General features: G+C 39.0%; 2 protein-coding genes across 2 annotated transcripts; both read left to right on the plus strand.

Moving 5' to 3' along the window:
* The first annotated feature begins 3,662 nt into the window (after positions 1 to 3,662).
* Positions 3,663 to 25,542, plus strand: LOC104641495 (1-acylglycerol-3-phosphate O-acyltransferase Pnpla3-like). Its single transcript, XM_075759884.1, has 9 exons — positions 3,663 to 3,975; positions 9,818 to 10,050; positions 10,800 to 10,865; positions 13,783 to 13,992; positions 15,102 to 15,162; positions 17,294 to 17,509; positions 18,506 to 18,638; positions 19,831 to 19,947; positions 23,218 to 25,542. The coding sequence occupies exons 1-9, from the start codon at positions 3,789 to 3,791 to the stop codon at positions 23,507 to 23,509; spliced, it is 1,515 nt and encodes a 504-aa protein (XP_075615999.1). The 5' UTR covers positions 3,663 to 3,788; the 3' UTR covers positions 23,510 to 25,542.
* A 1,504-nt stretch (positions 25,543 to 27,046) lies between these two features.
* On the plus strand, positions 27,047 to 44,904 carry SAMM50 (SAMM50 sorting and assembly machinery component). The gene is made up of 15 exons (XM_075759992.1): positions 27,047 to 27,236; positions 29,453 to 29,563; positions 31,298 to 31,399; positions 32,152 to 32,239; positions 33,347 to 33,453; positions 35,423 to 35,553; positions 35,765 to 35,852; positions 36,409 to 36,537; positions 37,247 to 37,318; positions 38,456 to 38,542; positions 40,971 to 41,041; positions 41,819 to 41,886; positions 42,695 to 42,841; positions 43,761 to 43,902; positions 44,693 to 44,904. The coding sequence occupies exons 1-15, from the start codon at positions 27,216 to 27,218 to the stop codon at positions 44,736 to 44,738; spliced, it is 1,410 nt and encodes a 469-aa protein (XP_075616107.1). The 5' UTR covers positions 27,047 to 27,215; the 3' UTR covers positions 44,739 to 44,904.
* The last annotated feature ends 6,960 nt before the right edge of the window (positions 44,905 to 51,864 follow it).

Here is a 51,864-nt window from a genome sequence, read left to right on the forward strand (position 1 = left end):
ATTTGATTTCCCTCATGTGGCCTTTCAGACCTTACTTCATATTCCTGGAGTTATGGGGAAATGATTATGGACTGGATTCAGTAAAGGATTTAGGATACATAGGCAATACAGATTGCAGCATAGTATATGTAGTGATACTTGAGATAAATGGGACAATCTTGAAACTGCGTATTGTACAACCGCAGAAGGGTTAGTTGGTGGTGCTTGTGACGAGGTTGCATCAGCTTTCTCAGATGTCCCAGATTTTAGAGTTAGTTCCAGGATCTTTATCCTAAACAGCTATGTGCAGGGCAGATAAAACTGTAATTGGAATTAAACAAATGAACTGAAAAATGTGACGGGAACCAAAAAGAAAAGGAAAGAAAAAGAAGGGATTAGAATAGGGTTTGGGAGGAAGGACAATTACCTTTATAGGCCTAGAGATAAAAGGGAGTTGAGATAGGCAGTGATTAGCCAAAGGTTCAGTGTGTCAAACTAATCTACATTTTTGATGAGACAGCTGCTTTTCCAGGGAAGGGAAATGGGATCCATCCTGTCCATATGTACCTCAGCTGATGTTTTGGGTTTGTTTTTTTTTTTTTTACATGAGAAGCTATTTGCTAAGGTGGAGATGATGTAGTAAAGAAATTGCAAGATCTTTTAGGGAGCAGCCCAAAGAGATAAAAACGGGTACTGAAAAAGAGGAGGCATACACAGGAAGGGAAGTGCAGTGTTGCTGAGCAAACTTGGTGTTGTGTACTAGAGAATCACAATACATTGAAAAAAAACCCCAACTGATCTAAGCTGAGATGGAGAAGGACCTGGATTTATGAGCTGATCACAGTATGATTCTAAGTAATCAGAATCAGTGATTCAGGTTCCCTAGCAAAGACTGTGTAAGGCTCTAGTGAAACCCCATCTGAAGTACTGGTTGCATTACTGGTCAGGGAGCATTTGTAGCACCTTTCTCATGAGGAGCTCCGTTCCCTGAGTATCACAGAATGAGGGCTGGCAGGGAATCAGGCTTATCGTTCCAAACGTTGTCAGCAACATAAAGGAGAGACTAATGTAAAAGGACAAAGCACGAGAACAGATGGTTATGAACTGGCCACGTATCATTTTGTGGTAGAAATAAGACTCCTTCTAACTAAAAGAAATGAGGCTCAGGAACAGCGTTCTAGTGACAGTTTAGGGATAAATATTTTTTAAATGGAGTTGATCTCTACCAGCAAAATTGAGATTAGCCCTGAAAAACCTATTGATGGGATAATGCTCTGAAAATCCCCTGCTCCCATGCCATTTAACTGGCTCTCCCTGACAAATGTCTGCAGATGTTCAGAAATGTCCCTCCCTGAACACCTCAGTGACTCTTTTCCAAAAGCATGGATTAAGAATCAGTACTCTCCTGCACTTAAGCTCTGAGTAAATAGCCTGAGAGCACACATAGAAAGAGTACAAAATATAGCAGAGCTGACCCTTTCCTTTAGAAGAAAATGGGAAAAGGTATGGGTCACAGTCACCTTTTTAATGAAACAGGACTCTTCTAGGAACCGTGGGATGTGGTTTCATCCCCTTTTCCTCCCTCCTTCCCTGTGAACTGAAACGGGTTCAGTCTTGCACCTTCCTCTTCCTTTGATGAAGGGAAGCATCTAAATGACAGGCAGGATTGGGATTAAGACACTCTCTGCTCTGCTTATTGAAATGGTGAGATGATGAATGGATGAAGATGCATGGCCCAACAGGACAGAAGTGGCTAGAGAGCTAAGTTAGAGCTGGGAAACCTGGAAGTATGGCTCAGTGCTTGCGGTGCTCACTTAGAGGCAGGATCACAGTGTTTTGTCCGAGGCTTGTTCAAAATCTCCCTGGTAAAACTATCTAGTGATTGCTCAGTATGGCTTCAAGCCCACTCAGATTGAAAAAGAGCTTGAATCCTGCTCTCTCTTCCCGGCAGTGCACTTTCTATAAATGAAAAATTGCACAACACAACCTCTTGTAGGCGTATTTGGAAAGTATGAACTCCTCTTGGACTTTTCAGATGGTTTTAATCCCATTGTTAGGATATGATGGTGCATGCAAGTAGCTAAAGAGGTTTTCTGCAGCCCTGGGTGAGGCAATTAAATCCTAGAGGATTGCAGACATGGTGTTTTCTGGGTTTTTTTCATAGTCTAGCTCTGGGGAGCTCTCCACCAGGCAAGGTAATTGTTGTGAATACCCTTCTGAGCCACTCGATCTCCACCAGCATTACAGTGGGATCCTAATGGGAACTCTGAGATTTGTGGTGATGGAGAGGAGTCACATACAAATACCAGTTCCTCTTAGAACTTTTAGAGGAAACCAGCACCTTTCACAGGAAGCTAAACCCCTCCTGGATGTGTTCAGCTGCATTTAAGATGTCTAGAGGACATGAGCAGAGAAACATTTAGGGCACATCTCAGGCCTGCGATGCAGCACTCCACAGAAATACCTGAACTAGCAGTGAGGAAAATAGTCTGCAGAGCTGAAAGCACGATGGTATTGCTACACTGATGCAGACAAGGGTCGGGGCTGGTAACACCAGCGGAGCTCCTTCTTCATACAGGCCTGTTATGGAGCAAATAGATCTCTCACAGCGCTGTGCTAATGAACGCATGGGCCTGTTTGCAGCCAAGTTACACATAGTGGTGCGGCGCTGCATTAAGCAGTCTGTAAAGGCAATTGCAAGTGATCATATTAACCAGTTGGTGCTACTCACTCTATCAGTGTGCTACAGATTTTCTGGAGGTATTCAGGTGCTTAAAGATGTCATTATGAGACCTCCAAAAGTCCACCAGTACCTGGAGCCTGGTTTTGATGGACTACTCAGCGGGGTACTATTGAAACTCTGCTAGATGACACCGGTTTAGAATTCAAATGGCATTTACCTGCTTTGCTTGTACTTGTCGGTAAAATGTTGGTAGAACATGAACACATAATCGTGTAAGTTAATGGTTTGAGATACTCAGAAAAAAGCAGATTATTTTATGATCTTCTCTTTAAAAGCCTAGTATGATCATCATGAATGTTCTTCTCTTAAAGTTCATTACAGGACTATTGAGCAGTGGTTCTCTTACAGCAGATCACGAAATACAAAAGAGTGTACACGCTAGCGGGATGCATTCCTTTGGGCCTCGGGTCACCAGGGTAACTGCTAAACCCCCACGGGCCGCAGGTGCTGTACCAGGTCCCGCTACCCCTCGCTGACTGGAAGCAGCGGCAGCTCCCAGCGCTCCCTCCGCTTCTCATCTGAAGAGTAAAGGGCGGATTCGGCGTTACCACAACCCGGCTGCCAGGGCCCTACCTAACCCAGCCCGGGCCCTATTTCGCGGCACAGGGCTGTGGGTGGGGTGTGCGGGACGAGCCCCGCGGGAACGCTTCGCTCGGGGACGAGGAGCAGCCAGGCGCCCGGCAGGCGGAGGAGCCGGGGACAGCAGGGGCTGCGGAACCCGCGGAGCCCGCCCCGGCCAAAGGGGCTGAGGAGGCGGCGGGACCCGCGGCTGCAGCCGTGCCGCGCGGGGGTCGGGTCACGCAGCACCGCCCTCCCTCCCGCTGACGGGGCGGAGCGAGAGGAGGCGGGGCCTCATTTGCATCTGCCCTTGGGTTGGCTGGGGCGCCTTGGGCCACCGGGGCGGGGAGAGCGGGAGCCCGGGATTGGCTGATGCGCGGTCCGGCGGCGCTGGGCGCGGCCGTCATGTAAGCCGCAGGGCGGGCCCGTCGCTCGCGTCTCAGTCGCTCGCAGCGGCTGCTGCGGCGGGAGGTATCTTCGCCCTAGCGGCCCTCGCCCGCCGGTGACGATGCTGGACCACGAGCGCGGCTGGAGCGTGTCGTTCGCCGGCTGCGGCTTCCTGGGCGTCTACCACATCGGCGCCGCCACCTGCCTGCAGGAGCGCGCTCCCCACATCATCCGCGACGCCCGGCACATCTACGGCGCCTCCGCCGGGGCTCTCGCCGGCGCCGTGCTCGTCGGAGGCGGCTCTCTGGGTCAGCGGCTCCGCCCTTCTGTACCGGCGGCGGGGGGGGGGCCCGGCGGGCTGAGGGGGCTGAGGCGAGCCACCGCGTGTGCCGCGGGCCGGGCCTGCGGGAAGGGGCTGGCGGGGCGGGCGGCGGTGGAGGGCGGCTGCGGCACGGCCCCGGCCCCGGCTCCGGGGAGCGGCCCGGCCCGCCTCCGTCGGTGTTGCTGCGGGCTGGCGGAGACAGCCGCGGGGTTGGCGGGGCCGGGCTGCCCTTCCCGGCGGGGCTGGCTCTTTTTCTCTCCTCGTTTTCTTCCCCCAAAGAGGAACGTGACCCCTTTTATGAAACTAAATCCTGATGGGTTATATGGCCCTGTAGGTGCCGGGCTTTTTCTCTTCCCTTATGTCTCATCCCGTGCACATATTACCTCCGAGTAAAATACAAATTGTGTGTTTCCTTGAGGGTGGGGGAAGAGGCAGGTGGTAAAGCTAGCGTGTCTTCACCTTGGATGGATATTTAGCAACCTCCCGGGCCCAAGAAATGATCTTGCCGGTGCCTCTTCTGATTTCAACATTTGTGTAGTCAAACGGTTGGAGTTTACTACCGCAGGTACAGGGACAGATATGTGTGTCCGTCTAAGGAGTTCCTGTGCCTCCTGGCCTCACAGTTGCAAATACTAGGTTGATGACAACTTCTCTTCTCTTTGTGCAAAGTAGAGGAATTGAAAACTGTTGGGGGAGCGGGAGGTAGCTGAATCCTGACACCCTTCGGAGCAAGCAAACTAACCCTGTCACCAGTTTGAAACAAGATACTGAGACTTTATTGGGAAATAGTAAATATGTCTCTTCTGTAGTTACCTTTGCATGTGAAGCTTCAGTTAGCTTTAGCTTGCTTCCTCTAAAGCTTCTCCTTTCTTGGGGTAAGGCTAAGAGAGTTAAGGTCAGGGCTTAGGTTAGCTTTAACATACTTTTCCTCTTTAATCTGTGCACAGCGTATATTGCATAGTACAATTAGGTATGTGATCAGAAAACAGTGGATTGATTAAAATCACTGATTTTAATTGCAATTTAAGTAATAGAATTAATCCTGTTTTGTATTTATCCTGTATATTTTTTGATAAGATGTTAGCTTGTAACTAAATATAGTCTCTCTTGTGAGATAAGCACTTACTAGCTAACATTAGGAAAAGGATACCTTACTTTCACCTATTTAGGGCTCATGAGAATCTAAATACACATTTATCTAGTAAATTAGACATGATACACATGAAAGCAGCTTGATAAAAGTAAAATATCAAGGTGTTCAAGATAGTCTGTAGAATGCAGTTAAAAAAGGAAATGCCTGGAAATCTGAAAATGATTTCCCTTTTAAACCAGAGAGATGCACTGAATAGAAGCTTGTCTAGTTCATGACTCAACACTGATTGTTTCTGTTAATGGTACCGTTAACAGGTTTAGAACTAGAAGATTCTGTAAATTCATATTTAATCTTACAGATAAAGAAGAAAAACAGTGACAGCTTATTTTGAATTTGGAGAGGGTTTGGGTTTTGCTGTTAAATTTCTGAGGGAACATTTCACTGACTAAAACGAACACAAGTTCTCTGTACGGTCAAGAGCGTAATGCTGTGAAATGCTTTTCCCTGCTGCTTAGCCACTGATCTCTATCACATGCGCTTAATTTCTTCAAAGCTTTAGCTATAAATTTGTGCTAATTAAACTTTTTAATTTAACATTGCTATAATGTCCTAATATAACACACTTCAGTTACTACGAGCATAATATCGGCTTTAAAAAGAAATATTTATCCACAACAACTATTTTAGAACTTACCCAGTTTTAAGTCATTGTAAATTATTTAAGAAGGAAGCTGCTTTAAATATTTGAAGTGCTCTTAAGCTCAAAAAAAGTACATTGTTTACCTGAAAGTCTGTGTTATTAACAGCATTTAAAATTTTTAGTGTTTTAATAATTGAGACTTGTAGACTTCAAATTATTCCCTTGCCTTTCCCTTCTCAGAGGCCAACTGAGATTTTTGCTTTTCTCTAATAGAATAGCTAGTACGTGTACAATCACTGCGCAACATATGGTATTTCATGGGCAAGTATATTTCTTCTGGAAACCTTTTAAAAAAAAAAAAAAAGCCACTTGGGAATGTTGGAAGAAAATTCAAAACCAGCCACATTCTAAACTCTCTGCATCATTGTAAATTCATCAAAGAAGGTATTTGTCTTTTTAGCTGTTAATTTTTTGCGTGTATGTGTGAAAGCAGAGGATTGTAAATAAGCTCTAAAGAAACACTATGTGCTATAATAATTGGTATATTTCATTAGTTTGTATTGTATGCCTCCCTTACATTGATATACTTTAATACACAGTATTACGTTTGCAGTTGTAGTAAGTCCCACATGTTTTCACAGTTGCATTTCCCTGTGGGAAGGCAGAGCCAGACTCTTCTCATAGATGGGGAGTGGAAGGATGAGAGACAGCAGACACAAGCTGGAACATGGGAAATTCTGATTAGGTACAAAGAAAAGAAAATTACTATGAGGGTGGTAAAATACTGGAACAGGAGCCCAGAGAGGTTGTGGGACCTCCATCCTTGGAGGTGTTCAAGGCTTGACTGGGTCCAGCCCTGAATTAGTATGCTTATTATGCGTGTATATGTATCAACGAGGTTTTTGACTAAAATTGATGTGCATATTTCATCTCTTACAGGTTTGTGGCTGGGTGTTTTAAATAAAGGCTTTTCTTTGTGCTTCATGTTACCTATTGGACAGGCAAACTGAGAGTCCGTAGAATTTCAAGTTTGAATAAATGTAAACATTAGCCATTGATTGAATGGAGGAAAAAAAAAAAAGACTGAGGAAGAACTTTCCTTCACTGAATTTGGGGGAAGGTCAAAGGCGAAGCTTAGAGGTGACTGTTCTTTTGAGGATGAAGTGCATTCCAGGCAATTCCAAACTGGAACTGTTAAGGTGTGGTCCTCTTATTAGATCTTCCCCAATGGATGTCTTGGAGATCTGGTATTTCAGTGGCGATGTGGTATCCATTCTAGCGCGCACTAAAGAGAATAGGTTTGGTGGGGGCTGTAAATAACAATGTCAAGTTTTACTCTGTGGGAAACAAGTTAACAGTTAGTTAACCATTACAGATAGGAATATAGAAATGCAACTGGAAATACAGAAATAAATTAAAAACAATTAAAACTTAGCAGGAACATTAATTTCTTTAGGTCTCTTGCGTTTCAAAAAAATCCCAAAAACCAGATGTACCAAGGTCTGCCTAAAATCCCAGCCTGACTTGAGCTCTAGCCCTCTGTCCCTTTCTGTTGTCATGGATGGAGAAGATCCTATTTGAGAATACACCAGCCTAAGAGGTAACTGTATTTTAGTCCTGTTGAGGATGGAAGGGAGAAAGAAAAGAAGTTGGAATACTTTGAAGTCTGTTGAGTTAATAATGAACAGCTTTTTAAATTTTCATTGTTTTAATATCACATACTGTTGGGTAGATGCAATATATTCTTTTTTCTGCCTAGGAGTCCTTCTCATATTTAAAATAGGTTACAATAAACGTAATATGTAAACTTTTGTTCTTTTTTCCCCCTTTAGACTACCTCAAATGTAGAAATTCTTGTATGTGGAAGAGATGGGTAAATGGTGAATTCAAATTTCATTTTGATGGGTAGCTATTTTCTGAAAGGAAGTTGAAATGAGAGAAGCTCAAATCTAAACTGTAAGAGGTCATCAGTTTTGCATGCCTTTCATGGGGTACGTAAAGTGAGATGATACTTGGTGACACTTTTTTTACAGTGAGAAATAATCACAATGCAAGGTTAGTAGAGGGCATTGGTTTACTGGTTTACTTTTTTTTTTCTTTTTTCTCCTGCAGAAATGGGCCTGCAGTGCAAATGAGGGCAGTTGTTACCATGCTTCAAACTTAAGTAATAGCTTGAGCTTCAATTTCACAGGATGCTAGCTAGAACAGCAGGGTCAAGACCTGGCAGAGAAGCATGCGAGAGAGAGCATGTGCATTTGTTTGCTCATGTGTCCATCCACCCAGTGCTCTTGGTCTGTTTTTTTTAGAACAAACAATTTACTTGCTTGGTGCCTAAGTTTCAAAAATATACTTATTTTGCAAAAGGAAATTAATGCATGGATTAAGACTGCTGTTCCCCATAGTGAGTTCTGCTAGTTCAGTATCTCAGACTCCTGCAACATGCCCGATTTATCTCTTTAGAAAGTTTAGAAGATTGAACATTGCTGAATTAGTTTAATAAAATAAAAAAAAGGGAGGTGGTGATTTATGTCTGAGCGCATTAAAAAAATAGAACTGCTAAAACTGTCTGTATAACTGCTTTTGGAAATAACTTTTTCACTTGCCAGAATATGTCTTGTGCTGCTTTTTAAATTGCAGTTAAAATGCGTTTTACTAACATAAGCATATATTTGACTATGAACAGTGAGCTGTCTAAATAATTTGCTGTTTTCTGGGGTGGGAGGTGGGGTCAGGCTACTGGTATCAGTGGATTCATGGCCCAAGGCTTCACTCTGCAAGGGTGGAATGGAAACAATTGTAGTGGTAAAAATGGAGTATGTCTGATACCTCAGATTTTTTTTTTTTGAGATACTCCTTTGAAATAGACTTTTGGTTTACTGTGTTAAGAATGAGAAGAGTTTAGGTATTGCTATTTGAGGGGAAAAAATAGTATTGTAGAAAGATAAGTTTTTGGAAATTAATCTGAACTCCAAGGCTTAAGCAGAGTTGTTTCAAGTGCAGTTCTCACATTTGACTTGGTAAGCTGAATCCTATCTATTCTAGAAAGAGTCTATGTAAGTTAAAGTATGCAAGTTCTGAAAATATTTTTAGATGACCTTGTAGGATATCAGTCAGGTTAATAACCTGTTACTTTGACCTTCCTCCTCACCCCCTTGCCTCTACCTAAAGTTGACAAGCTTATCAGGCAATTTCCTCAAAGTATGCCCTGGGGAAACATGACATTAAAATTTCAAACAAAACATTGCAGGTGGATGAGCTGCTGTTATTACTATGGCTAGGTGTGTGGTTGTTAAAATGATTTTAGTGTTCTTCAGGAACAATTGTGTCTTCTGTAGTGGTTTGATCTAGTTCCCAAATGCTGATTTAATCGGAGGAAAAAATTATTATATGTCTGTTACATACTGGTAAAAATGCATCTGCTTAGGTGGAGACCTATATGAGAGGTGTTACAGATCTCTGCGTTCCTTACCCACTGCTTTACAAACTTCCCTCCTGAAATTCCTTACCACAAATTTGCATTTAATGTTCCCTTTATTATGTTTATATGTAAATGAAGATAAATGGTGCCCTGAAGCCTTGAGTTTGGTTAAAGTCCAACAAGTGTTACTATCCGTGATGAACCCAGGTGCTGTGCTTCAGCAGACATCCTGTGGACCTTAAATCTGTGCATCATATGCTGTAGGTCTTTATGGATGTTGCATATGAAATATGTCCCTGCATGCATGCTTATGGAAGGTCACTCATCTTTGTTTTTCCTTAAAGAATGTGTTTCTGGAGTGCATAATTCCTAACAGAAGCATGTTAATGGGTATTTTACACCTACAGTCTACATATAAATAACATAGAAGTAACTTGGTGGTTGGGTCTTCACCATGAGTTCTATATGAAAGTCTAAAGTGATCATCCCCCCTGAAAACGCCTAAACTCTGTTATACACTAGTGGACAGTTATTTTATCTGTTAGAAAGTTCTTGAATTTTCATGCTAGCAATTGGAGAGAAAAGGTGGAGCTCTAGATATGCTTTATTACTGGAAGTGTGGGGGTTTTCTTTTTGACATATCTTCTGTTCTTAAATTAAATGTGTTTTATTTTCAGCTCAAGCTTGTGCAGATGTTCTGGCATTAGCCAAAGAAGCTAGAAAGCGAAATCTTGGTCCTCTTCATCCTTCCTTTAATGTGATAAAGATAATAAGAGAGGGACTAATGAGAAATCTTCCAGAAAACACTCACCAGTTGTCATCGGGCAGACTGTGTATTTCACTAACCAGAGTATCAGATGGTAAAAATGCATTGATATCTAATTTTAACTCTAAAGAAGAAGTTGTCCAGGTATGCTTGGTTTTGGCAACTTTTTAAAAAGTTTCTGTAATCCTAAGTCTATTTAACATCATCCATTGGATTTCATTTTAAACATTTTGGGATATTGTGACTTTGACAGTATTTTAAAGATGAATTCAAGCTTCATTATGCTAACATCACTTACTAATTTTCCTAGTCAATGTATTTCCAAACTGTTTTAGTGAGTAGGTGTGAGGGATCAATCTTAAAAAGGATAAATGCCTTTGAAGTGCAGTGTATCTAATGAAAGTATATCCTTCACGAATAAGAATTTTTTTAAGGTCATTACTACAAAAGCAGTGATCAAGAAACAGTCAAAAATAGCTTTTTAAAATTGTTAATATCAGTTGTAAAGCTAGTTTAATATGATCCCAGAATGTTGATATTTGTGTCCCCAGTTAGCTACTTTGGTCACTCAGAAAATGTATAGCTTGAGTAAATGATCATGAAAACTTCCTTGCTAATTAGCATTTCTAGAAATGGTCTTTTAGCGAGTCTTATAATTTTTTTTTAGATGGAGTGTGGTCACATTCTAAAAAATGTGGAATACCCTCATCCTGTTTAAAATAATGCTTGATAATACCTTTTTTTTACCCTTCTTTTTATTCAAGTGTACTTGCTGGGGATTTTTTGGTTGCTTGCTTGGTTGTTTTTGCTAACATCTAAATAGACAAAGATAAATGATAATGTCAATAACAGAAGAGTTACCATTTAATCTATATGGTCTCATTTTCCTACAGGCTTTAATCTGTAGTTCATTTGTCCCTATTTATTGTGGCCTAATTCCACCATCGTTTAGAGGTGTGGTAAGTCTCTACTGTTAAGATCTAAAAATAGTTCTAGCTATTGTTAAGAGACAACGTGTATGTTCTTTTGGTTATCTTAATGTAAAATAAATGCCTTCATCTAGCTTTTAGTACTGTAGCTGTACGTTACAACCTCTCAAAAGAGCAAGGAAACACTAAATGTGTGGAAGATCTGTTATGTATGTTTCTTCTCCACCCTACAAAACACACGTGCGCATTCGTTCTCTTAAATTTCTAGCTTGCTGATGCAGTTGTTAAAAGAGGGTATTCTAAGCTAGCAAGTATTTAACTTCAGGATAAATATTTATTGAAGAAAGTGATGCTCATTCACCTGCACAAAATTCTAGGAAGGGTCACTTATACTTGTTTGTTTCAAAAAAAACAAAACCAAAAAACCCCCCAAAAAACAAAAACTTAGTAAAATAGTTTATTGTGTATCTTTTGTGTTCTTACTGTAGGCAGATCTAGCTTAAAATTAGATTAAAATTCCATGTTCAGTGACATATAAATAAAGCTTTTTAATGTCTTCTGTCATTTGTATTCGGTGTAAGAAAGGTTGCTTTTTAAAGCGTCAGTATATTAGTCTGTTCTATTACTTCACAGGAACTGTTGGTTACAAAACCTCTTAATACTTAATGGCTATACCGGGTTTTCTAAAAACCCCATTAAAGGGGCAGCAACTGCAGAAAAATTAGTATAGTTTGTTGTAAGTGTTTTAATTAACAGGTCTGGAGGCAGAAATGCACTTCAAATCAACGCAGTGACTTCATGGCTTTTTCTTACAGTGTTGTATTAACTTGCATTTGCTTTCCTTCCAACTTTTTGGTGCTCCTTACACAAGGAGAGGGGAAGAATATTGAAAGAAAACTCAAAACATCTATAACAGTGGTTGATTACAGCCTGTTCTCAAGGCAATCTGGAAGTGCTAAAAGGTCAAGGATAGCCATGAAATGTATTTTCTTCTTCATGCTGAAATTTAAGCAAAAGTGATTAGAACTGTATAGGGATTTTTCTTTATCTGTACTTCTAAACCTTGTATGTCTCCTTAAACTCTTCCAGATTAAAGGTGTTATGAAAACAGGACGTTGGACTGAATCCAAGGTTTAGGTGGATCCAGGCTAATCTGGCTATTCAGTTCTTGTCACCAGACAACAATGTTATTTTAAAAGGCTTAGTTCAGAGTACAAAAACATACAGGCGATGTTTTATTTGGCCCTATTTTGAGGGAAGGGGAAGGAAGGAATCATTGTCCACTTTTGATCTTTGCAGTTATTTTGATATGATTTTAATGCTTAGGAGGCATTTTTGATGTAACTTGGTAAGAATACAGTTGCATATGCTTGGCATGACTCCTGTAGGGCTTAAACACAGCAGAATGTCAGGTATGTGAACTTTGTAGCATCTTGCTGTTTACTGGTTTAGTGCTTCATGCATGTATACTTTAAAACAAAGGCTTAAGGATAACTTTCAATAGGTATATCTAACTGCCAGTTGTGAAGCTTTTTTGGTGTGATAGGGTTTGTTTGGGGTTTTTTTTACCCCTTTCAAATACAGCAATGGTTTTAGATTAAAAAATTACTAAGGGGAACAGATAGGCAGAAACTCCAAATAATTAAACCCATTTACCTCTGGAGAACAGTGATTCAGATGCATACTTCCACCTTTTAATAATTTCATGAGAAAGCTGCATGCTATGGCTCCTCCTTTGCCAAACCTGTTGTATTGTACTCAATACTTCCACAAAGGACTTGATGATTGTGTACTTTAGTGATTGCATTATACACCTACAGGAATTCTGTCAGTAGCTGCATGCTGCTGGGTCTAAAGAGCATCCAAGAAAGCTGACACGTAGGAACAGGCTGCTCTAGAAGAACGTGTTGGATAAATTGCTCTGAGCTGTCCTCTTCCTAATTCCTAAATTGTCTCTCAGAATGGTCAGGGAGTGAGTATCAAGCCAGATGCAATTGATAATCTAGGTTGCTCTTGGTCAAATCACCTGCTCTGTTACATTTAATTTTACAAGGACCTACAGGTTATGTGTGTTGCCTAGTTAGGAAGAAGGAAAAGGCATCCACTAAACCAGCAAAGCTGGTGGTCTTGTGCCGCTGTCAGAACGAAGTGGCTACGATTGGCCCCACTGGAAAGATGGCTGTTGTGAGTGAGTGGAGGAGTTATCTTTAGCCATAGCAGCTGCTGCACTGTAGATTAGTTACACTGATACAGAACTCTGCAGTTCTTGAATCTTGATGTGTCTGAGATGGTGATACACTAAAACTACAGAAATGGGCAATTCAACATAAGGGAGACAGAAGCCATTCCAGGTTATGCTTTTAAACTTGCATTCAAAGCAGAATAGATATCTGTGACTGGCAAGGTTCCTGAAGCATTGTCCATTTTTACTTGCAGCTTCTTTATGCCCAAATACTTAAGATGCTTTTATATCAAATTCTAATTAGAGTAATTTTAAGTAACTCTTATTCTAACTGAATGGTTTGGTATCATGAAATTTGAGCATCAAAGTGTAGAGCTATTCTTTTAATCATATTCTTTCTAAAAAAGCACCCTGATAGCTCTTTGGTGCTCTGCTTTGAGGAAGAAGAGACAGTGGTGCCACTTTTTTCTCTGCATGTTGTGTAAGATTGGGATCTTTAAAATGGACTTGCTCTTTCTTAAATATATTTAAAAAAAAAAAAAATCCCAAATAGAATACTCTTAGGCTGTCTGTGGAACTGTAGGTAGGAATGTTTTTTTTTAACTGGCATTAGAGGACAAAGCATGCTACTCAAAATGTTTAGCCTGGGAGAAAAGGCACTGTTCTGTTAGTCTTAAATGCTATGTAATTCTTGCGTGGGAAATCCGCTAGATAAAGTCTGAAAGGCTAAAAACTGAAAATTTCTATTTCTGTTAATTTTTGTAGCGCTACGTGGATGGAGGAATCAGTGACAACTTACCTCACTATGAATCTAAGAATACCATCACAGTTTCGCCTTTTGCTGGGGAGTGTGATATCTGTCCAAAGGGGAATTCTGCCAATTTTCATGAAATGAATGTGACCAACACCAGCATTCAGCTCAGTTTGGGGAACCTTTATCGTTTAACACAAGCACTCTTTCCACCAGAACCTAAGGTAACTCACTGAATTCATGTAGTTGCTAAAACATCTTTCCATATAAAGGCCTTGGTTTTGCAGAAAGCTACAGCATTTCATCTAGTCATATAAACTTTTCTGGTGACATTTCTCTTCTTGTTTCTATTTTTTTCATAGTCTGTCTTCATTCTCCTTATTTTTAGTTTCTCTCAGACTAAAAATACATGCCCTGCTACTGGCTTTCAGTATTTATTTAGGAATTAGCACAGGATTCTTTCATAAAGTCAACACTAGTAAATTAATAACTGTCAGTTTGTAGTCCTTTCATGTTTCCCTGTTAACCAGGTGCTTCAGAACTTAGCAGAAGTTCTAAAGCTTTGTGGTTTTCTAAAGTTCTCAACCAATACTTCACACAGGCAAGCTGCCTGTAAACATTGCTAAGCGCTGTTAATTGCAGATCTGATGAGGGAAATGCTCTTGAATTGTCATTGTGAAAGCTGAAAAAATGAAAACAGACTTTGCCAATTGGCTTGGGATATACTACAGAGGAGAAGTAATGTTCCTGACTGCTATAGATATTCTTTTTAATTGAGGGGTTTTTGACCACTTGAAGAAAAACGTTAAATTCTACTTATGTAGGCTTTAATTTTTTTTATTTTTTTTTTTGTCTAGGACTACTGTGTAGGTGAGCTGGTGTTGCATCTGGTGAAAGATGTTTTCATATGGAAGACTAAGTCTGAGCTTGAGCATGAGAATTGCACAGCTGACTTTTCATAGTTTTGGGAATTGGGAAGCACTGGGAGGGAAGAAGGGGAATTGGCATACTCCAAGCGACCCTGTTTCATTGTTGCTTGCAACTGCTGAAAGGCTTGTCAAAGAAATGAAAGAGGAGGAAATTCCTGTAAACTGTTAGAATGCTGTCCCTTTAGGTGAATTATTCAGTGCATCTGTAGTAGCTGAAAGATAATTCATGTATGCATCATCACAATAGACATATTAACCTGAATCTGTTGAATTATAGCAATTGTTAATGTAAATTTTTCTTACAAGAATGGAGGGTGGATGGAAGTGGCTTTTCATTTTGCAGACTGTTGATCTTAAGTTGAATGTCCTTTTATTTATCTGACTCATTTACCCTATGCTTGCAGGTACTAGGAGAGATCTGTGAGCAAGGATATTCAGATGCTCTTAAATTCTTGAAGGAGAATGGTATGTTAACACTTGTGAATAATTATCGATGATGTGGTCTTAACCTGAGTTAAAAAAAAAAAAGTGAGGGGGCTGTATGTAGCTAAGAAGGGGCTAGGTCTTTGAGGGTTTTTTTGAAGGGATCATGAGAAGTTTAGTTCTCACAGAAATAACATGGTTGTTGGAATTATTCACCTGAGGTAAGTTGTGCTGCCATACAGAAACTGAACTTTTGGGTTTTTGTCAAATTTGTGTGAAGTGAATGTTAAGGTATTGTTAAGTGAAATTACCAAAGAATTCCAGTTCTAGGGAAATTGTGTTACTAGTTTCTTTTGTGTTAATCGTGAAGGATAGGAATAGGCTATTGTTTCCCACTCCTGTGAAATCTGTATCACCTCTTCTCTGCTATCATCCAAGTGAACTTCTAGGTAAAGCCTTATAGTCTAGAACTGGGAGCTGGCTAACAACAATATAAACTCAGTCACAGACAAACCCTTAGTCTGTATCTGGAAAGACTTTAGAAGAAACTGACTTGTAATGTAGCAGTTGTTGGGACCCAGATAAGTTTAGGAAGAAGAATTTAAAGTTGCTCTGCTCTACTCCTAGAATTCCAGTAACATATTTTATATTGAACATATTTTATATTGCTCTGCATGCTTTGAGACAAACAAATTAAAGACAGTAACTTGATTTAGCATTAAGTTAACCGTGTGTTAAATATGCCTAGTCCCTGTAGTCTTTGGATGCAGAAGCAAATTGGTACTGGGTTGGATTAGAGGAATGGAAACTGAAATGTGGTGTTTGCACTATTACAGATGGTACCAGCTACAGTATTTTAATGAAGTCAGATTGATGTGCACACTGCTTATACTATATTATAACTAAACTTTAAATATTCAAGTTTTCTTGGAACAAATTTCTTCACTGTTAAAGAATGTCACAGTTCTGCTTAAGAGTTTTTGATTTTCTAGTAATATTATTAAATATTTAACAAGAGTCCTGCTTTATACCTTTTACCAGGTGATTAAAAGCACAAGCTACACAAAGAACCTATAATTTGTGGTTATCTGTGCTAAGATGGGTTCCATTGCTGCACTGCACCCACAAGTTTCCTGTGTGCATGTTTCCATCTGATACTAATATCTGAGATTCCTTGCAGCTCTTTCTTGGTGTCTTCTCCCTGTGTCCTCTGTGTATTGCATTATTGTCCTCCTTTTCACACTACTGATCCTGTGAGCACCTTTGTTCTTATTCTCTTACAAGTTTGTCTTGCTTCAGGATTAATCAGTGATAATTATAACCTTCTGAAACTCATTCATTGTGCATCTCCTTGTTAAGTTATTTCAACTGTAGGAAGTATTTTTCCCCATCTGTAATGCTTCAGATAACTTTTTTTTTTCTAAATTCAGTGTATATTGTTTTGACATTTGTCTCAGGAGTAATCGTAAGTAGGATACAGATTCTGTTGTATGTAGGTATGGATCCTAGTCAAATTTGGTAGTCTTCTTTTTTTATATATATTTATATATATATAAACTTTATAACGATTTTCTAGAAACCAAGTATAAATACCCTTCTTGTATTCTTCACTTTGCTCCTTATCTAGTGCTTGTTTCTAAGGTAATTATCAATGCTACTTTTTAATTGGCACCGGTTTTGCAAGGCAACCAATGTTAATTTAGGTCTGTACTTTGGATAGATCTTAAAATGCTATTGTACCCTATTCACTTTCCGTCTAGGCCCTGTTGTAGCAATGCTCAGAGTACTCACATCATACCTGCCATGTCAAATTTCCCAAATGTCTGATGTGGTTTAGGTGTTTTCTTTCAAATAAATCAGTTTTCTTCCTCTCCTTTAAATCATTTGCTTTCTTGCTGGAAAACAACTTTGGTAAATCACTGTGTGTTTCTGGTGCAGTTTCGGTTCATTCCTTTTCTTCAGAACCTGTTTTAAAGTAGGACCTAAACCTGCAAAAGAGTATTCATCAGTGTGATTAAACGTTTGTGGGAGTCTAAGAGCAAGTGTATTTGACATTTGGTAGATAATGTTCCCTCGGGATGGGCCTTCGTACAGATACGCGGACTATAGGTACTGTACAGGTGCTCTGAAGACCTGTGGATCAAGCCTAAGTGGAAGCTCTTGACTCTTTCAGGTATTCTGAATGACTCAATTTATATCCACTTGTCATTCACAAAAAGAAACCCTCACGAGGCTGTGCAACATGTTGACCATATGAAGACAAAAAATTTGACAGAAAATAACAGAGTAGCAGCTTTGAAAATGGAAGTACTTAATGATCAGCTGAAGCAAAATCCATGGCCTTTGGAGAAGAGCATATTTGAGAGTCTACCTCCTAGACTTCGTAAAGGTCTGTGCTTCAGCCTGTTTCCTGTAACTTTGAATGGCAAACCTTGATTTATTTTTTCCCCTGCTTACTCTTATAATTTTGCATAAGATACTTTTTATTTAATCTTTTAACTGCCTGTGATATTAGAGACTAGCTCAACCCAAAAAAGCTCTTTAAGTACTTATTAAATTTTATTAAATGTGAACATGTACGTCTTGATTTAACTACAGAAATAAGATTGAATCAGGAGGAAGGAGCTATTTCCAACACTGCAGGGTCATGAATTTGAATTCTCATTTAGTTTTGGATAAACTTTGTATGTGCGCAGTATTTTTGTAAGCATATATTTCACACCAAAGTTGAACCTCAAATGCAAACACTGTTTATCCCCATCTTGTTTTTAAAACAGACCTCTGTAGGTTTCTAATTCTCTGGCTTTCCTGTCTTTTTAATAAGCTATTAACAGACCAAAACCACTTCTGATATTTCTTTAATCTATAACTTTTACCTAGGTGTTTTTGTGTATGCTGATGGGTATTTTCAAGATCTGAAACTTGTGTTCCCAGTGACCTAGGAGAACAAAACTGGAAGCGTGATATTTCTTACAACTATATGTAACAAGTGGAATATGCAGAACTCTAGAATTTAAACAAACGCCATAGACTTTTTAGAGTCTCACAGGAATGTTACCTAAAATACTTAAGTATTTTTGGAGAGGTGAACTTTACATCCTCTTATTATAAATTAATTTTTAGACTTAGTGCTTAAAAGTTCTGGGTAATGCCTTTTGTCCCTGTGGTATGAGTCTGTTTACCATATTTTAAAATAGTGTAGAGAAGGCTTATGGTAAGAGTGCCTTGAGATGAATTCTTTCGTTTTCTATCTTTATTCAGTAACACTTGATAATATTATCTGAAGATTGCCAAACTTTGAGCAAATTATTTAAACTGGTTTTTTAAATTATTTAAACTGTTTTCAAATAGTCTAACATCTTTTTAAAAAATAATTATTCTTAAGCGCTGCAGGAAGCTTGCAAAGAACAGAATGGATTCTACGCTCAGTTCTCTAAACTCTTCCCAATGCGGGTGATATCCTATCTGATGCTACCATATACGCTACCAGTGGAGTCTGCTTACTCTGTTGCTTTACGGTAAGGAACTTTTAATGAACCATTTTAGTATTATTACACTTTTGGAAATGTACTCATTGAGAGCTTATTCAGTGTTGTAGGCATTCTGGTACTCTAGAATTGTCAAAGACCATTATTTTTACCTACATACTGCATCCTCCTAAAGCCTCTATAGTCTAAGGCTAGATAAATAAACATCAAGATTGCTAAACAATTTACTCTTATTACTAGTAGCTGTCTCGTAATTGCTTGAAAGAAGCAGGCTTAGTTGTGTTTTCCAGGAGCACATTCTTTATTACTATATTCTGTAGTCATATTTGAACTCTATGCGGATAGTTCTTGTGCTTAAGCTTCTTTCTGAAGACAGGAGTGAAATCCAGCACTTACCATATAAATTTTCTACCCAAGTTTCTTTAGGTTGACTGAAAGTTGTGCTCTTGAAACAGGACTTAATTTTGTAAGTTTTTCAATTCTTGTAAAGGAGAAATTATGCTAAATGAATGCACCATGAACCCTAAACTTTGTGCTTAAGAGAATTCCAGATGCCACTACTATCTTGAGAAAATACTTGAAAAATCAAATGCTCTGTAAATGAAACCACATAGAACTCTAGTGAAATATTTTGTTTCAGTGCCACTTAATGTAGCACTTCTGTGCCATTTTTTAGTGGGTGGGGAGGAAGCAAATTTCAAAAGAATTTTAATGTGGGTTTTTGCCTCTTGTCCCCCTCCGATGTAACTGATTTCTGTTAAGAGCATCATAAGGAAAAAATACATTTGTGACATTGTTCTGTTTCTGCCTTCTATTTGTTCTTCCATTGTGCTTTATTTTTATTCTTCCTTCCTCTCCCACCTAACTTTAAACTGACCAGAAAGTTCCCATCACACTGATAGAGGTCTCGGAGACGGGAATTTTTTGTAGGCTTCCTAAACATTGGTCACGAGCTGTAGAATGCACATACTGGTCAGCTGTTCAGTGTAGATCAGAGATGCAGTGGTTTGTGCTGCCCTTTTTCTTAGCTTGTAAAAAAGCGATGAGTGGACTAGATAGAGATGTAGAGAGGTTGGGAAGACCTGGAGACTTTGGTGGGGAAGTTAACTTGGGGACGGTGAAACATAGGTTATTTTGTTGGATGTTGGACGTGATACGTAAGAATATAACACGGGTTGGATCTACTGATTACAAAACAAGTGTATTTTGGTTTTGATTGTAGGTTAGTAAACTGGTTTCCTGACATGCCTGCTGATGTTCGATGGATGCAAGAACAGCTTTGTCGGATTGCTGGTACAGTTTATTCCCAGGCTAAAAGCAAGCTGTTCTGTACATCCAGGTAAAGTGGAGTCCTGCTGCGTGCAAATGATGTTTAGAAATTCTCTCTCTTTTTGTTAGAGCTTTGAGTACAAATAAGTTTCTTTCTTAAAACAGGATTTAATAATTTTCTCAAAAGTAACACAAAACAGTTCTCACTGCTTCTAATCTTTAACATTGTTTAAGTATATTTTCTGGTGCTTCTTGTTTATAACTGATCAATGACTGCTACATATTGTAGATGAAGAGGTGTTGCCTGTTGGTAGGCTTATGCTTTTTGGGGAGAGGGGTAGGTTATGGAGCAGGCATTGGACAGAGAAGAGAGAGCTTGTTTCTTCTCTGCTCCACAATAGCTGAAGCAATCAGGAAGAAAAGATGGGGAGAAGGTTGCTTGAGATGTTCTAAATCAGATGTAGCAGGTAGGAACTGGAAAACGTTGGGACAAAGACTAGATTCTTAGGAGTCTGGGCAGGAAAGGTTGTAAGAGTTAAAAAGTAGACAAATATGAAGGATAGTCTTGTAAGAAGAATTAAAATAAGATGCATATGGAAGATTTTCAGGCACGTCTGTTTCCGTGGAAGAGAAACCTCTATTCTAACCTGGTTGTAACTAAGTTCATTATGCTTCTCTTGTCAATCTGGTGTGAGATTTAGCCTTTCAGACTTTATACGTCTGTTAAACGTTGTAGCATTATGTGTATGGAAGAATTGGTGACAACAGCAGGAATCTAAGAATACCATTAACAGTTTCACTTTCTGCTGGGGAGTTTAGTATTTGCCCAAGGAGCTCTGCAAAAGTTTACAAAATGAATATGAAAAATATTCAGCTTAGATTTTCCTGCTAAAAAAATGGACTTGTTGCTGGAACAGAGTTGCATGGCCATGACAGAGTAGTGCTAAAGCAGAAAAACAGACTCTCTCTGAGGTTCAAATGCTTGTAAATATGAAGTCTCCTAAGATTTGGTCTGAAAAAGCATAAATCCAGATTTCAGCGAGTAGGTCATATCTATTTTACTGTAATTTTTCTTGATTGTTTCAATGCCTCAAGTTGCTGGTTAGGAGGCAGAAGAAGGGCAAGAGAAATTAACCTGAAAAGCTATTATGAGTGAACAGAATTCTTAAATGCTTCATAAAAGCTTCCAAAAGATAGCTGTAGCACTGGAGACTCCTAACTGCAGCAGTTATTTCAATTAAAGCATTGCCATGTTCTATATACAGAACATTTTTAAATTAAAACCAAAAATACGCTTTTATTTGAGCGAAGAGCTCTTGAGCTCTTGTCTTCCTGTTTTTAGTAATAAAGTTAGATAAGGAGGAAGATCAAAGATGCTCTTTTTTGCCCTGGTAATGCTGTACACTGACCCATCAGAAATGCAGGTTTGATATGTCTGAGAACAACTGCTTGATCCTGCTTCCTTATAGGGAGTTCTGCCAGGTTCTGGATGGGCATCATGAAATATCCAATGCATACGCTCCATCCCTTAGAAGTACGGAGTAGTCAAACTTAACAGTTAAAGGTTCTGGCTTAATGGAAGACTTAATGAGGTTTACGCTTGGGTTTCATTCCCCCTTTGGAAGTATTAAATGGTGGTTTTAATATTAGGTTGTAAAGATATTTTCTTTTACAACATTCGTTTTTTTTCCGGAATTCAGAAGCGTTTATTTCCTGTATACAAATAGCCTCTCTTCTCCCTTTCTGAAATCAGTTAAAGCCTTTTCTTGTTTAAGACTAGTTGGCTTTTGAGGCCATCTCTCTGAGCAGAAGCGTAGTTCTTGGTATATATTTGCTATCATCCTACTGTCATCTCTTCAGTTATTTGATACCACAGGTAATCCAGTGTCTTTTTTCCCTTCTTATTGATATTTCTGACTCCTTTCCACAATAAATTCGGGCATAGTCACTTTCCTGCTTTTACCCTTATTTAGCAGCTTCTTGATGTTGCTCGCGTTCCAGCCTTAGCAGTTGTGAGACTCTTTGTCTGAAATGGGTATTTGGAAGGCACAATATCATAAGACTGTCTCAGATCTAACTTCTCAGAGGGGCTATTTGGTCATTGAGTCATGAGTAACCAGAAAGGTTGTTTCTCTTCTTGTGGAAAGAACAAGCTCTTGGCCATAAAACAGAACATGGTGGTCAGATGGCTTTTGCTGTACGCTTTTAGGATAGCGATCATAAAAGGTGATCACTTCAAGGTGATCAGCTCCCACTGAACTGTTTACACTGTTAAACTTCTAAGTTTTCTGAAGCCTGCCTTTAAGTGGATTTCTTCTTCAGGTAGCTAGGTCCCAAGGCTCCATATGTAGAATCCTGCATTGTATTCTACAGGTGACTCTTTGCGGGCTTATACTTTGTTTCAGCATCCACCAAGAACTTTATGCTGCTTTTGCAGAAAGTAATCCCCACCACCATTTTTTTTTTATGCTTTTCCCTTTATGTCATCAGATGTAGCTTCTGTTTTGGAATCAAACTTAAATTGCATGAAAATTTGTGCTGTTGACAATTTGAAAATTCTTTTAGCAAGCTTAACCTGGTGGATGGTATCTTCTAGTGCAGCTAAACTTCAGGTATGGAAACTGGTGCTGAAGTATGGGTATGGCAAGCTGAGGTTTTTATGTGTGGGGGGGGGCATTGCAGGTTGGTTTGGGTTTTTTCACCAAAAGCACTGTTAGAGAGGAGGGAGAACTTTAAAGAAAAAACTGGGTATTCTTGGTGACAAGTTCAGTTCTTCAGTTTCCTGTTTCTCAAATTGGAAAAGACTAACCTGGTGATTCAGGTGTTTTTTTAGAGTGGAGGAAAGTTCTGTTCCAGCTATTTAGGTTGGTGATAATTGGCTGGTTGTAAAGTGGAATGCAGAGATGGCATTTGGGAAGTTGAACAGCTACATTTGCTACTCAGATTAACAAGAATAGTGTCAACATTTACAATCTTCAGTTAGCGCTGTGATTTGGTAAATCAGCAAATATTCCAAGTGAATAGTTAGAGGGAGATCAGAACTATTTAAGAGGTAATGTACAAACTGAGTCTACCCTTCTGAGCTCATCCCAACAGTGTGACTTTTAGTGTAACTATTTTATACCTACTATGTGAGGACAACACATAATGGCAGAGTGCCCCTCTTCTAGATAGGATGGTTTCAAGATCCTTTTCCTATTTCTCCATATCCTAACTCACTAAATGCGTTTAGAATTAACTATTTTCCTCTAGTGTTCTTCCTTATATGAAGATTCCCTGTCACTCATCTCAACAATAGTAGAAATGTCATTGAAACGCTAATAATCTTTTTTTTAAACAGGAAAGACAATTATGCATCACTGAGAAAATGTCAAACTGTCCCATCTACTATGGAATTTCATTCTTCATACTGCCACCTTAAAACGCCTCACTCTTCTGCGGACCTTGAAACCTGGCTCTGGGAATCCTCACGCTTCATGCACTCAGCTATGAAAAATGCTTCTGCTAACATGCAGGAGCATTCAGACTTAAACTCCTATCCTAATTTTCTCCCAAATTCTGATGAGTCTGGGTTGGAAATAGATTTTGACTCTTCCTCAGAGACAAGTTTCCACACTGCTCCAGAGTATTAATTTGGAAGTAGATTCCAGAGTTTTCAAAATTCCAATTTGGCAGAGAACTTTAAATCCTAAAGGACTAAAGATCGCTTTGTTTATTGCCAATGGAAAATTATTTGTTTACAGCTTCCTGACAAATCTGCCTTGGAAATTCTACTGTTTTAAGGATTATAAAAACAGTGGCTGCTATACTAAGTAACAGACTACAATTCTGTCAAAGCACCAGCTCAGTCAACTGTAGTAAGACTTGTAGTAAACAGTGTCTCTCTGGAAATTTTTTAAAAAAAATCTACTTTCACCATAAAAATGTAAATTCTGTAAACAGCTTGTTAGACAAACAAGCATCGATAACAAAAGCTTTTTAAAAATGTAATTCTTAACAATATTATGTGTTAGGATGACTTTTATAGCACTTAAATGAAACTGGTCTTCATAAAGGGAAATACACAAACGAGCTTTTTAGTGGCCTCCAGTGTCCGCTTGCCTTATATTTAAACATACTGCTGTGTTTATGGAAAAGTGGTCTGCACGAGATACTGTAGGGACAGTATTATCCTAGATGTCTGTATGTATTCCACAGTTCATATTACTTCTCCTCTATGGCTCTTTCCCTTTTCAGTACTTCAAGGGAAAAAGACATAAGAAATGGGACACGTTCCCCTGAAGTGTAAACAGGTACAGTTTCAGTGATTTTTTTAAGAGGACTTCTTTTGTACTTAAGGGCTTAATACTTGACTAAGTATTGAGAAGTAGGCAAAATAGTGACTGTGATTAGTAGCAAACAGTAATTTGTGGAGGCGTTAAACTTTACAAAAGATGTTAACAAAAATCAATGTACAGCAAGAGATGGTTGATGTTTAGATCTTCTCTCTAATTGCTGCCCAATCATTCTCCTCCCCTCCCCCCCCCCCCCCCCCCCCCCAACTTAAGAGTTTTTTCTTCTCTTCTTTCACTTCTCTTTTGCTAAAGGAGGGAAGAAAAAAGAGGTCCCTCCTGTCTCGGTGAGGTATGATTACACCCAAAGGAAGTTTTCCAAGACCAATTGTTAGAAGCAGCAAACCTGTAAGTCTTAGTGGAAGTATCAATATCCAGGAAGCTGTGCAAAGGTCTTAGATAATGGGTTGAAAGTCAGCTAAATCACATCTGTATTGAGCGATGAACATTTTAAACACTTTCCACTACAAAGGTTCTGCATAATTTTAATAAAGACCATGCATTAGTGTATGAATACATCAGGAGAAGTAAAGAACTCTTCAGATTTATTACTCTTCTGATATTTTGTTTTCATGTCTTGTACAACTATTTTTGTTTTTAAGGAAACAATGATGGCTTTAAAGTTGTTTGTGCATGTGTTTGGGGGCAGGTATGTGACATGAGAAAGCTTCTCATGCAAGAATGTGAATTGTGTGCAAGTTGGGTGCAGCCCAGGGAGTAGATGCTTACTGAGAGTATCTTGTCCAAAGAGATGCAGTGATTAGGTTGTGATGCTCAGGAGAGGGAACTTTGGTATCCAGAAATCTGTCAAATAGCAAAATGTAGCATTTCTGAATTGGAGCAGCCTTTAAGCAGTTTCTCAGCTGTGATTTCCCTAAGCTTGAAGTGCTAAATTTTACAACATTATAATTGATTTTTAGAATGGTGGGGGACAAGGGAGGAGGTGTCAAGCTATTCACTTCCATACTACAGAAGACTGGTGCTATTTTACTTCAACTCTTTTGTTTGTTTTCTCTGTGTGTATATCTTCAAATTTGCAAGAAAAGGTGGAAATGTTACTCTAACTTACAATTAAAAGATACAAGATCTGTTTTATATTGTCTTTATTTATAACTTTAAACTTTCTATAATTTAATTTTATAATGTTCTGCAAAATATTAGTTTTACCAGTATGTATTAAAATTTAAGCAGGAATGCCAAGTTTTACCTTCTTTCTATGTACTAGAATAGTTCCATTAACTACATTTAAATCAACCTTAACCAATTCTGTTGTGCACAGCTCCAATTTTGTCTCCTTTTTCTAAAATAAAAAGACAATCTCTTCTGTTACCACATTTTCTAAGCTTTCTTGAGTATAATTCTCCTAGTGTAAGTTAAATCAGAAGGTGCTAATGTCATTGAACATTTGAAAGATTTAATGGTTGCGCGGTGTATTTTGAGAGCAGTAACTTAGGTTTGAGAGATGCTTGTTTGTGCTCTAGCTGGACCTGAAAGTCACCTTAATTTAAAACCTACTTTCTCTGCAATCCATTAGCTTACAAATAACGTTTTGTATTTAAACAGAAACAATTCAAAACCAGAGGAAGCTGTTATTTGGGGCTGGAGGAAGAAAACAAACATTGTCTCCTTCCTTAGTTAAAACTCAGTCATTTAGCATAGTACAGGTACTACTGCTAAACAATCGGTTTAAGTAATTTAAAACATTGTAATGTCAGTTTAAGATGACTGGTCTGATGTCATGGGATGCTGGGAGCTGTTGCTACTGTACATGCTACAATGTCAATTCACGTCTTGCTGCCTGTCAAACTTTAGATCATAGAATTGTAGAATGGTTTGGGTTGGAAGGGACCTCAAAGATCATCTAGTTCCAACCCCCCTGCCATGGGCAGGGACACCCTCCACTAGACCAGGTTGCCCAAAGCCTCATCCAACCTGGCCTTGAACACTTCCAAGGAGGGGGCCTCTGCAACCTGTTCCAGTGCCTCACCACCCTCACAGTAAAGAATTTCTTTCTAACATCTAATCTAAGTCGACCCTCCTTTAGCTTAAACCTATTACCCCTTGTCCTGTCACTACACTCCCTCATAAACAGTCCCTCACCATCTTTCCTGTAGGCCCCTTCAGGTACTGGTAAGCCATAATTAGATCTCCCCAGAGCCGCCTTTTCTCCAGGCTGAACAACCCCAACTCTCTCAGCCTGTCCTCACAGGAGAGGTGCTCCAGCCCTCTGATCAGCTTTGTGGCCCTCCTCTGGACTTGCTCCAACAGCTCCATGTCTCTCCTGTACTGGGGCCCCCAGAGCTGGACGCAGTCCTCCAGGTGGGGTCTCACAAGAGCAGAGTAGAGGGGCAGGATCACCTCCCTCGACCTGCTGGTCACACCTCTTTTGATGCAGCCCAGGACACGGTTGGCTTTCTGGGCTGCAAGCGCACACTGCCGGCTCATGTTGAGCTTCCCATCAATCAATACCCCCAAGTCCTTCTACTTGGGGCCGCTTTCAATCCATTCCTCGCCCAGCCTATAGTCGTGCTTGGGATTGCGCTGACCCACGTGCAGGACCTTGCACTTGGCCTTGTTGCACTTCATGCGGTTTGCACGGGCCCACCTCTCCAGCCTGTCAAGGTCCCTCTGGATGGCATCCCTTCCCTCCAGCGTGTCGATCGGAGGCCTTTAGTTTTGATCACCCACCTCCAACAGGCAGCAGTGCCTAGGCTTTAGCGTGCAGCTTGAATAGGATAAATGTGAAAACTGAGTATTCTTTTTTCCTCCCCCAAAAAGCCCCCTCCCTTTCCTCCTGCCTGCACCATCCCCCTCCCACCGCCCCGTACTACGTCCGGGGAGCGCAACCTTCGCCTCGCCTCTTCCCGCTCCTCTGGCCAATGGGAGACAGGGCGGTGCTGCCTGTCATGGCCGCCCCCGTGCTGCGGCCTTGAGCGCTAGCGGCCCCTCAGCCCGCCCGGCCCTGGTTCTCCCCCCCCCCCGCTGGCCGCCGCCGCCCCTTGCCGCCATGGGCACCGTGCACGCACGGGTAAGAGCAGCGCCGCGGGGCAGCGGGGAGGGTCCGTCGGAGAGCGGTCCAGCGGCAGCAGCCGGCGGTCGCCCCCGCTCCGGGCCCGGCCCGAAGGTCGCTAAGCGACCTTCGGGCCGGGCCCGGAGCGGGGGCGACCGCCGGCTGCGCTTCTCCGCCGGATACAGCGCGGCTCGCCGGGACCGGGATCAGGATGGGGCCGCCCTGCCGTGCCCCGTCGTATTTGAGGGGGTTCCGTGCAGGCCCGGGCGGCGGCACCCTGGGGCTCCATGTCCAGCGGTGCCGGGTGCTGTTCCCTTCCCCTTCCCTCAGGGTTGACCTTGCCTCGGGGGGCTGGCAAGAGCCAGACCACTTACATGAAAACAGGGAAGAAAAAAAAAAATAAAAAAAAAAATCGAAAAAAACCCCAAAACCAAACCGAAGCAGAGAGAAATTGCCTCACAACTGCAGCTCTCAGGCAATGAGCAGTGGACGCTGTAGGTTTGTAATTCCCCAGTATCCAGCCGTATTGCTTAAAGACATCGGCGGTGTCTCAGTTGCCTGAAGCACTTGGAGATCTTCGTGAACAGGCACATAAATCTCCAAATCCATATACCGTTGCTTGAAGAAGGAACGTAAAGATTTATGTGTTTGTTGTGGTAGGACAAAAAGTTGTGGCTATAATGGCAACAGGAAAAAGTGTAACTTAACCATTAAAATATTGTTCAAAGAATAAGGATATGTAGGCTTTGGAATAGTTTAGGAAGGCAATGAATTCTCTATGCCTTAAGGCTTCATTAGAGAAGCATCTCTCAGGATAATTTTTAGATAAGCAGCCCACTCTTGAGTATTCTGCTTTATGGAAGGTATAGGAGCCATGTGAGCCAGGTTTTGAGAAAGGCTGTCAGAATGTCAGAGTGTAACGTAGAAAAGGTCAGTGATGCCGTTGACTGTAAAGCAGAGGAATCACAGTGCAAGTCTTAAGTCCATTTGGTGAAACACCTTGTGAATTTGGCTTAAACTACTTTCCCCTTGAAACAACCATGGGGAGCCTGCATAGGAGCCTGCTTTTAAAACTGATGTAGATAATTCAGGTATGATTAATGAGTGACTGACCTGTTTGGGGGCTAAGAATGGTCTGGATGATTGCTCAAGATCCAAGGTAGAATAGTGCTTTCCTGTGAGCCTGTTGAAAACTAGCAGGCTTTTACATAGTGTTTAATTAGGCTGAGGAATATATTGCTGCAGTGGCTGTTAAGGCTCCAGAGTATCTAATTACCATGACTAATTTAATTTCTGTTTCAATTTTTTTTCTCGTATTCTTGGTTTTATATCCATCTGCAGTATAAACTGTTATACAATATTGTGTGGATAGAGAGTGTTTCGTGCTTGCCTGAAAATTATTGGGAGTGAGAGAGGATTCTGTCTTCATTTAACTTGATTCTGATATGTAACAGCAATTTACTATTCCAGCAATACAAGCTATCCTTAAATAATGCAGCAAGTACTCTATTAGTGACTTAAGACTAAAAGTAGATTTACTGAGTTATCCAATCCTGACATCTGCTTTTGCAGGTAACCCTCTATTCACTTATGCTTGAATCCGTTATCTTCTGGTAAGTCTTATTTTAGGACTTTTCCAGATATAGTAAATAAAGCCATGCTGTGCTGGAAACCATTTTGATTAAAATGTTCACCTCTGATGGATAGGGCCTAAGGTTCTTGAGCATTACTTGGAAGGATACTTTTAAAAGAAATATTAAAATATAAAAGCATATCAGTATATGCAAAGCACAGTAATATGTGCTTTGCATAAAAACATCCTTTTTTTTACTTTTCATTTTTCAACCTTCACACTCCTCTCCCTCCCAAAAACCCAAACTAAGTAGTGACAGCCTGATTTTTTAGATTTTTTTTTTAGGAAGGTAGAATTAAACTTTAACACAGGAAGCATACCTTAAAAATAAAATTATTTTTGGAAGAGTGCAGAGTATTTTTGAGAAATCGTTCAACATGGAAGCTGTTCAGCTTACATTAAAAATTTCAGCAGGCAGGTAGGTAACACATATGCTGGTAATTCCCCTCTTCTCAGTTCTTCTCTTTTGCTTTTTTTTTTTTCCCCCCTTAGGATCTGATGAGCACAGTGTCAAGAACCGTAAGGGTTTTTTTCCTTTGCAAAAGGCATAAATCACAAATCTGCATACCATATCAAATGCAGTTTTCTTCTATGCTTTCAGAGTTTGGAGCCTCTTCCAATGGGTGGGCCAGACTTTGGTGCCTTGGGAGAGGAAGCTGAGCTGGTTGAAGTTGAACCTGAGGCCAAGCAGGAAATTCTCGAAAACAAAGATGTAAGTACCTGAACAACATCCTAATTTTTTTCTTAAGAGAAGTGTCTTGGCACCTTTGCTTGCTTGTTTTTCCTAAGTGAACTTTCTAAACTATGGTTTGAGATGTGAAAGAATTAAATGTAGTACTGTGAATTTAATCAGACGTTGTCTAGTCCCCGTTCATTTTTTCCCTACCACAGGAGTAGCTGTTAAAATTCAGCTTTGAGCTAACAGACCTGTTCCCAGATGCTCCTTTCCCCTCTCTCATGAGAGAGATTACGGCTTCTGCAACGCTGCTTAGGAGCAAACCAAGCAACTGTCCTTAATCTGCTAGAGTGCAGAATTAGCCAGGTTAGGGTAAAGTGCCACCATGTGAATGAGGTTACTAAGGGAGATACTAACTTCAGCAGAGGATGGTAACTTTTTTTTTTAATATTTCACATGTAAGAGCATGTCTGTCTTGACCCATAATATGTTTAGCCATGCTAGAGGGGTGAGATATCACGCGTTATCTTAGTTTTTATTAGAATTTTCCTTTCCCTCATGCAATTCAGAGTCATCCTCACTAGAAATTTGGTAATAACATTTGGGTTTTATTTAGTTCGTTACGTATATATTCTTACAGGGATTTTAAAGCAGTTTGCAGTAATGCTAGGCTGCTCTTATTCTGCTATTTTGTTATATGTGAATACATGAAGCTTTTGCAGATTTCTTTTTGACACTTACCCCTAAAATTATAATTCACTGAAAAGATTGGAAAAATAGGGAAAGTGCAACCACTGTAGTCCATTTGTACCAGCTAAGCTGGATCTTGTTATGATTTTTAAGATAAAATTATCTCAGAAGATTACATAACAAGATCAATGATTTTAAGAAAGTATAAAACCTCATAATGCTAGTGATCTTAATATACATTTTAAATGACAATGCTCTAGTGGTAGTAATAATTTTAATAGAGTTTAAATATTTACGGTTTGTAGGTTTGTTTGTTTTCTCTTTTAACTCTTTGCTTATGCATACCTGATACAATAAATAGCTACCTACGACTAACTACATGTTTTGTCTTACGTGTCTTAATATCTCAGTGTGATTTCTGAAGTGACTTATTTGTCCATACGACACTTACGACTAAAATCCCAGCAGCTACAGTCCGTTACTCTCTCTCTTCTGCTACAACTGGTATTAGCTTTGGTATTAGAGTTCTTTTTTCTTTAATTTTCATGTTAAGGGAACAACTTTCCAGAATTGTAGATAGCACTGATTTCTGATAATGTAGGTTAGCAGTAATTAGCCTAGGAATCTTCAGGGATTTTCACTTGGACAACAATATTTTTTTCTGCATTGTTGTTTCTGTTGCTCATTATTAAAAAGTGGTTTTATACAAATATTTAATTAAAATTTCAAGATACAGAAGAACACCTCACATATTTTGATTTGACAGTTGTTTTTTGGTCTCGCTAATCTCTCACAGGAGATTTCGGTAACCATTTCTAAGCATATTGTTTGAAACTTTTTTTTTTTTTTTTTAACGTTCTGTTTGTATCTTCTCAGGGATAAGCAAATATTATTCCTTGAATAAGTTAGAATGAGTAATTTCATAGAACAACTTCAGGAGATTTCATATGGAGGCTTCTAAAAATCCTTATACCTAGCATTACAGTTGAACTCGATGACCTTAAAGGTCTTTTCCAACCTAAATGATTCTGTGATTCTATGCAGATTCAGTGTTTGTGTTTAAACATCTGTTCTGTTTAGGTGGTGGTTCAGCATGTGCACTTTGATGGACTCGGAAGGACCAAAGATGATATTATCATGTATGAAATCTCTGATGTTTTCAAGGCTAAAAATCTCATTGATGTAAGTACTGTGGTGAATATCAGACCTACTGTTTAAAAATCCGGGTTATTATTTTTTCTCTTTTTCCTGCTTTGGGCTACTGCTGTCAGACATGGGGCAACTTTCTCAAGTTTTGTGACGATTCTGATCTTGTGATATGGAAGTCAAACTGAGATACCATATTTTCTGATGTATTCAGCTCAAAGATGTTGTGAGATGGCAAACAGTACTCAGATATTTTTTCAGCTTCACTCTTCCCATTTAAGAATTGCCAGCTGTGTAGGGGACACTTTCAGTTAATTTGCTCGAGATAAATTATTGGATCCCAGCACAGATAACTGATGCCAGTCTCCACAATGGATCACAGTGTGAGTTAGTCTCTATGTCCTTGCAGTTTTATGTGGTGATTTCTTCTGGTGTATGGCTGGCAATTAGACCCGTAAATTGGTCTAAATGTAAACAGATAAGGGTGTTTGGGTTTTTTTTGTGAAAAGCACGGGCCCCATAGTACTGAAGCCTATTTAAATAATAGGTTTAAGTATTATAATAATTAGGATGCACACTAACAGAAGGTAGGAATTGAGCCAAATGGTCTGGATTTAATTTATTTCTTTACAGATTCAAGTGTTAAAATGGTTGTGATCTGTTTTGAAGGTGCGTATACGTGTCTTTGTGTACAAAAACTGTGAATATTGTATGTATTAGCTGCATTTTAACTATTTTATCCTAGTTATTTTTTGATAACCTGAAAGACTGAGCTACTTATCCTGTAGGTGATGAGAAAATCGCATGAAGCTCGTGAAAAGTTGCTTCGTCTAGGAATCTTCAGACAAGTAGAGGTTCTGATTGATACCTGTCAAGGTATGTGTTGTCTCATTAATCCTCATCTTTTTCCTCATACATACATGGACAGATGCATACCTATAATATATATTTCCCTGTGTAACAGGTTGGACATTTTTTGTGTATATAACTTACTCTCTCATATACATTTATATATTTTAGATATACATGTAGGTATGCTATATATATGAATGTATGTGTCTACATCCACTATTCTTACGAAAAAGAATAATTTGCATGTGTCTGTATACATGTGTATGAGTATATAAATATTATTTGTATGCATGCAAAAATGAGTGAATTTCCAGCACTAAAATGATTACAGTACACAACCCTTAATCCAAAGTTTTGGAGGAACACTTGAGGAAAAGCTTGAAAATGTGTCCTGTACTTCCATGTGTTGCACATCACATAACGGACATTATATCAGCACATCCTTGGTGCTTAAGGAAATACTAATAATTGTATCAGTGCTTGTGATTAAAAGTTAGCTTGTAGTATATATGGAGCAGCTGAATGTACGCAGGTTTCACAGTAAGGCTCAGTTGGCGTTCCTGGGCTTGTGGTTGCTTTTCAAACCCGTTGCCATTCCCTTCAGCAGAGGAAAGGGAGTGCAGTGCAGTGCCACAGGTTGCTGTCGGTGGGACGCTGTCCCATTTGCCTCCAGCAGAATTAGGTCCCGTGAGGGCTGTGTTTTGGAACAGCTGTCGTAGCCAGAGCCCTGAGGGAACTGGGGGGTTTCTGTTGGTTAGCACTTACCCGCAGAGTGCTGCTGGGAGCTCTGCCCTAGTGACAGCATTCTTGCTGTGTCTGGACCACTTTAATTTCTGTTTATTCTAATGTAATAATTTGTATACATCTTTGTTTTTAGTGGGTAGGTAACAAACATGTTACTATTTCATAGTTAAACAAACATGTTGGTGATTAAAGCCAGTCATGCTGTGATTGAACCAAATTCTGCACTCACATCCAAATGACATCTTTTTCTCAAGATGTTTTTCTTTGTAATGTAGACTTTTATTATTATTTAGTTCAACCGGTTTTCAAATCATTCAAGTAATCTTCTATCTGCATTTTTTTTTAAATAGCTCTTTAGAGATAACATACATTTGTTTGTTTATGTAGGAGATGACGCCCTTCCAAATGGTTTAGATGTAACCTTTGAGGTAACGGAATTGAGAAGATTAACTGGAAGCTACAATACTATGGTTGGCAACAATGAAGGCAGTATGGTATGGATTATTTCAAATAATTATTAATTCCTTTAGATATTCCTCTTTCTTACATGTTTCAAACCTAGCAAGGAATTTGGTGATTAAATAAGTGAGGACTTGATCCAAGCCAAATTATTTTCTTGATCCAGCTTTACTAAGGCTTTGCCAGACCTTTGTCTCTAAAGAGTCTTTGTATTAGTCAGGCTTTCATTTAGCATAAGCCTATTTTGAGCTAGGGAAGAATGCTCAGTATATTAATTTTTTAATTCTTAAAATTATTTAAATTTTCTTTTTTTTCTTTTTCTTTCTTGATACTATTTAAGACGCTTTATCTATTGGAGAGATTAGTAAGGATTTTGGCATTTAGTTTCTATGAGATCTATTTAAAATGTTTTTCTTCTCCGTCAAAATGCTTGATCTTTGACTTAGAAATTGTTATTGGTTTTCACTATTTTAGCCCAGTACCAGTTATTCTTGACTGCAAAATGCAAGGTTTTGCAGAACCATATAAACTGTGGAACTTGTTTCCATTTATTCAATTTAGGATGCATCAGATTAAAATGTTGTGTGAAAAATATTTACCAATTGACAGAAAAAGTAACGGCCGTACTGTCGTTCGGTTAATGTCCTTTTAACAGAAGTGCTGGTGTAAGTAGATCGTGCTTTCACGTGCTCATTCCTGCATGCATTCTGCCTCCTCATGTGCACAGTGCTGCTCTGCCTGGGGCTGGTAGATAAGCCAGATCAAGGGACTTATCCTTTTTCTTCTTAGGGGTATTTTTAACCTGGATAAGATCCTGCATGACTCAGGTGATGGTGTTTTGCAAGTGCAGGGAGAATAGGAACTCAGGGAGTTGAGAGCTGCTTACGCAGCTCCGCTGCTGAGAGCAGTGTCCAGGGTGTTGTAGCCTGAATGAAACCAGTGGGGAATCCTACCTGTTGGTTCTAGTGCATTTGAAAACCATCTGAAAGCTACTGTGGTTTCTCTTTTTGTACTTGGTTTCCTCCTCTATTTGATATTAATTTGTTACAGAGAAGTAAGCTTTTGAATGATATAAAAGCATGACTCGTACACGCAGAGATGATGTTTCCTTAAGAGTTAAGTAGATTTGACATTTATTCTAATCCCTTAAATTCACCTAAAGCCTATAGATTTAATATTTCATACTCATAGCCATTTGGATTAGTGGTTCCTGGTTTGTTGGATAATTGCATTGCAGCCATCATCACAAAATTCAGGTGACTGATTTCCTTCCAGTAGCTGTTAGACAAAGGCAGTCAGGATTTCGTAGCTTTTTTACATTCTTTAAAATAGAATGCACAATGATAGAACAGTCCTGGGTAGTATCTGTGCTTGGAGGAGACCTGCTCCATCCTTTCTGCTAAAGGGCCAAGAGCTGCCAAAGGGATACAAGGAATTTGTGTCAGAACAGGCAAAAGCGTTCAACTAATTTCTGGAGAATTGTAATGGTATGTTGCGCTGCTGTCAGGACTGATTGCAAAAGCATTTTTGTTACTTGAATCAAAAATACAGGGAAGCGACACTGTCTTGATAATGTTCCATTGGCTTATTGCAGTGGTTCCGATGAACCCTTTCCTTATGATCAGCTGGAAAGTCTGCAGTTGCAGAGCAGCTGCTTATTATGCCAAAGACTTATTCTCCTGGGAGAATAAGTCTTTGAGACTGGCTGGGAGATTCAGCTTGAAATAATAGCAGTGCTGATGATACAGTGAGAATGCAGAATAAGTGAGACGCTACTGGAGAGCAATAAAAAATTGATGATTAACTGTAACTTGTGCTATTGTGATGGCTTTTGCTGCCAGTGCAAAGAGAAGCCTACCTTAAAAGACAAACACATTCAATTACCACTGGTTTTAATGTCTTCATTTCTCATTCTCATGGTAGATATGCTTGTCTTCAGCATACGATTAAGATGCAAGACAGCAAACTATATGAAATGCTGTGGAGTTTTTTTATTTTCCGTAGGTTCTTGGGCTCAAGTTCCCAAATCTCTTTGGACGTGCAGAAAAGGTAACCTTCCAGTTCTCCTACGGAACAAAGGAAACTTCATATGGCCTGTCATTCTTCAAACCACAGCCTGGAAACTTTGAAAGAAAGTAGGGGATGCATTTTTCAGTACTTCTCTTTTTAGTGAAGGAATATAAAACAATTAATTAAATCTTTCATTGAGTAATAATTAAATTTATTCCTTTGCTGAGGGTCTGTTAATAATGCAGTAGAGCTGGTTTCTTAAGTTTTTGTGATAATTTAAAATTCCACCTACTACCTAGTTTCACTTTCAAACCTGGCAGTAATGTTGTGTTTCAGTTTTTCAGTTAATGTATATAAAGTAACTGGACAGTTCCCTTGGAGCTCTCTTCGTGAAACTGATAGAGGAATATCAACAGAATTTAATGTAAGTGTAGCACAAGCGTTTGTGGAACACATGCTTCATTTATATTTAATTCAGGTCACAGCTGGCTTTTGCAAATATTTGCTTTGCTTTTTTAATGATTGAAACACTTGTGCACAGGGCTAACTTGTTGTTATTTGAAAGAAGTCAGCAATTTGAAAATTATAGCGGTAATACATCCTTGTCTTTTTCTTAGGATTCAATCTTACTTTGTCCGTATAAAAATACTAATGTGTTTTTCTTCAAATTTTTAATGTTTAAAGTATCATTTCAGAGAGGCAGTTGGTTGCCTAGCTCACTGTATCAGCCCAATTGAAGATATTTTTCATTTGGGATGGATTAAGTAGTGTACACCTACTTGGAGAAACTCTCTTGGCTGAAGCAGAATGAGCATTACTCTGAAATGAAAAAGGGTTTCTCTCTGATCCAAGAAATTTGGAAGGAAAAAGCATTGACTCATGTATAGACAGACTTTAGAGAGAAAAATTTTTCAGGGAAATGTTTATTTTAATTTCATACCAACTATTTTTTCATGTCTTACTCAATTCTTTAATTGTAGTTTCCAATCTGGAAGACCAGTCACACACTGAAGTGGGAGGGTGTGTGGAGAGAGCTTGGCTGCCTTGCTAGAACAGCATCCTTTTCTGTTCGAGAAGAAAGTGGACACTCTCTTAAATCTTCTCTCTCTGTAAGGCTTTTTTCTGGTAATTTTTTAAAAGACATTTTGAGTAATCTAATACTTATGAATGATAACAAAGGAGCTTTTTGTCTTAGTTGGTAGTGTGTTTTATTTCAAACATCTTTTGCTGTGTTTAGTCATTCACATGGAGTTATCCATTCACATGGAGTTATCCATGTGAAGATGCAAGAGTCCAAAGAGAAAACATATTTTTATAGTTGGTTGTGTTTTGAACATTGCATAGGCTGTCTTGTTTTTTCTGCAGGGCCTCCCTCCCTGACATCTGCTATCTCTTTCTGCAGAATTGTCTTGTTTTGTAGAAGACAGGATCAGTGAATTTCCTCATCCTACAGTTGCTGTGCCCTTTCTAAATATTCTTTCCTATAGCAGTTTTTGGTCACTTGTCATCTTTAACTTGTAGCTTACAAATTGTAGGAGATAAACTACTGACAGGTTTCTGTCACAAAATTGCTGATTTACACTGGGGCATTGTTGCTGCTATATTTCTGGTGCGTACCACGGCCAGAAGATTTAAATGTGTGGATTTCATGTGGCCTCAAAACTAGTTAGTCTGTAGGTACCATGAAGGTACACTAGCCTTACCTGGAGCTGTGGTTGTCTTCCACTGTTTGCACAGTTTTTGAAGGAAAAGAATAGTATCACTCTGTGGTATTCAGCAGATAGGATAACCTCAAAATAATTGTTTGATTCTTTTCAGCATGCCATGGTAATTGATTCACGGAACTCCTCAATCTTGCCAAGACGAGGTGCTTTGCTGAAAATTAATCAGGTAGTGTTAAATCACTTGTGCTATTATTGGATTTTATCTGTAAGTGTGTTTGAGTAAGCCTTCGTTTATCTAATTGATATTCATGTTAAAAATGTCTAAAGTTAGAAATTAATCGTAAATTGAGTAGGACACAGTGATGAGCAGTATTTACTTTTTATCTTTACAGCCTGCGCCTTTTAAAATCATGAAACCTTTTTTTATGGTGGCAAGTTTTCATTTATATACCATTTCATTTATATACCAAACAGCACAGCCATTTTATCTCGCCATTACCGTTAAATTATTTATTAGCTGAGATACATCACAGTGGTAGAAAACGAGGACTAATACCTACTGTAAAGTGTAGAGTAAATACTGTCAGGGGTAATGTAAGACTACCAGACTGCGGTCCTGTTGCTACTTACAGAGTTTGTCAGTCTTACAATTAAAAATGAAAGACTGGGTAAAAATAACTCTCAAAGGCATATATACATGTATCATTTTGGTACAGAAAATGGTTTTTACTCTTGTTACTTTCAGAGCTTTAGAAAAGCCGACTTTTGTGCTGTATGGGTTAATACTTCAGCAGCATTAACTTCTGCAATGCTTTAGAAGCAGATTGCTTTGAAATGCCATTGGAACCAGAAGTGCTACTGTTCTTTAGCACTGTTCTGTTTCTGAGAGAGAAAGGTGGTTGTAATTCAGGGTTTAGTTAACATATCATTTTTTAGATGCTGCCTCTAACACTGATTCAGTCACTTCACTTGTTATTTTCAGCTAGCATTGGTGTAATGCAACTGGCTGTCCAGTTCTTCAGCCCTGCTTTAGTACATATGAAATCTTCTTGGGTCTAGGTAACAGTAAGAGTTTTGATTTTGGGTGCTGAATTTTTCAGCTCCATTCTGTTTTGCCGTCATTTACAAAATGTCTTAGAAAGTGATACCTTGGTTTAATATTTGGAGGAGAAAAATGGAGCTCATTGTTCTGAGGGCCATGCATGGTTTTTCACTGGTCCAAAATTCAGTTGTCTCGCCATACCGGTGTATCTGTATTTCTTGGACAGAAAACACTGTTTATGCTGATGCAGACTTGATGAACTTTTAGAGGGAAGAAACATGTAATATCCATTACAACTTTCATAAACTTCTGTCTTTGCAGGAGTTGGCTGGCTATACAGGTGGAGACGTGAGCTTTCTAAAAGAGGATTTTGAATTTCAGTTGAATAAGCAACTTCTCTGGGATTCGGTAATTTTTTAAAAGATATTTTAGTAATTGATCTGAGTTAGCAAATGAGGTTATTGAATCTGTGTTTTATGATGATTTTTCACCATGGATTAGAAGAAGATCATGGAAGTGATTTGTTTTTTGGAAAGTGAAATATTTTTTATTTTTAACGTGACATTCCTGCTGTGTACAGTCACTCAAGAAGTGGACATTTTGGAAAGAAGAACTCGTTTGACAATTAACTGTATGAACTACTTTCTTTTCAGAAATAATGTTGGGCACGTCTGTTCTTTATGATCTTTCTTGAGTGATTTTTTGAAAACCTATTGCAGTCTTTGTTCTGTCTCTTTGATCTGGTTATGAATATTCTGACTAATCTTGAATTAGTTTTCTTTTGTCATTGTAATTTATGAATATATGACTACTAATTTTGGTAGCATAGCATGTAATTATTTCTTCTATGTAAAACTATTGCAAGAACAGGAAGGCTGATTTCACTACAACACTATGTTTGCACTGCAACATTTTGAACGTCTTCATATTTGTGCACAATGAACAATTTAATTTCCAACAAGAAAGACACATGGTAGTGTGACAAGTTTCCAAGTCCTCAGTTTTGCCACCATGTAGGCAGAGCACATCCCAGATTTTACGTTGTGGTGTCTACATTTGTACTTTGGTTTGGAGTAACTGTGCGGTTTTGAAGCAAATTCCTATATCATCATCACTTGCAAATCTTGGTTTGGTTGGCAGAGCAGTTCTTGTGTATACCATCTATATTTCTGTCAGAGGAAATGACACTGGATAACTCCACTGCAAGTTCATGTTTAATATACTCCAGCCTCCTAGGAGAACATAGAGGTCTGAAATTTCAGAGAGCAGAGAGCTATTATTAGGTGGAAATAGGTGTTTTTCTGCTTAGTGAAATAAGAATTTAATAATACGCTAGAAATATTTCTTTCTGTATTTAGAAGTTCTTTATCGCATGGAGATGGTGCAGCAAGTTCTTGCATCATAGCTGAATGGGGAATTAAACAGCAACTCCCATTATGAAGCATTAAAAATCAGAGGTTACAATAATTTGCATCTGAACATACTAACCAAAACCAAACGAAACCAAGAGTTGAGAAGATCTCTGCCTCTTGAAAGCTTTTTAAGAAGTACTGGAATAATGAAGAAATTGTAGGAGACTGGAATAATGTTAGCATTATGCCAGCAGTACAACTGAAAAACTCCAAGCTACTTCTGTGGTGCGGATACTAATCAACTGATGATGTAAGGATCTGTCAGTCTGCTGTTTCGTGCTTTTATTCCTGGGCAACTCGGTGCAATGAAGTTCTTGAATTAGACCAGTGAGGCCAACACAGAAGGGCATTTTAAGGCTATCTGCTATACCCATTTCTTATTACATCATTATATTTGCACCTTCCATGTGGTGGAAGAAAAGGCATTGCCAGCTGTGTGCACTTCCAGTCATCTTACATTTAATTTGCTGACCGTCAGCTGAGAAAGACAGCATATTCTCCTGTGAAGTAATTTAATGGCTTCATGGTTGCGCAAAGAGGACTTTGCTCTTTCCCATGACTGCTAACGTGCCTACACTGTGAGTGAAAGTGAAGCGCATCTCATCGCCTGGTATACCTAATTTTATGTGATCCGTTGCTCACGAGTGTAGACTTGCGTGCAACTGGCTTTTGCACATGCTGTGTGTTGTGCAACCAGCTATGCGCTTGATGAGTTCACGTCTGATAATGGGAGGGGAGGCATCAGGGCAGAAGGTAGCAGGAGTGTGCTGTGAAATTAGAGAAATTACCCAACATCTTTAGCCTAGGTATTGACAGTAGATCTTACCATCTGGCAGTAGTACTTCTGCTTGGTACTCAGGCAGCAAGCAAATAATTAAATGTATTTATTAGAGTGGTTTGGCTCCAAGAATTACTGTATAGGTAAGCAGTAATGATGTACGCGTGTTAGATGTCAATATAGTGAGTTGCGGAAGGTGGATTCATTTATTTGTAAGGCTAATTTACAGACAGGCAATAACTGTACATTTTTGGTAGCTATTTCCTGTTTATGGGTTTAAATTTGCCAGGAGTAATTTATGTCAGCGGTGTTGTCTTATTTCAAGACATGAAAATTCCTAAGACGGGAGCTGGATGAGTGTTCCCTTTAGCTGATGTGAAAGTAGCACTTGGTTCAAATGTGCTGTATTGACTTTTTCAACACGAAGCACTGCACAAAAGAAAGAGGGCAGCAATGATCAAGAGTTTCCTGAAAACACTGTTACTGATGGTGTGATATTCATGCGTACACTGTGATCATCTGTAACTTTCTGTCAGACTAATGGGAGCTCTGCCTGTTACTGAGTGATGGATGAAATTTTACTGATACTGTTTTTAGGGAAATTAAGTAATTCATGTTAATAAACAACAACTTTTTCTCTCCAAAGGTTTTTTCAGCATCACTTTGGGGTGGAATGCTGGTACCTATTGGAGACAAGCCATCCAGTATAGCTGATAGGCAAGTTTTTAAAATGTTTCTTAATTTTTTTTCAGTCAACCCAGGTAATGGTGTAAAGAAAACCCTATAGTAGAAGAGAGAAGCAGTAGTAGTTCTGGTCCTGAGGAGAATAAAATTAGTTTCTCGTTAGCTTTAACTGAATGCTAGTACTCAAGTCATGCCTTCAGGTTTTGATTTTCATATTCGGGTAGTATAGATTTATAATTTGCTATGTAGTAGCTCTGCCTGCCAATATTTATGGTTGCAAAATGGTATTTACCATCTGCAAAATTTTGTATCAGGTATATGTAACACTGTAGGTATTTTTAGAAGTAAAGCTGTATTGTAACTATGTTGGCTTTTTAGGCCATTTTGTCCTCTAACACTTGTGTTCAAAGACCACTAGTAGAAACCATTTAGACTCAAATTTATTTACAATAAATACCAAGTGTCAGCTTCATGTGTGATAGATCTTAATTACAGTGTTTCTATGAAAATTACTACAACGGAATCAGACAGTATTCTGATTCTTCTTCAGTGCTTGGGAACCTTAAGTTTTGATCTTTGTAAGGGATGGAAGACTGATTTTTTTTAATACTTCCATTTATTTTTAATTTTTTGCCAAATGCATCAGGATTTACATTTAGATACAATTTCTTGTATTTCTTTAAATACGCTTTACTAAACCTGTTACAAAGTTACCTATGACTCTGAAAAGCAGTGTTAGAAGTATGGCTAGATATTTTCAAAGATGTCCTTCAAGTGAAGCATTAAATTAAATTTGCCTGTATTCACTAGGTTTTACCTTGGTGGACCAACAAGCGTGCGCGGATTCAGTATGTACAGCATTGGACCCCAGAGTGAAGGTCAGAAACTTTTAAGTCCTACTCCTCTGACAATACTGTAAATAATACTGTGTAGCAAAGAATCAAATTCTGTCCTTAAGCTTTGTATTGCTTAAAAATAATTTTACTCATTCTGTACTTTGAATCTGAGAAGTGTTATGTCTTTGGTCTGTTGTTATGTATTAGTTCACAATGGAATAAAGCCTACTAGTTCTTAGTTAAGCTATAACTTTTGTAAACCAAGTGTGTGTTCAGACTTGTATGCTTCTGGTATGTCACTTTAGTAAGCAACCTTCAAGCTGAATAAGTTCCCAAAAGATGGTTATAGCAATAGTCACGTTAAATCTCTGTTTGATACAGCATGTGTTCAGGTAGCTTAGGGGAAAGGTAATCTGATCAACAAATGTGTTTGGAGAGCCAAGGGCTTCCTCAGTTCTATTCCTTACTCTGCTGCTGCCTTGCTGTTAGCAGTGGATTCAGTATATTGTAAAGCTAATTGTTTAATCGTATCGATTTCCCATTTTTAAAACTAAGGCAAGTATTTCAGAGGTGTTCAGGAGGGAGTCACTGTTGAAGCACAAGTAGCTGCATACCTTGGGCTGTTCGGGTGAGGGAATAAGGAAAAATGGGCAATTCACTTGGAAGGTTTAAAGAATTGTGTAAGTGCTAATTTTTTACTTGATGGTGAGGAGGCTGGAGAGAGCTAGAAGCAAGTGGTGAGAGTTGTAAAAGAGGTAGCAGTGCAATATAAAACAACTTAAGGATGTATTCTTGTTCTTTTAGTATATTCCACAGTAAATGCTTTTATTCCAATGTTTTCCCTAACTAGGTGATTACTTAGGAGGAGAAGCCTACTGGGCTGGAGGCTTACATCTATACACCCCTCTCCCTTTCCGGCCAGGCCGGGGAGGGTTCGGAGACCTTTTCCGAACACATTTCTTCCTTAATGCTGGAAACCTCTGCAACCTTGACTATGGTAAGACTCGACAGAATTGTATGTAACAAAACTTGCTTCTCTCTATATATGCAGAAAAGCACAAAGAAGAGAGCTATTATGTGTCTGTTTCCTCAGAAGCTGTTTGTTTACTGTGCATATTTTGGTGCCTGCCAAAAAGCTACTGCTACAACTTGTCCATTTGACAGATTGCCAATAATTTTTTTAGTTCTCTACATAAATTCTAGCACAATTTGTATGAAAGAGAGCTAGGACAATAACGGTAGTATCTGTGAATTGGTGACGTTCGCAGACCAATGTGGTAATTGATTAACACCTGCTATACACCATCTAAAGGGAGATTGGAAAATGAGGTTTTAGTAGGATTCTAATATTTTCTGGGATGAACTAATTAAAAAATGGTGGCATTGGAGTGTAGATGAGGTTGTGGTAGCTGATGTTTTGTTTGTTGTTTTTTTTCTTCCATCCCTAACTTTTTTCAAGATACATTTCAGGATATTAGTGTATGATTTTTCATTATCAGTGGAATCAGCTTGGGGATATAGTGATACTAGATGTCTGCCTCGCTTGATGGAAGAGAGATGGCATCCCTATGGGAGGGAAACACTTTGTGCACAATTGAAAACCAGAGGAATCAACTTTAATAGAGACCAACTGAAGACTTTTAGTTAAGTCTTTAGTACTCTTTTCCAGATTCATGCAAGTAGGTACACTGTGGTGGGAAATGAAGATCAACCATCAATGCAACTAAAATCACAGTAGTTTGAGTCCAAGGTACTTGGCATTTATGGAGTTGCGGGTAGTAAATAAGTAGTAAATAAGTTTTGAATCTGCAGGAGGTGCTCCTGAGTAGTCTGTCTTCTAGCTCTGAAAATCCAGCTAGCCTTTGACCACCATGACATCTACTTTGATTCTTGTTCTCTTGCTCTTTGGCTTTCAGGTGATGGTCCCAGAGCTCACCTGCAGAAGCTGGCAGAGTATATCCGATGGTCTTATGGTGCCGGAATAGTACTCCGACTTGGAAACATTGCTAGATTAGAACTTAACTACTGTTTCCCCATGGGAGTACAGTCTGGTGACAGGTTTGTTCTTTACACCAATTTTTTTAATAGTAACTGGTTTTGAAGGTTACAGCACTTCTATCTGGTTTTGGCAGAGAGAATCGCCGTCTTTAAATTTTATTTATTCTATGCCAGTTTAGAGATTTTTCAGCAGTTGCTGGTCTTTCAGCTTGCTATATTCACGGTGGTTTCATGGTACGTCTTGGTTTAAGACTTTGTATCTTAGAGTTCATTGAACTTGAGATCAGTTGTTGAAATGTATGAGTAGCCGTGTAGCAGGTTTTATTTCTTTAGGGGAAATGATCACTCAGACAGCTCTTGGGATTTTCTTAAGCCTTCCAAAAACAAATGATTGGATAAATACCGAGTTTAATGTCTTTGCTTGAAAAATGAAAACAAGTTTAACTGTAGATAAAGAGAAAGGGAGGACAAATTAATTTGTTAGCAACCAATTATCCTACACCAAGCAAATATTGTAGTATGTAACAGAAAAGCTTCAGGGGGCCTGTGAATACGGTGTGAGATACTCTGTATTTCGTACAGGAGTTGGATTATGTTTCTACTTGCCATTGATGTGAAATGTGAATGAATAATAGCAATTTGAAAACGATGAGCTTTATTTTGCAAATGTAAATACTCCATGTGGATGACAGATTGGCAAAGGATTTATTTAAAAAAGCTCTTGCCAGCTAAAATTTGAATTGTAACTTTCCAAAGGTTGAAAACCATGGGAATTTGGGGCTCGGGAAAATTAATTTTAATTTCATCAGTACCTTATATAACACATTTTTTATTATTTGTTTCTTTTCAGGATATGTGATGGTGTTCAATTTGGAGCAGGAATCAGATTTCTATAATACAGAAACATTTTACGTCAGTCTATGAAATTGTGCTCTGTAATTGAAATCAAGACTATAATATAGCTTGATACGGTCTAACTTTTTTCTTGAAATACAGATACACTTCTGAGTGATTTACCTCTCAGACTCCACAAGAAACTACATTAAAGAATTACAGTCTAAAGGTTCATTGTACCTCTGATTCTTATTGAAGACGGGAGAATCTTTGTAGGATTCTAGCTATTTTACCTTACAACTTCCAGCTATTAGTTGTTACTTAAAATGATAGAGAGTTGTGTCAGAAATTGGCTTTTGGATATGGTTCACATGACTACAGTTGTCATTGGCCTGCACAGCCTTCACTCTTCCAACCACAAGTCTCACAAGTGTGAATATGGCTGGAGTGGCAATTAAGGGGGAACAGTTTTTCTCCATCGCCAACTTCTGTGAGCAAATGTCCCTGAAAAAATTCTGTTGTGCATCACAAATTATTTTATACAAATAATGGTTGTAAGTGAACCAAAATGTTCTGATTCGAATATATTTCACTATTGTAAAATCATCTATATTTAAATGCCTCTTACAATCTGAATTGCATACTGTGAAAGTTCAAGTCAGCTGTTCAGCACAGGAAGTATTAAAATTCATGAAATAACTTTGAAATCTTCAGGGTTCTCAACTCTGAGGAAGTTCCAAGTTCCAAGTTTTAATGCTCTTAGTGAAGCCATTGATTTGGGTCTTGCAAACAGATCTTTTGCAGCAGTTGTAAAAAAGGATGTCTAGATAGGTGATCGTGTGATACTACCTTGTTTGCTTTTGTGTGAGAGGCATGCCTCCCTACTGACTTCTTTAAATTTCACTTAAAAGTGACCTCCTGCTTTATCACTTGGCATATATTCCAGTTTTCATAAAGTTGGACTAATTCACTAGTTTAGTTCTAACAACTCATCTTTGAAGATCATTACATATTAATTTTTTATGTGTATCGATCCTGAGTTGTCATTATCCTAAGAGAATCTGCACCTACAATCCACTTCACCTGCATCTAAATTTCCATTTTTTGTTATTAGGTGTTGGCAAAAATTAAAATCATAATACAAAGAAGATTCTGGGAGAGTAGAACAGAAATACACAAGCTATTATACTCCTGATTTCTTCCACTCAGCTGAAGACACAGGTTTGGACATAGTGGCAAGCTACTTGACTTTGCTGAATGCTGTCAGGACTGCCGTGAAATCTTGTTCCCAGTCAAGTTAGCACTGAGACTCCACTCTCTTAAAAGAGACCAGAGTTTTATACGTTGCTTTAGCATTGGTATATATTGATGTTGCTATAAGACAGTAACTAAATCTGTTCATGCTGATAACTCGCTTTCCAAAATACGAAAGGTCTGCTTGATTTTGCAGAGCTCCACTTCACTGAACATCCTTCCCTTCTTATACAGCTGCAGCAGCAGGCTCACAAATGTTCAAAACAGAAGGTTGTGTGAATGACAGAGGTCAGGTCTGTTTCAGATACAAAATTTAATGTGAAGAACCTTTTTCAGTGTGTGTATCTGATGGCTACTGTAGCAAATATGTATTTAACAAAGCATTTCTGATGATTTTTTGTTGTTACGACATAAACATGACACTATGTTAAGAATGTCAACAAATGTTGCTGGTTTTTCTCCAGCGCTATCTAAATTTTGACATATAAAAATATTTTTAATGGGAATGTTTATATAGCAAAATACTGTTAGGATTTTCTTCTAGGAGTTCAAAGTTTATTTTGGTCCTTCTGATAAAATTAGATGTTGCCTTAAGAATTCCATTTTGTGCACAGTGTTTGTAACTGAAGGCTGCTCACGCGTAGTCCTTTTGTGTTACATGAGAGAGCCCAAAGTGAGTATCAGTTGGCCATTTCAGAGGGCGTAGTAGCCTTCCTGAGTTAAGCTGGCCTACAGAAATAGCCTCACCCTCAGTCTGCACGCTAAGAAGCAGCTAGTCCACAATTAAGTTTTGAGAGAACTATATGAAAAATAAGTGATGAATGGGGGAAACTGCTGAAGGCTGAAGAGGTCTTTCAGGCGCATCTGCTGACAGACCATGCTGTACCACACACCCTAGAATTGTCCAGTAAGAATAAAGGGAGAAAAATCATGTTACATGAGCCTTTCCCTGTTTCCGTACCTGTAGTGCACTACATCGAAAGGTAACGTTTTCTTATGGCATATAACAAGCGCACAAAAGCTATCACGGTATGTAAAGTATTCCTGCATTCCTCTGGAAGCAACATCTGGATTACACGGTTATTTCTATAGAATATTGATATGATTAATATATTCCCGCTTAAAATTTGTTGCAGACGGTCTAATAATTAGGACAGGTAAGACGGATAAGAAGCTGCTGTAGCACTAAGCAGTCTCAGCTCAGACAGATCTGAAGCAATTTTCTTCTTGGCTGATTGCATTTCTGGCCAGAGTGTATCTATGAAAAGGATAAAAGGCGTAAGGCGTAAGGACGGTATTAAGCAGTATTTGCTTAATTTGCTTAAATAGGTAGTGTTGGATGTCCCTTTACCTATTGAGTAGTCAAGCTGCTCTTGCTTTTATAGTCCTGCCTACCGATAGGGACAGTAGGATGGTGATAAATGCCTCCAAATGGTACACATGAACTGACTGCCTGCGTGCTTGTGGACTCTTCATCTGAACAGTGCTGAGGTTGCAAATACCATCCAAAGCACAGAGTTTCTTCAGCTGTGTCATTACTTTACTGCAGACAGCCCTTTCTAGGGGCTACAGGAGGCCTGGGGAGGAGAGGAGGGCTTTTTGGGATGAGGGTTGTACAGTCTTGTTGCTGTACTGGGGGCACCTCTGAGCCAGCGAGGGTGGCAATAATGTGTCAGGAGTAGGGCTAATATTTGTATCACCAGTTGTAAGACAGTGAGTGATTTCTTGGAGCTGTTCCACCTACATAAACCCATTGAAAACGCTGTTTATATTTGGGAGAGCTGGTGGTATTAGGTACTGCTTATGAGTAAGCTGCTAGGGAGCTTTGGGGGAAGATGGAAGAGGAAATAAAGAGGTTGTTAGAATGTGGGGGCAGGTTTGCTGTCATATTGTTAAGAGCATAATTGTATTTTATTTAAAAATACATGTTTTAAAAACAAAACATGACACTGACCTCTAGAATATGGAAATGTGCTTCAACACAAGTACATTTGCTGTTGCCTGTGCCTTTTGGTACAGGTCTGCACTTGCTGCCACTGGAAATCTCTGCAGAGGTGTACCAACTACTGTTTGACACTTAGAACCTTTCCAAAATACCTGTTGGTTTTTTTTGAGCATCTGGGTAGAAATTACTGTCTGTGTCATGCCCTTTGAGGGAAGCATACATTGTCTTCCTCTCCTTTATGTGATAAAATGTACAGGCTCACGAAAAGTTGAGTGGGGGTCAGGTTGGCTCTCCCTTCTCTGGGGTGTGTGAGCAGTTACTCAAAAAAGATTTGAGTGATGTTATGGGGGAAAAAGCACCTTGCTCCTTCATGGGAATAGTAAGGAGTTGGCCAGGTGTCTGGGAGATTATCCTGAACTTTGTGCAGGATAATATAAGAAAATCATCCTAAAATTACAGAATTTGAGTATGTAGGATTGCAGGTTTGTTCTACCATTCTTGTCTTGTTTTTAAAGGGCTGGAGCCTGGCAGCCACAGCAGTAGCAATCCTTGTCAGGAGGATTTTTATACAGCTTCTCTACCATGGAAAGGCTTTTGAAATAGTATTGAATGTATGTTTTATGGCAGCAGTGCTAAATTGCTGTTAGCAACTGCAGTGCTATTGAATGATTTTAACTTAATTGGGACGAGACTTCACGCTGGGCAAGTCAGAGTATTCAGCTTGCTTCTGTTCAGCAAAAAATGCAACCTGGTCTGCAGCTCGTAGAGCTAATGTCTGCATGGAATAAATAGTCTTTGTAAAAGTATTTCAGTGGAAATAGAATAATACATAATAGAAATTCTGAAGCAAATCAGTAGCATCAGTTAAATGGTACATTTCTATCTCAGTATTGAATAAATAATGTTATTTAAAAAACAACAACAAAACCCACTAAAAAAACCCCAACCCAAACACTACCACCCCCCCCAAACACATTTTCACTCATGTGGCAGACCAGGAATAAAAATTAACTGCAACAGTGTCTGGTGTCTATAAGGTATCTATCATTTCAGAAAATCAGTACAGGTATTACTATAATAAATATGACTGTATGTAATGATTTTCTAGTTTAAAAAGTGTGTGGTTTTGCTCTGCTTCAATACATGAAGAGCTATGAGAGACTATACATTCAATGTGACCATTATTTTGTGATACATCTAATTCCAGTAATCTCAGGTAATTAAAATTTTGAAAACAGTATAAAATGCTATGAGGCTGAAGTAGAGGAAACAGAACAAGTCTATAAAAAAGAGGGTGAGCAATGCTAAAATGAGCAAATGTGAATTCAGACTTTTAAATGTTTAGCTAAGCATTAAAGCTAACAGTTCAGGGCCAAAATTAAAAACAGATCTTGAACTAGGTTTAGTCTTTCCAATGTAATTCTCTGTTTCTGAAAAGACGTGTTTATGCCCTGGCAGATTGTGTGAACTGCCAGGATGTGACTCAAAAACAGTTTTGTTTTGGGTTATTTGAAGTGTAATTTCACTTTCTGTTGCCATAGGCTCTCTCTGTCTCAAACAACCCGGCCTCCTTTGCTTTGCTATGGGCTGACGTACTTTTTCTACTTCTGCTACAAATTTAAGCATTTCTTTATAAATACGTAGGACATCAAAGTCAGAGACGAATGGCTCTACCTGTGTGGTTTTATTTCAATTATTAAAAGATACTTGCATCTTGAGTGCTGTACTTGAGTCAGTGAGGTTTTATATGCCATTTGGTCTGTGCCTATAGCTTATGAACCAATTTGTGTGCTTTCGTGCTTGAAGTTTGTACTCACAGATTTTCTGATTACAGTTTCAGTAAAAATTCAGAAATGATATTTTAATTTTTTTTTCCCCAGAGGTTGGATAAAATGCTTTTTCCACACTGCCTTAAAGCTAAATGTAATCTAAGATGTCAGGATGAATTTTATGAAATGAAAACATCCACTCTACTAGTCCTGTTGCAGATCAATATATATGTGTTCTTTAGTGTTACTACTGGTTTACGTATGGATTCAGGTTATTCTTGACGCATTGAAAACGGAGCTTGCACTTGTGTCTTATTTGGCTTGTGCCAGCAGAATGTAGTTGGTGTCCTTACTAATTATTTACTTTTCCAAAGATGTATAATAACCTTAAATGAAATGGGCAATTTAACCAATGAATGTCTTTCTGTGTTACCTCTTCAGTGTAATTAAGGCTGCTCCTTTTTTTTAATCTTTTTTTTTTTCTTATTTTCCTGATGTATTGATTGTAACGTTAACTTACAGCATAGAAAGAACTGCAGGGCCTGTTGTTCTCCATGGATGTGATGTGTGCCTGGTCTTTGGGTGCGTTTGCTGCATGGGAGTCGATTTTACCGTCAGTGCTTGTATTGTACACACAAGTCTCATAGGTTGTAAGTTCTACTCTATGAAGATTTTGAGTTCATTCCTCCAAAAAGCAGGAGGAACTGCATTTGAATTAAATTATTTAAGAAATGATGCAACTTTTCAACACTCGCAGTACTGCCACTACTGCTGTTAAATGCTGCAACAACACAATCGACGGGCAAACCTGGTACCGCGGGAGCGTGGCAGCTGGGTCTTTGGATCTGTAGACACAGAACTGTGTGAAAGATGCATGCGGTATGGGAATCTGGATGGCAAACTGGTGTGCATCTCATTAGCAACTCCAAGGGTTGAAATACTCACTAGAAAAATGTAAACTGGTTGAAGTGTAGGTATTTGAACAAAGTAGAATAGCTAAAGTGTTTGGTATGCTAATCTTTTTCCACTAGCAAGAGCACAGGAGCTCCATCCTCCGCAGGAAATCAGCATAAAACATTCATTAGGTATAGCCTGAAACCTCAAAATCATTTAAGTGAGAGGCGGATTTGTAACTGGTATTGATCCCAGCCTTGGTAAGTTCTCACTGACAGTCTAAAAGCCTTTGCTGTGGGCAACACACTGTTGTTTCAGGAAATAGAATTTATTTGCTCTTCCAGAGAAGCAGTATCAATAAAAAATAATAATCACTTGTGCCTTTATGGGCAAACACAAGATGGGCTTATCTTGCTGTGAGGTATAAAGATCAAGTATTTGCAGGGAGGCAATTATTTAACTAAAGCTGAGGCAGTGGGCTGTCTAATTAAAAACAATGTGCTCCATTTTAAGTTTTAGGTTTGCTACACATTCCAAAATCAGCACAGCATAAAGTTCACAGCTTTTTATGAGCTAAGGCAAACATTTCTGTAACAGAGCAAGACACGAGTGTTCTGGTGCAGCAGTAACCTTTAAAAACCATCTGAGCGGGTTAGGGAAGCCGTGAGCAAGTGAGAAGAATATCAGTGCTCAGTGCACAAGAACATGGAGCTGGGACAACGTGGAACGAGACTGTGGTCACAGGAAGTTGCATCAGCTATCCATTAAACATTTAGTGCAGACAGACCTTTATAAAATCCCTTCTGTATGCTTCATGCAACACTGATCACAGGATGCTTCTTCGTATCCTGCAATAAAGCCAGATCAGAATTGAAAGCCACTGGCAGGTTGGGGACTTACCAAGGAAACAGGAAGAGAAGTTGAGGTTATAACCAACATCTTAAGCAGGATTTCCACTTATTGAAATTGATTTCTGAAATCAGGAGAAAGAAACTTTGGGAAGGAATGAGAAAATAGATTTTGTGTAAGTTTCAGGTTACCTTATTGACGAGTGCTTAAAGCAAGAAATTATGCTTAAAAAAAAATAAAATTCAACTGCAAATACAGGGCATATTTATCTGGACACTAATTTATCACGAGCCCTTAAAGATGTCTGGCATCATCTTCTGCTTGCACAGCTCCTAAACTTGACAAAGTGGTTCTTTTCATTCCGGGCAGTGCCATTTATGTACTGGGGCTGCACAAGGGTCATCAGGATTACCAAACTGTTTTGCACCTCTCCGAGGCAGCACGTGGGCTCAATGAGTGGTTTGGTCAGCAAAGGTC

This window comes from Balearica regulorum, chromosome 1, assembly GCF_011004875.1.
Source record: "Balearica regulorum gibbericeps isolate bBalReg1 chromosome 1, bBalReg1.pri, whole genome shotgun sequence".
NCBI lineage: Eukaryota > Metazoa > Chordata > Aves > Gruiformes > Gruidae > Balearica > Balearica regulorum.

Excerpts from the sequence above, each read along its gene's own strand:
- LOC104641495 (XM_075759884.1), top strand. The coding sequence starts at position 3,789 with ATGCTGGACCACGAGCGCGGCTGGAGCGTGTCGTTCGCCGGCTGCGGC. Across the intron at positions 13,993-15,101 it reads TCTTTCCACCAGAACCTAAG|GTACTAGGAGAGATCTGTGA; the intron begins GTAACTCACTGA and ends CTATGCTTGCAG. Across the intron at positions 19,948-23,217 it reads AAGCTGTTCTGTACATCCAG|GAAAGACAATTATGCATCAC; the intron begins GTAAAGTGGAGT and ends TTTTTTAAACAG.
- SAMM50 (XM_075759992.1), top strand. The coding sequence starts at position 27,216 with ATGGGCACCGTGCACGCACGG. Across the intron at positions 29,564-31,297 it reads AAATTCTCGAAAACAAAGAT|GTGGTGGTTCAGCATGTGCA; the intron begins GTAAGTACCTGA and ends TGTTCTGTTTAG. Across the intron at positions 35,554-35,764 it reads CCTGGAAACTTTGAAAGAAA|TTTTTCAGTTAATGTATATA; the intron begins GTAGGGGATGCA and ends GTTGTGTTTCAG.